This window comes from Prosopis cineraria, unplaced genomic scaffold, assembly GCF_029017545.1.
Source record: "Prosopis cineraria cultivar Desert tree isolate PC_DT_omini unplaced genomic scaffold, ASM2901754v1 PC2, whole genome shotgun sequence".
Classification (NCBI taxonomy): domain Eukaryota; kingdom Viridiplantae; phylum Streptophyta; class Magnoliopsida; order Fabales; family Fabaceae; genus Prosopis; species Prosopis cineraria.
In genome coordinates, this window is record NW_026555333.1 from 36,823,693 (window position 1) to 36,892,895 (window position 69,203).

The following is a 69,203-nucleotide window of genomic DNA, read 5'->3' on the forward strand; positions in this document are numbered from 1 at the left end:
CTTTATCTCTATGCATCCACCATTATAGTACTCCTCCCCTATTCAACCACAATGGCTAGAGTAAAAATAGTAACAATATGTGCTTCAGATTGAAACTTGTATCCTCAAATTCAAATCAAAACAGAGTAAAAATGGAATCAAAATAGGTATTGTTTAGATTAAAACTTTTCATTCACATCGAATGACCCAATTAAGAGTTGTAATCGATTAGAGTAGATCTTGTCTCTCATAATGATGATGTCATTGTCAGGTTTGGTGGTTGAGATCTGAAGGTCTAAATTGAGATAGAGTTGTTTTGATTGTGAAGGACTTGTAAATGCTCTAAGAGGGGGTGAATTTGGCTAATTAAAAATTTAAATGAATTGCAGTAATAATAAATGAGATGAAGGAATGAAATCACCAATCACGAGAGTTAGATGAGTAGAGCTTAACACAAGTGATTTATTCTGGTTCGACTCCTACCACTTGAGTCTACCTCCAGTCCCTAAAAACCTCCTGAGATTTCTAACTATGTTACCAAGATTTTCTTAGGTTATTGGTTACCTCAATACATCAATAGACTTCTCAATAAATTTGAAACTCTCCCCTTTAGAAATGTAATGATAAATCTCATTATATTTTCTTTGCTTAAATTCCTCTACTTTGAAGATGAAAAATTGAGATAAACAGATTAAGTTTAAGAATGAACTATTGTTGCTTTTAAACTCTCTTTAAGAGTGGATATATAATCAATGGAGCTCTCTAATAATAAATGATACATAAAAGGTAGGTAAATTTAATGCTCAAATAAACATAGAATGTTCTTATTAGTTCACATTGTTCCTACTTTTGTCTTCAAGATTTATAAATGAGTCTATTTAGAGTTTAGGATCATAAATGATTCATTGGACTCATAAATGTTTTTATTAGAGGTTGCTTGTGATCTGTTTCCTTCTTGCTTCATGTTTCCTTAGATATTTGAGCTTCTCTGAGGATCTTTGGCAGATAAGGCAATGGAACAGTGCTTTATAGTAGAGACTTCCTCTTTTATACAGTAACAGCTAAAAATATTAAATTCTTCTAAAAAAGGTGGTTGAGGCTTATATGTTTTGGTGCAATAGAAAGCAAGCTATGTGACATAATCAAAGATAAGCAAACTAAATAACCTTAAGGAAATAATTGTGCTTAAATATCATTTGGTAAAGATATAGAGTGAACACAATGATTTTGGATGAAAAGAAGGATTGAAAGATGAGTTCAGGTAACCTTCGAAATAGATCTGAAAAATAGAGAATAAAAATACATAGTAGTATCAATGTTATAGTGTCCTAGCACTGGTGTTATCGTGATGAGTAGGCTCTGAAAGAAGGTTATAACACAAGTGTTGTTTTGATAGTACCAGTGTAACCCAATACATAAAAGATAAAGATTTTTGGTAATTTTGAGTAAGTAAGGATATTTTTGAAAAGATTATTCAGTACTGATGTTAGAAGGAAATAACACTAACGTAACATAATCAATCAAACCTCTTCTTGGGAGAAAAGAATGGATGGTACAGACGTTGAAGTGTTAGAACAGGTGTTGCAAAAAATTGTACAAAACTTAGTGCACATGCTAATTAAGTAACCCAAGTATTGTCTTAATTCAAATAAAGACAAGGAATGAATAAGACCAATGTTAAGTAAATAGTACTGGTGTAAGGAAAAAAGTTTAAATAAGGGAGAATCAATTGTACAGGTTTAAAGGGATAATACGGGCATTAGAATGAGTAGGACTGGTGTTATATGAAACACGAATCAATAGAACAATGAAGATAATTGAGGTAGCACTGGTTTTAAATCTTCTAGTGCTAATGCTAACAATACTTAGAAACACTTTAGAACAAAATAGCTTCAAGCACAAAGATTATAGTTAAGTCAAATACTTAACTAACAAGATAGCATACCTTCTATTTTGTATAAACTCATACTTGGTTAGATTAATGTTAAGCCAATTAACTTAGGTTTAAGTTAAGAAAACTTGAAATACATAAAACTTCTCTTTATTTTATAATCATCAAAACTAGGGTTCAACATTTCTTCTCCTTTTTGATAATGACAAAACTTAGATGCAAAGTATTAGTTCTCAAAGAGACTTTGGTCTTTACTTTTTAAAAGAGATAAACACGTATTAAAATAGAAGAAATGCATATTTTATATATATATATATATATATTCAAAAGATGTTATAAAGAGAATATTAGAGAATATTTAAAAGATAAACTAATAAACAAATAAACAAACACTTAGTTTACTTCTTAAAGATAGTACCAAAGAAATCTATTAACTCGTGAAATTTATTGGTTGCAGGAGATGAAGGTTTGGGTGTTTCAAAGGGTTGAGAGGATTTAGGTTTAGAGGTTTTAGATGAAGGTTGGGGCTTAGAAGTCTTTAAATCCTTTGCTCTGAATCTACTGAGTCTAGGCAAGGCACTTCTTGGTTTTCTCACAATAGGTTAACCTTTATGCTTGCCACTTCCTGAATCTTCAACTTTATGCTTGTCTAACCCACTATCTTAAACCTTATTATGAACCTTGCTATCTACCTTTTTTTCAAACTTTACATCCTTACTCTTCTCCCCTTTTTTGGTACTAGCAGAGGGCTTAGATAGATCAACAAGGATAAAAAGATTCAAAGATGGCTTGTAGGAAGAAGAGGTACCACTTTCAGTTTAAATTGGTCTGTTCTTGAACTTTAGTAGAGGCTTAAAAATTGCACCAGATTCTAAAATAGTAGTGAGAGGCATAGGACACAATATAAAATCAAGATTTCGCCTAATTAAGTCCTAAAAGGCCTTTGTGTAGTTGATCCTAAAGAAGAAGAAACTAAAAGGTAGAGGTGATTGTGCAAACTCTAATTGTTCCTCATCATCAAAAATCTCAATATATTCTCTAGCAATCTTTGCTATAACTAGTGCAAGCTTATTGCTGCTTGATGCATGTGACTTAGCTCCTTCTAAACTATCTTCAAACATAGCTCTCAGTTGAGAATCAATAGAGGAAACTAGTCCAACCCTCATATTTCCAATCTTGGAGGGAATCTATAGGTCACTGTCAATTTCCTCCTTAATCCCTTTCTTTGAAGTAGAGGTGCTGGATGTGTGCATTGACACAAAATCTTCAATAAATTATACTCTAACATTCTCATGTATAAAGACACCAGTAAGGGTACCCATCCTAAAGGGAGAGTAATGGTTGGATAGGTTCCTTAGTCCAGCTGGTCTACTTCCTAAACTCAAAACTTGAGCCCTCAGTAAGCCAATTTCTTCTTTAAATTCTTCTCTAATCTCTTCAAAGGCTTTCTTTAGTTTCTAATTGAAGTCCTTAGCTTGTCTCTTAAGATATAGAGTGAAAAGCTTAGCTCAAATCTTGAACCTCTTATCTAACTACTTGACAACATCTAAATCAAGATATACTCCTTTTGATGGTGATGGAATAGATGAGTCATTCTGAGTAAGTTGAGACTCTTGTCTGACTTGAGCATTGGGAGCTGCAATTGAGTGAGCTTCAGTTTAAGCACTACCTCCTCCTTGTTTCTCTTTAATAATCTCCATTTTCTTTAAAGTCACAGAGTTGATCTCCTCATGTCCTAAAATTTCATTGCCTCCCAAACACATGATCTTTTAAACTTATAACATTTTAAAAATCACATTTCCATAGATAAGATACTTCTCATCTCTCTTTCTACTCAACTGGACTAAGTTGAATCCTTTGATTAAGGCAGTCAGAAGCCTCAAGTCTTTAGAGATAAACTTATTTACCCTAAATCTTTCATAGGTAATCAACCTTGGCAGAATATGGTAGATTACTCTGTGAAATGTTAGCATGGACTTTGGATTCTCTACTAGACCAAAGCTTTCCTCCTAGGTTGGCACCAGTGTTGTGAACATGACTAGCTTTTCATAAGACAAGTCTAATGCCTCATTAACCTTTCATTGTTTGGAAAGTTAAGAAGAGTATTTAGATAGTCTTCTATAATATCAAAAGACTTTCCTCACATTGTTGCTCTAAGTACTTTACCATTGTATAAAACTTGTAGAAGAACTATAAAAATCTCTTTCAACTTATGGACTTATAGCTATATTGAGCTCAAACATAGTCTTGTAGGGCTTCATCATTTCAGTAACATCATACCCCTTCTCTTTGAGCTCTGTCAAGTTAATAATCTAAGACTTACTAACTTATTTTTTGGCTATTTTCAGGGCTAGACTTGGAATTTGCCTGGTGTGAATGGAGTTAAAGTAGAAACCAGCAAAATCATCACTCTCGTCTGATGCCTTAATGATAGATTCTTTCCTTTTTCCCTTCCTCTAGTCTTCAAGATTTCTAGAGTGAGGTTAATGAGGCAATGCATCCTCAAGTTTCCTTTTAGAGGAGATAGATTCATGCTTAAAGGGATGGGAGCTTTAGTTTTCTTTGTTGCTCTTTGACCTTTTCGAGTAGTTCTTAGCTTCTTAGGAGTGGGTTGTGATGGTCCAATACTAGTAGCTCCCATAAGTTCTTTGTCGAGAATCTTTTTCTTCATTCTTTCCTTTCTCTTTCTGACCTTCACAACTTATTCTACTTTATTCACAATCTCATTGTACCTACTAAGGCTTAGATTCCCTCATCTAGATTCTGCTCACTTAACCACAATGTCTCTTGCTTCAAAAAAGTTAGATACATAGAGGCCTCACATTTTTAGAGCTTCTTTAGTTGTTGTCATTCGTGCATGCTTCATCAAGGGTTTGGTCAATGTATTTTAGAGATTTGGATAGAGAAAATGAAGTAATTTGGATAGAAGAATGATTGGGTTTAAAGGAAAATGGATATAAAAGAATAGAGTGAACAAGGAGTTTATATGAGAGAGAAAGTAGCACTAGTGGTTTTAAGGCAAAAGAGTGAACTAAGCGAGAATACACACCTAAGCATATATATAGACAAATATACCACCAGTGTTGCATACCATAACATCGGTGTTAAACTCAAAAAATTAAAGTTCAATGGTTGCCTCATTTAAATTTGTAAATCAATTTGATATTATCCACACTAAGTCATTTTGAGGTGTCAGACTCATCTCTTGGCAGTGTTGATGACTTTGCAATGGCTTTCACTAACTTTCACAGCATCAGTGTTAATATTAAAATTAGCTATCTACAATATCTGAAAAGAACTATTAGTACTGGTGTTAAAATTCTAACACTAGTGTTACTTATTTTTATAACACCAATAGAAATTTTCTTTAAACAGAGACCTGCACTTTTAACCAACAACTCTAAAGCCTAAGTTAAAATACATAATTTAACATATTAAAAAATAAAGAGTGGAAATAAAGTTTCTTATAGTTCATTAGGATTTAACAAACCTCACTATCTTCTTTTAAATATGAACTGCTCTGCTCCCAAAGGTTTTGTCAATATATTAGTAAGTTAAAGTTTAGTAGGGATGAATTCTAATGTGACATCTTTCTTTTGAATATGATCTCTGATGAAATGATAACGAATGTCAATATGCTTAATTTGAGAATGATGAACTAGATTTTTAGTCAAGCATATTGTATGAGTATTTTCACACTTGATTGGAATATTCTTGAGCTTGGTTCTAAAGTCTTTAAGTTTCTACTTTATCCATAAGATTTGAGAACAACACAATCCAATAGCTATATATTCTGATTCTTAAAGAGACTGTATTTTATTTCTTACTTGCCCAAGAAACAAGTGAACTACTAAAAAAGTGACATGTTCTACTCATGCTTTTTGTCTCTGTCTTGCATCCACCAAAGTCAGCATTAGAATATCTAATTAAGAACTCTCTTCCTCCTTTAAGATACCAAATACCCAATGAATCAATATCTTTTATATATATGAAAATCCTTTTCATTGCTGTCACATGGGATTCTTTTAGAGCTGGTTGAAACTTTACACAAAGACTAACACTGAAGGATATATCTAAACAATTTGTTGTGAGAAATAAAAGAGATCCAATCATCCCTCAATATGATTTACAATCATATTTTGTTCCAGCAGCATCTTTATCCATTTTGATGGTTGAGCTCATTAGAGTGTCAATTCCATTAGCTTGATCTATCCTAAATTTTTTAAGCATCTCTCTAAAATATTTAGTTTGACACACAAATATACCATCATTCCTTTGCTTAATTTGTAGTCCCAAAAAGAATGTCAATTTTTCCATCATAAACATTTCAAATTCTCCTTATATTAACTAAAAAAATTCTTTACATAGAGATTTATTAGTTGCACCAAATATAATATCATCTATATAAATTTCAACAATTAAAAATTGATCCTCTTTTTTTTTATAAAAAGAGTAGTATCAACTTTACCTCAATTGAATCTTTTTTTTTTTTAAGAGAAAAGAGCTCAATTGGTCATACTAAGCTCTGGGTGCCTACTTGAGTCCATAGAGAGCTTTCTTCATTTATAGACAGCATTAGACTTTTGAGGATCTTCTTCTTGATTATATCCCTTTGCCATTAGTCGTGCTTTGTTCCTAACAATGATGCCTCCTTCATCAAGTTTGTTCTTGAAGACCTCCTTAGTTCCAATTTTTGGATGATTTTTAGGTCTTAGTACCAAGTCCCATATTTGGCTTCTTTTAAACTAATTAAGCTCTTCTTTCATCATATCTATCTAGTACAAGTCAGATAATGCTTCTTTAACTATTTTTGGCTCTATTTTTAAAATGAAAGCTGAACAACTAGTAATGTTTTGAAATTTACTTCTGGTCTAGATAGGTTCATTGACATTACCAATGACTTGATCCAAAGGATCATTTTTGTTACTTTTCCAAGCAGCTGGTTGATGAATTTCTTTAATTTCATTATCTTCGAGTAAAGTCTCAAATTTCTCTCCTAGATCCTCTGTTGAATTGTTCTTCTTTAGTTGAAGATCACATAACTCTTTAGTGACATTATCAACATCAAGGGTCTTCTTCTTTTCCATCAGAAATTCATCACATACAATATGTATTGATTCTTCCATGGTCTTGGATCTGAGGTTGAATACACGAAAAGCTTTACTCCTGCTGGAGTATCTAAGAAAAATTTCCTTATCTAATTTAGGATTAAATTTTCCTAGATTCTCCTTATTGTTGTTGTGGGTGAACACCTTGCTACCAACCACATGGAAATAAGATATGTTTGGCTTTCTTCCCTTGTAAAGTTCATATGGCATCTTGTTGAGTTTAGGCCTTATATAAGCTCTGTTGATGACGTAACAAGCAGTTCATGGCATCAACCTAAAATATTTTTTGACATGCCATTGTTACCAAGCATAGCTTTGGAAATTTTTATTAGTACCACGTTCTTCCTTTCTACTACATTTTGTTAAGGGGTTCTTGGTGCAGAGAAGTTGTGACTGATTCCATTTTCATCGCAGAAGTTTATGAAGTCACTATTTTTAAATTCTCCTCTATGATCAAACCTAATTGACATTATAGAAATACCTTTCTCATTTTAGATCTTTTAGCAAATATACTAAAGGTATAAAAAGCTTTATCTTTAGACTTAAGAAAGTAAATCCAGGTAAATCTAGAGTAATTATCAACAATAACTAAAGTGTAGAAATTTTCACCAAAACTTTTTATCCTCGCAAGACCCACCAAATCCATATGCAAGAACTAAAGAGGTTTTTCAAATGAAATAAAATCTTTTGACTCAAAAGATGTTTTAGTTTGTTTTCCAATTGACAAGCTTGGCAAAAATTTTCTTTATCAAAGCTTAAGGGTGGTAAACCAATAACTAAATTATTTTGTAAAAGTTTTTCGATATATCTTTTGTTCACATAAGCCAAGCGTCTATTCCATAAATTGCTTTCCTCAAATTTACTTAGAAAATAGGTTTGAGAAAGAGGTTCACAATCTAAATCAACAGTATAAGAGTTACCATCTCTATTAGTATGAAAAAGTATCTTCCCATTAGCTTTTCATTGGACAATGCATTCCTTTGAGTGAAAGATTTCCTCTGTCACATCTTTAACTTATGCTTATTAGATTATGGAAGAGACCTTTGCCATATAGTATACTTTCAATGCTTACTTTATTTCCTCTTCCTACTTTTTCAATCCTAGCAATGTGGCCTTTTTGATCACCTCTAAAAGTAACATAACTGCCATCTCTCTCATATAGTTTTATGAATGGATTTAAATTTTGGTCATGTGCCTAGAGCAACCACTGTCTATATACCATTTCTTTTTCTTAAAGACAGTGAGGCATACCTACAAATGAATACTATTTCATTTTATGTACCTATTTTTTGATAGGTCCTTTCTTGTTAGTTGGTTTCCAATGCCATTCTTCCTATCTAGGCAAGACTTGACATGATGTCCTCTCTTATTACAATATAAGCGGGTAATAAATGGACTAGAAAAATGTATGGAAGATTTAAAGTAACTATGATATATTTGGCTGCCTTTTTAGGCTTATTTTAAGAAGTATTAAAGATAGGATTATATTCAATTCCCGACCTATCAAAGATACACCTTTGTGAACCAATCAAAATGTTTAGCATCTTAGTACCTTAAGTAAATTTTGCTAAATCATTTTTCAAGATGTTATTTTGAGATTGTAATATATGTAGTTTGCACACAAATTAGAATTATTTTGATCAACATTCTTCTTTTTAAAGGAAGTTTTTAACTTATCTTCTAACATGAAAAATTTTTTAGCATGGAAAAGTTGTTTGTACTATTCTTTAAACAGATAGAACAATTTATTATATTCATCTTGTAGAAAATCAAAATTTACCTCATTTGATTGTGATTCATTTAGATCTATTTCTTGTGTTACTAGGCATAGGTTTGTTATTTCCTCCTCCTCTTCTTCATCAATTAGAAGAGCTATCTCCCTATGCAGCAAACACTTTCTTCTTCTTTTAAGGCTTTTCGTTTTTCTTCTCTTTTTCTTGTTTCTTTTGCTACTGAGGAGAATCCCATTTGATATGTCCTAGTTTCTTGCATTCATAACATGTCAATGGCTCCTTATGATCTTTCTTATTGCTTGAAGATCCTATTCTAAAGTTCTTCTTTCCTCGATAGAATCTTTTAAACTGTCTGACCATCATGCCAAATTCTTCATTTTTGTCAAACTCTACCTTTGATTCATCTTCATTGACTTTTAAAGCAATGCCTTTCTTTTTTTTCTTTTTGCCCATATCTTTCGTATTGAAGCAAGGTAGATTCATATTGTTTAAGGCTTCTAAAGAGTACAGCTATCAAGCTCATTAATACTCCTTGTGCCTCAATAATGGCAGGGATTTTGGGTTGTCATTCCATTGGAAGACTCTCGAGGATTTTTTTGTCTTGTTTAGCTTAAGTGTAAGTTTTGTCCAAATTTATTAGATGGTTAATAATATGAGTAAAATATACTTGCATATCTTTAATTCTTTCTCCTTCCTTCATCTTAAATGTCTCATATTCATGAATGAGACTACTCTTCTTGTTTTCCTTAACATCATCAGTTCCTTCATGAGCTTTCTTTAAGACATCCCATATTTCTTTCACAATAGTACAGTGAGTGACACAATAATGTTCTGTTTTGTTGAGAGCACAAGAAATTGTAATTTTTACCTTGGTGTTAAGGTTCAATCTTCTTTTGTCCTCATCATCCCATTCTTTTCTTGTTTTTTGTCTCATCAAACCATTATCTCTAAGGATCATAGGAACATGTGAACCTTTGATAATGATGTCCAACATCTCTACATCTTAAGCTTCAAGATACATCATCATTCTGCTTTCCAGAAGGGATCGTCTTCTCACTTGAATGCAGGAGGCCTTGTTGTTGACATACCTTCTCCTAAGTTGTCATCTATAAAGTTAGCAATAGTAGGATCTTTTACACAGACATTTAAGTCAAAAATGAGCAACCAAGCTCTGATACCATTTGTAAATGCCCCAAGATAGGGGTAAATTAGGCTAATTGAAAATTTAAATAAATTACAATAATAATGAGATAAAGGAATGAAATCACCAATCATGAGAGTTAGATGAGCAGAGCTTAACAGAAGTGATTTGTCTTGGTTCGACTCCTATCACTTGAGTCTACATCCAGTCCCCAAGAACCTCCTGAGATTTTTAACTATATTACCAAGATTAATCTGGGCTCTTGGTTGCCTCAGTACATCAATAGACTTCTCAATAAGTTTGAAACTATTTCCCTTACAAAGGTAATCATAAATCCTATTAAGCTTCTCGAGCTTAAGTTCCTCTATTTTGAAGATGTAAAACAAGGATAAACAGAGTAAGTTCAAGAGTGAACTACTACTACTTTTAAACTCTCTCTAAGAGTAGATATATAATCATTGAAACTCTCTAACAATAAATGATACATAGAAGGTGGAACAGTGTTTTACGACAAAGACTTCCTCTTTTATACAGTAATGGCTAAAAACATTAGATGGTTTTGACAAAGGTGGTTGAAGTTTATACGTTTTGGTATAACAAAAAGCAAGCTCCATAACATAATCAAAGATAAGCAAACTAAATAACTTCAACAAAATAATTATGCTTAAATATCATTTGTTAAAGATATAGAATGAACACAATGATTTTGGATGAAAAGAAGGATTGAAAGATGAGTTCAGGTGACCTTCAGAATAGTTATGAAAAATAGAGCATAAAAATTCATAGTAGTACCGGTGTTACAGTGTCCTAGCACCAGTGTTACTGTGATGAGGAGGCTCTGAAAGAAGGTCATAGCACAGGTGTTGTTTTGATAGTACCGGTGTAACTCAATATGTAAAAGACAAAGATTTTTGATAATTTTGAGTGAATAAGGATATTTTTAAAAAGATTGCTCAACATCGATGTTAGAAGGAAAGAACACCAAAGTAACATAATCAATCAAACCTCTTCATATGAGAAAAGAAAAGACAATACTGGTGTTAAAATGTTAGCACAGGAGTTACAAAAACTTGTACAAAACTTAATACAAGTGCTAATTAAGTAACACAGGTGTTGTCTTAATTCAAATAAAGACAATGAATGAATAAGACTGATGATGATAAATAGATAGTATAGGTGCAAGAAATAGGTTCAAATAAGAGAGAATCAATTGCATGGGTTTAAAGAGATAACACCAGTGTTAGAATGAGTAAAACAAGTGTTATATGAAACACAAATTAATAAAACAGTGAAGATAAATGAGGTAGCACCGGTGTTAAAGCTTCCAGTACTGATGTTAAAATACTTAGAAACACTTTAGAACAAGATAGCTTTAAACACAAAGATTATCAAATACTTAACTAACAAGATAGCATACCTTCTAGGGAGTCTAAACTCACACTTAGTCAAATTTGATTAATGTTAAGTCAATTAACTTAGGTTTAAGTTAAGAAAACTTGAAATGTGCAAAACTTTTTATTTTGTAATCATCAAAAGCTAGGTTCAACAAGTCTTGGTGATGAACTTGGCTTTGGTGTTCAATGAAGCTTTCCACCATGTACACATGCAAACAAAATGATAAAATAGGATGAAAATAAAGAAAGGATAGTCCACGTGGCAGCCCATATTTTACAAGAAAGATACCAGGTGAATGGTCAAACTTTCATTTTGATGGTCAAAATTCCCAAACTTAATGGCGGGTGTCAAATTGCTCCATTTTTAACATTTCTGGGATAACATTGCTCCTTCTAAAAAATAAGGTTACAGAGTGTTCTTTTTTGAAAACTTCCGGGGCATTTTATCCCCTTAACCTTCTAATCTATAACAAATTCTTATTATTAATATTATTAATATATTAAAATTCATTTGTCATGATTTGATTGTATAAAAATATATTGAGTATATAAAGTTAAGTATATAAGTTTTGCCCAACTAGAGACATATGTTTTAAATTCAAGATAAAATTATTGGTAGAAGTTCACATAACATGAATCAGTCCAACGTATATATGTTATTGTGAACTTGTCCCTACCATGAGCAATTCTTTCTAGTTATATGTTCATGATAGAATTGAATTAATCACTGTTTCTTCTCTCAGGTGAAATAGAAAGAACGATGCAGAATTGGCCAAGCAGTGGGAACTCAACAATATGCAAATAAAAGCCCACATAGAGAAGATGATGCTGCTCGGTTGCCCTGCTAACATGCAGCCAACTTTTCAAGGTCAAACGCAATTCCTTCCATTGGCCTGGCAAACATGGTTTCAACAAACTCAGTTCAAGGTTAGAATATAATTAATGTACTGCATATATATCCTACAGATGATATACAGAACGCTAAAATTAGTTTTTATCTTTTATTAGACTGGTATCTTATTACTGATGGGTCAAGTAGGCAATGTTTAATTGGTTCAAATTAAAGTTTTTCTCTTTGTGAATATAAGACACTCTTCTTCTTCACTTTTTCCCCCTTATAAGCTATTAGAGATTTAGAATAATTACTGCATGGATCTTACAGTAGCTACAATATGCTATAGTGTGTGTCTTTTCTCAGATACACGTGATACTCATTTTTCCATTTCTCTTTTTTTTCCATACTTCTAAAGCTTTTTTTGCATTTGATTTTTTTAAAAAAAATGAAATTGATTAAAATTTAGAAGTTTTTAAATGGTTGATGTAAATAAGTTTGTACGTTATTTCGTAACAACAAAAATTATACGATTAAAGTGCATTTTTACTTTAGAAATATTAGAATAATGTAGCACATAATCTTTTAAAATCGATGCAATAAGTTGTCCCCAATTTTTAACCAATATTAAGTCAATTGATTATGCTTGTTGGAGACCTCTTTTGTTTTTTTAACCCAACAATACTTGACCTTGACTATTAGAATAGAGCAAACTTGCACTGATTTGTAAAGATTACGTAACTAACTAAAGTTGATGTAAGTTTAGAAGTAGTTGGGGGTTCAAATTTCAGCCTTTGTGTATATAGTAATTTAGTTAAAAGAAGTTTATCCATTGCTCTCAATATCTCAGGAGATATGTTATTCATTCTCAGTGGAGCTTAGTCCTTATATTACCAAAAAATTTATGTAATACATTGCTCCTCATTTTTCTTTAGGTGATCCCAACGCCTCTGAAAGCACTTCCAAGTAAAAAATATACACTTGTACTCAAAATCCTATGAATAAATATACTTCTAGACCATCTTCAATATTTACATGCCTTATTTTCCTCTTAAATTAATGTTTTCTTATTATTATTTTGGCTTTGAGTTTTGATGCAGATCCAAATGATGATGGAGGATTAAATGAGAAAAAGAAGAAGAAGAACAAACAAAGGAAGGGGTCAACTTTCAAGTCATCAAAAGAGCCGTAGATCGGAATTTCTTAAAACTATCATTCATGAACCCAAAATAGTGACTCAATGACAGGAGGTTCAAGAATTCTATAGGCAAGTAAGATCTTAGAGGGAGCAAAATAAATTTATGAACCCAAAATAATTTATGACTTTCTTGTCTTTCTTTTCTTCTTCTTCTTCTTGTATTTTTTTAATCTTTTGTCCGTTGTTTTTCCCCCTTCCCTTTTGGGTCAATGGCTTCCGTAACATAATTGCATATATCCTTGTTTAGATTGTATCAACTGTCATGTAAGGGTTCTAAATTTGACCATTTGCCTTAAATTAATGTCGCCCATGGGTTAGTGGGATGAGCTAATTGTAAATAAGAAATTATATTTTTGTTAAAAAAATTATGAACTAGCTAGTCATAACTCATGATTATTTTTAAAATGAAAATACAATAACAAACAAGAAGATAATACTATGTTATCAAAAAACGTAATAGCAAGTATTTATAAAAATAAATTTTTTGTATATAAGATTGGTCAAGTTTCAACCTGTGATTGTTTACCCAGATTTCAATAGCTTTATAATACTAAATATTTTGGAACATGATACTTAAAAAAAAAAAAATCTTATAATATTGTATGGAGAAAGTTTGTTGATTGTTTAAGTTTCATTGTACTAGAAGCGGTATATGTTATACACCATCCATTTAGTATTATCATTATTATTAGGTACTTTTAATTGAACTATACCATTTAATGAGTTAGACACTCTTTCCATGTATATCTAGCTTATTTATTTAACAGGGTGTCTCAATTAAAAAATTATTAATTATACTCCTAATCAAAGGTATTTTAAAAAAATCCTTATTACTTATACTTTAAAAGACCTCAAATGTTTTATATTTTTTTAATACGATACTTTTAAAAAAATCTTTTAATATTGAATGGAGGGGGCATGGTTTAATATTCAAAGACCCCAATATATTTTAACATGATATTCATGTATATTAAGAAATTTTACACAGTTATCTTCTTACATCTCCTAAAACTCTACCCCTCCCCCATTTTCCCCATTTTCTTCATTTTATACATGCAACTAAATTAAACCAAGCCCCAATGTATTAAGATAGTAACGTGATCGATGTTAATAGAACTTAACCTTCGAGAGTTACCATAAAATGTACGTTTTACAACCTGGCCCCCCTAACAAAAAAAAAAAAAAAAGAATACTCCTAGCCACATGTATCCTCTTCTTAGAGAGACAATCAATGTTTGAAATAGGGTTAAGTACTAAATGTGAGCACATTTCTCAGTGAAGATTAGAACCTTGATTCAAGGACGAAGTCAAGAATTTTTATTAAGTGGGTCAAGATAACAAAGTATGTATGATAATTAAAAAAGGTTAAATGCACATCTCACCAATATAATATAAATATTTCAATATATATATTTATATTTAATATTACACATGTATTACAATATATATATATATATATATATTAAGTTTTACTCATTGATTTTCATGATAGAAAAATCATAGTTATTATGTCGACAGTAAATGTTTTAGCAATTTGCTTCTCAATATGAATTATCATTAAATTGATGAAAATGTTATCATCTCTATAAGCATTAAATAATTAAAATGCATAATTAAAATCTAAAATTCTATTCAGTATAATAAGCTATATTACTTACTTATTGAATTTACTATTTAATTTTTTTCAATTGATAATTGTAGTAAATAAATATATTAATACATTAATAATGTACAATTTTCATAAAAACTTTATGTCAATGAAATTAAATTATATCGGAGTAAAAACCATTCATATAATAAATTTCAATAGCTTTATTATTTTAAAAAAGTAATTTTTTTTAGAAGAACATCTTCACCAAATCTCTTAACTTTTGGATAAGTAATTTTATTATAGATGTTAAGCCCGTAGCATTCAATATATCTTGAAATTTTTGTCCAATACTTAACAAAGTTTGTTAATATTAATTCTCACAGTTTCTTTCATTAAATATAAAATGAAAGCAAAATAAAATGATATCAATGCTTTAAGAGCATGTATAGCATTATTCTGTTGAAAATAAGTAAATCCTATGACAACCATATCTTCAAACTACTAAAATAGTTTCTCTATACATATCTAAAAGACTACATATAAAATTAAATTGAGAAATCATTCTAGTGTGTCATAACTTCTATAATATGCTAATTTAGGGAAGTCGAAAATGTATAACCTCTGTATTTTACCAAGAAAAAATTAAAAAATTAAGGGGGTTGTGGCCCTTGTCGGTCTTCACCTCTCTCCACCCTTGCTTGATTGGTAGTGTTGTGAAGGCCCAGCCTCCTATCACTAGACCCACCCCCATGTGGTTATGGCATGGTTTTTACTGCATGAAAATTTAAGTAAGGGTCTATAAATAATAGGTTCAAGAGCATTTAAAGTACTAACTTCATTTTTTATACAATATTCTCTTTTACTTTTTGAAAATGGTACAATTTGGCCCCTACCATTAATAAAAAAAATTAACTTTGACTGTTAATTGACCAGACAAAGATAGAAAAAAATCTCAAAAATTGCAAAAAATGCTGTATAAAATTTTCTCGATCCTAATGGTCAAAACAAAAAAAATTCTCGATCCTTTTTTAATTTTTGAATCCTTGTTTATAATTTTTGATATCATCTTCTATTATTTGTTGTCAATTAACTGTCAAAATTAACTTTTGTTAATGATAGAAATTAGATTAAAATTTTAAAAATTGAGGGCACATTGAACAAAAAATTAGTTTAGGATCCTAGATCCTTTTGGATTATAGTTTAAGAGCCAATTTGCTATTTTATTCTTTAATTAAAGGTGAAATAATCTTACTTAAGAAAAAAATAAATAACTTGCAAGGAATCACCTCAAGGGTATCTCCCGTCCAAGTGGCCAAAGTTTATACTGAGTATCAGAAATGGGACTTCCTTCATCATTAGCTTTTCTGTCTTAAGCCAAAATCTCAGTTACAATGGGACCGTTATCCTCGTGTATTTTGTGCTACTTTGAATAGGAGACAGCTATCATTTATTCCTTAATCAGTCTTTGTGCTTAATATTTTAACATTTAAAAAAATCAGCACAATTATTTATGAAATAGAAGGAGGTCAAAATTTTTTTATTAAAAAAAAAAAGGCAAAATATGCCATCCATATCCATGTATATCTAAACGAGGTGGCATCCAATTAATTTACTAAGTTACCCCTTTAATTCAAGTTTTACAAATAAGAATTATAATATTTAAAATTCTTCTCATTTAATGCAGGCCACTGACAACTTTCCTTACAAATTACCAAATATCTCTATTTATGGTTCTTCTAAAAAAAATTTCCTTAACTAAATGAATAGGGGCAATGGAGGACATTTTTGCCATTTAATGCACACACTGCTATATTATTGCCAGTTTATGGAACCCTTGCACCAATACAAGTTCACTTTTTCTCTATTATTACCTTTCGGTCGGCAAATCTCTCATTTCTTGAGAATTTGCAGGCTGTGAAATGGAAGACTCGCTAAATAAAAAACCCTTGACAGGTTTTACTATTATATTCTTTCTGTGTAATAACTCTATCAAGATCAATTTCATTAATGGCGTCTCTGTGATTTAATTTCCTTGCAGACTCTGAAATGGAAGAATTACAAGATGATATTTCAAAGCAATTATCAGAACCCAAGAAACCTTACTTACCATCATCGTCCTTATCATCATTATCATCATCAAAGCCTCCTTTGGGACCAGTTCCTTTACTTCTGAAACAACCTAATAACATTGCTTCTCTTCATACCTCCATTGAAGCTGTTTCTGCTGCTACTGATAACTCAGAAGAAGACAAGAACGTTGCACTCAATGATGCTTCTTCTGATCATGATCATCATGAAACCTCGAACCTCGAAACCAAGCAACAAGAACAACAAAAGCATCTGATCCTTCCGATGACAGGAAGCTCAAGCGGTATATATATATATATATGTCAGATACATGTATCTTTAATGATTGAATGATGGATCACATATCTTAATTAGTTTATTAATCTTAAACTTTATGCGTGCAGAGTGATGTCAAATCGAATGTCTGCCCATAGATCAAGACTGAGAAAGCTTGAGCATGTGGCTAATCTGGAGAGACAATGCGTACAATTGAAGGTTGTGTGTGTGTGGATATTGCATTTCCAGAAAGACAACATGATTTCAGTTCTGAAATTGTTGTTTAACTGAACTTTATGTGCAGAATCAGATAGGTCTCCTTCAGCCTCAAGTTGAAGCATTTGCAAATCTTAAGCACTTGTTGATGTTGGAGCAAACAGTCTTGAGGCAAAGAATTGAAGCTCTGGAGAATGAAAGATTGGTTTAAACAAGGTGATCCTCAGTCTATGCAAGATAGATATTTCTGTGTCTGGGTCTTCAAGCTAGTGCTTCACACACACACACACACACACACATTTTAATTTGGTGTATTTAGTTTTTAATCTGTTGCTTCCAAAGTATTCTTCAGAAGATATGAATCCCGAAGGTGCAATGAAAAATGATTTTGTACTGTAACGTAACTGAGAAGGGATGAGAGTTTGAATTTGTGGCGTTTTAATTTGCAGCTGAAATTGAAAGGAACCAAGCAGAAGTGCATAGGCTGAGGGAAATAGAGAAAGCGACAAAGGGAGGAACAAGCTCAAGCAATGATGGCTTATGCAAATTGGGATGCTGTTCCCAATAATCAACAAATGTTTAATAGAAATATTCCAACTCAAGTGAGGAAATTAACATTTATTCATATATGCATAAAATTAATTGTTTTATATTTGAAAATTTGTAAAGCCTCCATATGTTAGTATATTTAAACATTAGAGAAAATTAATCATTTAATATTTATAATTTTGACTGAGTTATGTAACTCAATTTCTAAATTTTGACACAATACAACTCAACTTCTCTAATTCTAATTTAGTTGAAACCCATCCTCTCAACTTTAAATCAATGAAACTTAGTTTCTTTAACTGTAGACATTTAAGATATTAGTCCCTTGGTTTCACTTTAATCTTTATAATTTTATTTTCTTAAATATAGAAACCAACATTTTAAATGGGTAAAACTATAAAGACTAAGTTGCAACAAATTAAAATTTAAAAACTGCATTTTAACTTAGTCAAAATAATATGGATTGAATTGTATGCACTAAATAAAAATTCAGGATTAAGTTTTAATGAAATCAAAATTGTAAGGATTGAATGATTAATTTTTCTAATTTATTAATGCAAGATAAAACATATTCACATAGGGACAAACATTTTAAATTATTAACATTATATGGACACTAAGTTGCACCGAATCAAAAATTCAGAAATTGAGTTTTAACTATGTTGAAACTATACGTATTGAATTGTATTGAATCAAAGTTCAAGAGTAAGTTTTAATGAAATCAAAATTATGAGGAATAAATGATTAATTTTTGATTTAATAATACAAGATAAAACATATTCATATGCCACATTTAGAATATTTCTCAGTCAAAAAAAACTTAGAGTCTATTTGACAACTTATTCTGGGAACAGTTTTTTATTCTCTAGAACAAAAGAAGAAAATAATATGTTTGGTAACATGTTTTCAAAGTATGTTTTAAAGAACAAAAAAACAAAATATTATTTTGAAAAAAAAAAAAAAAACAACTTTCAAGTGTTCTAAAATTATTGTTTTTTAAAACAAGGAAGAATGAGAAAAATACATTTTTTTATTTTTTTTTGATTCTCAAAACGTGTTTTACAAAACACGGTTTTTCAAAACAATAAAATAAAAACAGTTTTAAACAGCACCTTAGTCCTTCCATGAAGTTTACACACACACACCTCTCTCACAAATATTTATATTAGTTAAATGCAAATGAAATTCGGGTTATATGATTCAAGAATTATTTGTCTTTTTTTTTTTGTTTGAAGGTTTTCAAAACATAGAAGGAACTTCAAGAATGGAAGTGGATGAACAGGCAGTATACCTCAACAGTCCTTCTTCAATGAATGAGTTGGAAGCCATTGTTAACCCTCCAAAGCTCAGTGACAATAAGACCAACCCAGAATTTCGCTTTTATTTTTAATATCAGCATCGCTTCAAATATTTCTTATTTTTCCGATAAACTGTTTCATGGAAATGATGCCTCGTTCATATAGAATCAAGGTTCTCACTTTCCATAAGGTTTCTCTGAACAATTATATTATGGGTCGTATGCCTTTTTTTTTTTTTTTTACAGATTCTGGACAACGTTTATTATGTACTTGCTTTTCAGGTTTTTAATTAGTTTCCTAATAAGTGAAACTGGATTTTTTTTTTTCAATATTATTCAAGGTTCTTGCATTTCATATCTTTTTTATATGTGGTTGTCTGACTTGGTCAGATTTAAGTATTGTTGTGTTCAATTAGAGATAACTCATTCAAAAATGTTTTCTACATTTACACCTACTCAAATCCAAGACCTTATACTTAAGTAGTTATAGTTCCTCCTATTAGAATTAACACCTACAGGGATTTCATATCTTGTTTAGTTGGCCAGAAGTTTTATTTATATGTCCAAAAGAATGTTGAGTTCAAATATTTAAAAAGGTTTCTTTTTTCTTTTCAAAGCTTATAAAATCAATGTATCAATACATATCTATAAAGTTTGTCCATACATTGTCTTTTATAATTAAGATAAGTATCACTTTTCACTTCCTTTTGGGTCCAAGTACTATTTAAAAATTTTATTTGCCCATTCAATATTTCCCTAGAAATCATTTAAAAAAAATAACACGCACACATAGAAGAATAAAATTAAAGGAAAATAACACAGAAAAGGATTTGAACAATATTTTGACAAGACTTATAGAACACAAGGGATTCTTCTAACTCTTTCATAAAAAGAACGTTCTTTTCTATTCTTTTAAATATATTACTTAATATATTTTTATAGTACTTAGTCAATAATATATTTTCAGTCTTTTTATATAATTTTCGATATGAACCTTGCAAATGATCAGAAGGCAATATCCAAACCCATAGGCCATACCTTAGAGATGATAACATTGGTTCTGAATAATGAAAGTCCAAAAATAAATAAAATAAAATAATTTTCCAGCTAAGAATATATATATATATATATATATAGGCATTTCTTTCATTCAGATAGAGTCTTTCCACATTCTTCGAATTGAGGAGCGATGTGCACGTGAATGTCATATATCCTACTCATTAGTCATAAAAAAGATAGAAAAATTGACAATTAAGGACCCCCTAAAGATATTAATCCCAATTAAGGATCATAAATATTGAAATCCTAATTAAGGATCATAATCTTTAATTGGAATAAAAAACATGCCTAACTTTATAGAATTGCCCTCCACTAAACATTAAAAGATATCAGCTCATGCTTGTGTTCTCTGTTCATTTTGGGCATGCAAAATCTACTCAAGCACGTGAAAAATTTGAGCAAAAAATTAGTTTTTGGTGGAGTAGATCATCACCAAGGTCATCATCTTCTCTCGCTCTTGGTGATAGGTAATTACATTCATTACATCTTTTTCATCTCTCCCCTCTCCTACATGAAAAATATGAAGTTTTACATTTTTTCTCTTCTTTATCTTTTATGTCTTCTCTTCTTTATTTACAAAAAAGATAATTTTTATATATTTGTAAATGATATTTTACAAATCGTTTCTCTTCTATAGCTAAGAGTTCTTTATTGATGATTATGTAGATTATACACACACGCACACACACACAAAATAAATTATTTGTAACATAGACAGTGTTGAAAAAAATATGCCGATGTAATGTGAATGCTGATTTTTTTGTTCTATGATGAAAAGTACACTAATGTTAAAAAATGTAATATGGATGTTGAATTGTTTTAATCATAGTTGGGATTACAGGAAGAATAGTTATGAAGTAAGACACCAATAGTTTTGAAAAAAATTGAGTGAAAAAAAAGAAAGATGTAATGTGGATGCTGATTTTTTCTGTTCTATGATAAAAAATATGCCGATGTTGAAAATTGTAACATGGATGCTAAATTGTTGTAGTTATAGCTGGGATTATGAGATTGATAGCTGTCAAGTAATAAATTTATATGTTGCTCCCAATTGTTTCAAGTTTATTTCTTATATGGCAAGTACTTCAACAAAAGAAGTATTAACCTGTGAGTAATTATGAATGCAAGATGGAATATATTTTATCATGGTCAATGCCAAAATCTCTCTCTGGACAAGAGCTTGAAGGTATATCACCCTCTTTGTCATGTTCAATACAAAATGATCTTGCACTACTCCTTGAGGTTAATTAAGTAAAATAGAAGGATTTATTTATTGGGTATTAGAAAGACATTTGATGATACTAACTTTATTTACAAAAGCATTTATGCATAAGAAAAATTTATATCTCCATAATGATTTTAGTGGAAACCATTGACATGCTTTAGTTGACTGAGCTACATTATGAAGATTATGAAAACAATACCTTTTTGAAACCATCACTAACTACATATCCCCCAAGACGAACACACAGCAAACGAAGAGAGTCACAGTTTCAAAACAAGATGGTGTACCATTACTCAAGATTTAATCTGACTGGACATACCAAGAGTAGATGTAGGAATCCTAATCCAAGAATAGATGTAAAGATTGAAAGGGAGTGAAAACCATATGCATATTAACTGGTTTGAAATTGAAATGTATCTAGTTTTTATTTATTTAGTGTGTTTTGCTATTGAATGACTTTTTGTATAGATATCTACATCATATTTTTTGTACTTTTGGTGGTGACAAGTTATGTAAATAAGTTTGTAGTTTACGTTATTTTTTAGGAAGCAAACTGCACAAGTACTATTTAGGTAGATGGGATATTTTGTATGTAAAAAGAGATGCAAATATGGTGTATATGTATTGAAATTAGTGTAATAGGATGCTGATGTCTATTTCAAGTTTAATTATGTGCAAGTGTAACTGCTGTGATAATATAAGACTCTTGAAATCACTAACATAGGATGGGAAATTATTATTATAACTTGAGAAAACATGGACCCCACTTGGGAATAGGTTTTTCCTAGTATTAGAGAAACTTAGAATGTTACAAGGTCACTTATGAATATACTAACGTGACATGAAAATATTACTATTGTATCTTGTGAAAATATAAAACCCTACTTAGGAATAGATTGTTTCCCACAATTTTAGAAACTAAGCTTTGAAAAGTTCCAATATCACTTATGAATATGCTAAAGTAGCTTGGGAATTCACTAATGTCAATCAAAATAATTCACCAATGACTTGTCAAATTTCATGCATGTCAATGTATAATTAGCTCCATTTGGAATTCACTAACGTGGCATGAGAATATTGGTATTGTATCTTGTGAAAACATAAAACTCTACTTGGGATATGATTGCTTAATAAAAAATGACTTGTCCAAATTAAGATTTACAAACATGATTTGGGAATTCACTAATATGACTTGAAAATTGACTAACGTAGCTTGGGAATTCACTAACATTAATCAAGATAATTCATCAATGACTTGTCCAATTTCTTGTAAATTTAGCAAAAAAATACTTAGGATTAATTGCTATATCATATACATTGAGCCACAGAAAATACTTAAGTATATAAAGTTTTAATTTACATCATACATATAACAAAAACATAACTTGTGAAAGTCTATATCACAGTTGTCTAATCTATGCATTCAATCTTTTTTGTCCTCCATGCTCAACATTTGAAGTAAATGTCATCACTGGTAAGGCTATTCTATTGTGTAGATGAGTCACCAGCCAATACAATAACTCCAACCTCATTTTACTCAATTGTTCCGACACAATTAGAGCAAGTCAATTAATAGAGGCATGGTATGATTGCATCATTCCTCTTATGAAATATTGTTGCACTGTCTAAAGTAAATGATGACAAACATGCCACAATCAGCTTTACATAAAAAAATTTCAAGATAAAATATATCAATAATTTATTACTTCACAACTATCCTTCCCGTAATCCCAACTATAACTACAACAATTTAGCATACATGTTACAATTTTAACATTGGCATACTTTTCATCACAAAACAGAAAAAAAAATAGCATCCACATTATATATATCTTTCTTTTTTGTTTAACTCAATCTTTTCAACACTATCTATCTCAAAAATCATTTATTGTATATATAAAATCATCAACAAGATCTCAATTTTTTCTTAGCTATAGAAGAGAAATAATGTAAAATATCATTTACAAAGATACAAAAATTGTCTTTCACCCAAAAGAGAAGAGAAGACATAAAAGATAGAGAAGAGGAAAAATGTAAAACTTTAGATTTTTCACATAAGAGAGGGAAGAAAATGACAAAGAAGCAATGAATGTAATTACCTATCACCAAGAAGTGAAGAAGATGATGACCGAGGTGACGATCTACTCTATCAAAGACTATGATTTTTCACTCAAATTTTTCGTGCACATAGGAGCAAATTTTTCGCGCCCAAAATGAACAAAGAATGCAAGCATGAGCTGATATCTTTTACTTTTTAGTGGAAGGCAATTCTATAAAGTTAGGTATGTTTTTTATTCCAATTAAAGACCATGGTCCTTAATTGATATTTTAATATTTTATGTTCCTTAATTGGGATTAATGTGCTTGGTAGGTCCTTACTTGTCATTTCCCCAAAAAGATATAGACATATGGCTAAACAAATATAAACATCTAAGTTTGAATATTAACATGCATGGACTTTAGATTGCTAATGGAGAATAGAATGAAAAAGTAAATAATACTTTACTAGACCATTTAGCCTGTGCATGTGAAACAAAGATCCTTGACTTAACAAATACAACTAAACATACCTACGGCCCAATACAAATAAAAGTAACAGGCCCATGTATCGAGAAAAAAAAATAATAGGCCCAATCTACAACAAACTAATATCAAGAAATATAATCAATTAACTAATATTTTCTACACTCCCTCAAATTAGAATAAAAAATGTTCAGGTTGGTCCTAACTTGACTAACACTCTCTCATGACCCACTTTACCCAATGTTTTGGCAAATATATCTACAACTACTTGATGAAGATATATGCTGTAATGTGATTCCCTCTTGCAATAACAGTCAATCTCAATGTATTTTGTGTAACATCTTAATTGTTATTTAAAAAATTAACTGTGAAAATTATGGATAATTGGGGGATTTAATTTGAGGAATTATGTGGGTGAAGGTTAATTAATTATCTAAGCACTTAATTATGATTTAAATTAGGCCTATGATTATATATAAGAGTTGTTTGGGATCCAAAATAGATATTGGATTGAATTGAGCTCAACAAAGTGGGCTTAAGTGGAAATTTATGAATATGTATCAAGTTCTGCGATGCATGATGTGTCTGCTACAACACATAGCCAAAAATTAGACTTAAAAGTATATTCATGAAAACATAAAACAAACAGGGTTTTGGATGAGTATTGAGGTATTTTTGGGTTCTTTGCTAGGATTTGGAAATTCTCACCATCAAGGCATAAATTTGGGCTTCTAAATAGCTAAGGTAAATCTCATAACCTATCCTCTATCCTCTAATCTTCATTTTAAGCTAGGATTTTTTGAAAATTTGCTAAGGGTTCTATTTTTTGGGATGCTCTAACCTTAGGTTTGAATTTTTGGAGTTCTATAGTGTTAAATAAATGTTTTTTTTATGTAGTTTTGATTATGTTTATAGCTATAGGGTGGTTAAATCCAAAATCCTAGAAATGTTTTGGGTAAGATTAACCTAATGATAGTGTTAATTAACAGTTTAAGGGTTAAATAAGCAATATATAAGTGTGAATATGATTATGATGATTAATTAAGTTAGAGGATTTAGATGGATTTAATAGTATTGGGATTAATGAAATTAATTAACCTAACCCTAGATTATGGTTTGATTAGTATTTAATCACAAATATTGATTATGTTTAGTATTGTGCTATGTATAGATAAAGGGGTTGAAGGTATTGATAGTAAGAAATCACTCGTTAGGAGAACTTTGATTGCTAACAGTAAAGGTAACTTTTACTAATTTGTTATGGTGTTTGCCACAGCTTGTGATTAATTGTATATATTTTATTGAAAAATATTATTGTTTGGAAAATATTGTATTGGAAAAAGCTAGATTTATTGTTTGGAAAATTCTATTTCCAAGTAGAATGTAAAATATGTATATATGTTTAGTATGAAAAGAATATGTTCGAAAGCATGTTTGTTGTTTGGAAAATCTTGTTCTATGAATTGTCCAAGCTTGTAAGGAAGTGCAGGTGTTGTTATGCGAATATGAATTTTTATGCCATATAGTATGCCCTCAACTGGATGTAATGAGTAACTTGTTAGGACTTAGATTGGTTTATGTTTAGCTAGGTGAATAGTGCCAAGTGGGATTGCTGTCTGGGAGAAAAGAGTAGATAAGGTGGACAGTCATGCATATTTGACTTGTTCAAATAAATGTTGTTTAGAAATGTATTTTGTATACCCACTTAGAGATCGCATGATTAGTTGCTAATTTGCTCTTGCAAGCACATAAGATTGATGTTGTAATACTTTTCAGAGTATTCCAAGAGTTGAACCTAGAGGAAGACAAGGATCTTTATTATTTAAGAAAATAAATAAGAGTTTTGAAAAAATATTTAAATTAAATAATTAAATAATGCAACTAAATAAGAAAGAGAAAAATGCGATGAGATGATGAACTAACTAGTCAAACAAATGCTATGAATCAGAATTCACATACTAGAATGGATTACTCTAATTCAGTTAATTATATTCCCTTCATTTATAGTGACAATCATTTCTAAAGTGTCTTAATTACCTTCGAGTAGATTATGATGTATTTAATTAGAGTTAAATTTAGCTCCCACTAAATTCTACTCTCCAACTAAACCATGAAGCTATGATCTAAGCTACCACAAACTCTTAAATTATTTATAATTAAATTATCCATATCTATCTTTTTAGGTCTAAGTAAGTTCTTCACCTTCTGGTTCATTAAACTACCCGTGAAGAAAGTATGAACTGACCACATATATAAAAAGTGATTAAAATGAGAGAGATAAATATAAAAATAAACATAAATTCTCATAGACAAAAATCAATGTTCAACAAGAAAAATAATCAAAACCAAATAAAGAATAAAATTCATCTCAGCTAGGCTACTCCCTACCCTAACTGGGAGTCTAATAAGAACTTATAGAGTTAAAAGTACAATCCTAGATGAAAGACATTAAAAGAATCTAAGGAAGGAGAAAAGAGAGGAAGCTTTGAGCTTAAAAGACTCCTCCAAACTCCGTAGCATATGTCCTAACCTTTAGATGTGAGATTAGATGTGTTAAGAGACTTTTGGGAGGTTTATTTATAATAAATTCAACCTCCCTGGGCTTAGAATATGTCTAAATCATGCCTTATCTTATTAGATATAATGACATCTTATTTGACATGATTTAAAATATAATTTTTTTCCATTTTTCCTTCATCCATGCATGATTGGGCTTAGTTTTTACCATATCCATCCGTGACCAAAATTTCCATCCACAGATTAATGAAATACACACAATTTCGTCCATAGGTAGATAAGCTTAAGGCATGCAAAATCATCGTGTTGAGCTTCGTCCACAAGCATATGAACCTTCATAAGCTTGCTATGCACATACAAGCCATTTTTGGCTTGATTCCTTGGTCGTTGACTCCGAGCTTTGCATTTTAGGACCTTTTTCATCCTATTTTGTCTCCTTATCCTAAAAATACATAAAAATCTCTAGGTAAGGCACTTTATTTTATTTTATCTTCAATTAACAATTTAATTAATCAAAACAAGAGCAAAAAATACATATAAATCTACATGAAATTCTCACTTATCAATTATATTGCATGCATTATAGCATTTTACTGTTAGATACAAAGACTATTGTGTCTCATTCCTTATAGTTAAAAATTTATACAAAAGAAGTCTTGCCAAAGGAGCATAGGAGGCATCGTAGCAACATATGGAACACTATTTTGTCTTATTAAGCTTCATTTAGGTGTTAAATGTATAATTTGCCAACTAAAGGGGCATATTTTCTATATTGAGTATATGACTCATATTTTTTTTTTATTGAACTTGCATGTGTTAGCCATGATCATGGTCTTTGACTCTCATGGTCTTTTTTTATCATGACTAAAGTATGCTTTAAGTTAGAAGCAATTTATGAAAAGATATTTTACTTATCCAATATTATACTTTTATTGAGTAGTTGTAACACAAGTATGGTTATTTTTATTCATACAAGCATATGTCACCACTACAGAATTATGCATATTTGATGGTTATTTTCCTTTATATTTGACGGTTAAAAATCGTTAAATAAGACACCGTCATTTATGCAGCTTCATATACTTGACAGTTATTTTAACTATCAAATATGCAATATTATACTTGACGGTTCTAAATAACTATCAAGTATAAGGTACAAGAACTTGCTTTGACTGAAAAAACAAGGTTATATTTGACAGTTAGATGTGAGAACCGTCAAATATTTATGTATATATTTGATGGTTATATTAAATAACCGTCAAATATAGTAACATGACGGTTATCAAAATAACCGTCAAATATGTTGTATAATTTTTTTATATGGCAGCTGCGTTTAAGCAACCCCCCTGCAACAAAGTTGACATTATTTCATAATCCAGACAATCCAACAAATATATATTATCAACAGCAACATTCTTTTAAAATTAAAAGAACATGTACATATATATATACGCATATATACACAGTCACATTAATTATAAACAAAAAAGTTGCAAATCTTAATCCTAAATCACAATTTTATCCTAAAAAATGAAACAATAATTCTATCCTAAGCCACATTCTTTTTGCCTTCAAGCTAGACCAAATGTGCACTCACTAAATGCATGAATTTTGCATGATCCAAAGTTGAAATATATGTTAGCACCACTCTTCCACGACTTCATTGATGTGTGCATCCCCAAATTCTTCACAACAAGCGTCATCATAATACTGCAATTTAAATTATAACCATATCAAAGTTAATTAGCTAACTAATGAAATTTTGCCATATATAAAACGTATATTTAAATTAAATATGAACCTTGGTAAAGATTGAAGTCTTGGCGTGAGTGATGATGTCTTTAATGAATCTCATCACACAATATCCACAGTCCACTGAATCTGGTCTTTGATGTGGGCACTTTAAAAACAAAACAAACAAAATATATTAAATTATTAAATAATCATTAATATATACTTGAACAATTAATGTTTAAACACGTACCCTTATTACTATCCATGTGAACAATTGGTCAAATGGTTTGACCCTAGGGACAGTTAAAGATTCATCCGTGCGGTACAAAAACACAACCCTAAAAACACAAAAGTTGGTAAGTTTGAAATATCAAAAAACACAAGTATGAACTTAATTAATGCACTTACTTGTTGATTAATTTCATCATATCTTTGCGATTATTCAGTTGTCTGCTAGCAGAACACAAGTAATAGATGGCCAATTTTTCATATTTTTCTTTAGCTGGATCAAGGGCAATCAGCACCCAATGATCCCTAAAATAATTAACAATTGTAAAGAATATATAACAAGTTGAAATAGTTAATAAAATTGAGAAAACACATTAAATATAACAAATAACTAACCCTTGCACGTAAGGTATTAAGAATAACCTCCCCCCTTTTTTAGTAGTCCTAGCTTTGAATGAATTGCATAGTTGCTTTGCTTGATCTTCACGATCAGAGTCCCGAATGTCATGAAAAGCAGCAATGTCATAAGGACAAATGAAGGCAAATATCCTAGTAAGGTTATAGGGCACGACAAGTGTATGATAGAGAAACCTAAAATTAATAAATCAAATAGATTAGTATATATTTATAAAAATAATGACTACTCTTATGCAAAAGAAGTACCTCAAATAAAAATCCATGACGATCGTGCTAATCATGCCATGGTGGAGTACTTCATCTATAGAGTGTTATGTGATTGGTATGATCTCTGTCATACATACCATGCTCGAATGGGACGTCTACAGCAATAAAATCATGAATACTCCTTTGCATGGTAGCATATGCCCCTAGTAAAGTCAGGAATTTATGTGACAATTGAGGCTCCATCTTTTGAAGCAGGGGAGGTGCGATAATCTTTGACTTATGGCCAGTTGATTGTTTGCTAGGGAAGTCTTTTTCCTTAAACTATATACCAGAGATAGTTAGAGATCTAAAGTTATTATATAGATACCTTATCTTTGTTTAAGATCAGCTTTATAAATTATGTATATATGTACCTTATCTTTGTTAGATATTGGCCTTATAAGGGTGGTGGGCCATGCAATAAAGGTGCCCAATACATCTCCTACAGTCATCACATCCTCCGTTGGAATGGGCAGCTGATAGTTGTCATCCAAAGAAACCTTTAGACAAACTCGTATGTTGCCTAAAGGAATTGGCACATTATGTATAATGCCCCTGGGGACATTATACATTATACCAATTGCAACCACACGACGATCTAGACTGTTTGCTAAAAACTCACATTTGGCTTTACCTTAAAGCAATGGAAACATTTATAATTTATTAATATAAAAATGAATATAACTAAAAAAATATTAATATTACCTCAGGAAGGTTCGGATGAGAAGGCTGAGCTACGGTGCAACTGTCTCTCTTACTATTGGGACATGAGCAACACATCAACCAACTGATGCATCCTATCAACCTTATCTTTTAGTGCATTAAACTCAGCTAAAGAAGGTGTTGCACCTTTTGATGGCTTTTTAGTCCCAAATACTTGCTTCTTAGTGATGCCAAAACCAACACCCTTAACACGTCCGGGGTGGTCAGGATTATCCAATGCCTGACCCAAGATATCTTCATCCTCCAGACGCTCACTCTTTAAGACTTCATCTGAGATAGCAGCTTATGTGACACAAATTGAAAAACTTAAATTACTTGTTTGAATGAAAAAATTAAATTTACTATGTCAAATTAATAATTACACATTTATTAGCTATCTCCTGAACATGCTCATCTGTAATGTTACCCTCTTTATTGGTTCAACCTTCTATGAAAAGAACATGGCGGGATATGCTACTAACTCCTGTGCCTTCTCGCTCAATCTATGCATGTCAATAGCAAAAGAATTAGTAATTAGCAAACATAATAAATAAATGTGGAGTAATTTTAAAATTAATAAATTAGTAATTAATAAATACCATCTTTTCCTCTATGCCTGAATACCCTACACGATCTTTCTTAAAAGGATAAGGATTTTTCTTAACCAACTCCTGATTTTGTTGGCTCAATTGCTGTGAAAAAAATTAAATTCAATTAAACTTATAATATAGCATAATATTATTAGAAAATTAAAATCAATTGGTAAAGTAAAATCACCTGAAATTCCATTTGAAAATGAGATGCAACAAATTCATCCCATTGTTGTTGGGTTACCAAAGGTTTAATTAAAGTGGAGACCTCGAAACTAATGTTTCCACCTGCTCTTTTAATATATTTTGATCCCACAAAATATCGAAAAGAACTCATTCCTCTCCCAGCTATTTAAAGGACATACTTCCTTTGACTAGCATCAATTATAAATGCTAACTGCAAAATATTAGTATGTTATTAGTAAATTGATAAACTATTATAGGCACAATAGTCACATAACGGTAAGTTAACAAATATACCTCTACTTGTTCCCAAATATATTGCCTCATAGATTGATATGCCTTCTTCCAATTTCTGAGTGTGATAGGCACATTTTCTCTTGCCACAGCTCCAATATAGCTGATGAATTCATCTTTATTGTCCTTAATCGATTGCCCTTTAGCATTCTATTAGAGGGGATATTTTTGTCTGGCTATCCTCCATCTATTCACTTCTGTCATCAATACTAAGCCCTTTCTAATCTCAATTGCCTCATCCTGAAGCTGATCATCATTCATTGTTAGACTAAGAGTAGCATTGGGAGTATCACTACTAGCTATAACATTAAGGCCATTGCTAGGGTCGACACTAGGGCCGCCACTTGGATCGACGCTGGGACCACTACTGAGGTCAATGCTGGGGCCACCCCTGAGAACATCAAGGTCATTATGACTTTTGCGTTTACCTTTCTTAAGAGCCATTTACCTATAAAATGCAAGAACACACATAATTAGAAAATCAATGGACATTTGAAATAATTATTTACAAAATTAACCAAACATACATGTAACAGTTATTTAGAATAACAGTTATTTAGAAAATAGAAGACCATATGCGATAATTAAATAAACACAAGTAATAATTATTTATAAAATAAAAACACACATGTTTAAGTTGGTATTTTCCTTTTTCTTGTCTTCTTTTGATCTTTTCCTTGCTTACTCTGGTCTTGAATTCTTTCTCCTCTCTTTGATATCCAAATACCTTCAGTATGATCATTTCTCATATAGAATTCATCACCATCAGTGAAATTACTTTCAAGTGACGTTCCTAAAAATGGATCATCCTCAACAATAGCATCATCCATGTCTTCAATGAATTTGTTTGTTAATAAAATAATGGACCAATTAGTTTTAGTAGGATCAAGAACATAGAACACTTGTCAAGCCTACGAAGCAAGGATGAAAGGCTCATCTTTATACCCTTCTTTGTTCAGATTCACCTGTATCAACCCTGAGTTATCATCAATTAAAAAGCCATTTTTATGGTCAACCCACTTGCAACTGAAGATTAGAATCTAAAACTTTACATAATCTAACTCCCAAATGTGCTCAATTACCCCAAAATATGACATATTTGCGTATATTGGGTTGTTGTCTTTAGAGCTAGTTACATGAATTGCATGAGCAATAAGAGTGACACCACTATTTTACATTATACTTTGACTATCTTGCTCTTTAGTATAGAAGGTGTATCCATTAATAACATAGCTACCATAAGAAGCTACTTGCATGCTCAGATCTCTAGCCAACCATCTCACTTTTTTAGAAACAGAATCAAGATTCATGTTGAACATATCACAAATATGTTCTTTCAGCCAATGTGCAAATTGCTTATCATGTTCTTTTACATACCAAGTTTCACCTCTATTGGGATTATTTTTCTTAAGCTTAGCCAAGTACTTGTCTACAAATTCTTGAACCTCTTCTGAGTTGTGCAACACATAAAGATGTGCTTGATCCCACTGTAAATTTGAGACAGTAACTATATTATTTCCTATTATTCCTTCCCTACTTCCCTTCCCATATGCCGAGACATTGGTAGCCTAACATAATAGACATTTTTTAAATACTCAGTATAAAATTCAACCGCTTCTTCACTGACATACCATTCAATAATGCAACCCTCAGGTCGACTATGGTTTTTGATATATCCTTTTAATATCTTCATATAACTCTCCACAGGATACATCCATCTTAAATAAGTTAGGCCACACATTTGTACCTCCTTCACTAAGTGAATGGTTAAGTGAACCATTATGTCAAAGAAAGCAGGTGGGAAATACATCTCCAGCTCACACAATACATTTACAATTCAGCTTTGTAACTTCAGCAATTTGTTGAGATCAATAATTTTACTGCAAATGGATTTGAAGAAGAAACATAATTTTGTGATTGTGTCTCGTACCTTATTAGGTAGAATAGAACGTATTGCCATCAGAATAAAATTTTCCATCAAAACATGACAGTCATGAGATTTTAAACCCTTCAACTTTAGGTCTTTCATTAACACAAGGTTTCTAATATTTGATGAGTAACCCTCTAGAACTTAAACTATAGCAAGAAACTCACAAAAAGAAATTTTTTCTTTTCTAGACAATTTGTGAGCTGCTGGATGAAGAAAGGTGTGACTCCCCTTCTCCTATGGTGCTAAGTCTTCCCTTATCCCTATAGAAAGCATGTTTAACCTTGCATTGATGCTATCTTTGGTCTTTCCAGGAATATGGAGTAATGTACCAACAATACTTGTCACGCCCCAAAAATCAGGTGTGACCGGCACAGGATATGGGCACAAAATTCATATCCCTTAAGCCTTGATCGGAGAAACTCTGAAATTAATATATTAAACACACTAATAGAGTAATTAGAAATTGTTACAATATTAATTCAGATATTCAACTTTAAAAGAAATATAAGGATCCTACCTGTAGTCTATGTGGAGCACCTGAGGCCAGACGCCAACGTAAGTATAAAGTTCAAATTTTTTATCAAATTAGGATTTGACTGAAATAATTCTTCTACTTCAATTCAGCAATAAAACTCCTAAGTGGATATCTCAGGTCACGAGTTCAACTATACCATCTGAGACCAAAATATCTTTTCCAGTGAATAACGTCCCAACAATAAATAATAGAACATAAATAAAATGAAAAGTTTGAAATAGTTATATAAGTTAAATAGACAAAATTTTCATAAAAATTTTATAAACTTCATAATAAAATGGCTCTATAAATTTCAAATAAAATCTCAAATCATTAAACTATCATAGAAAATGATATTATCACTTGATTTCAAGAAAGCACATAAATGAAATAAATATTTATAAACAAATTACTAAATAAAAACCAATAGAATATGAAATCATCAAACGATTGGATTCATAAATATAGGGACTTATCAGAACAATTAACAAACGTGGACACATAATCCACGAGGGTAACTAACCAAACGCGGCTTATGCCATGAAAACAAACGTGGACACTCAGTCCACGAGGGTAAGTAACCAAACGCGGCCAAAGCCACGAAACAAACGTGGACACACAGTCCATGAGGGTAACGCAAATCAAACGCGGCTTGAAGCCACGAAACAAACGTGAGTATGACGCTCACGAATAACCATCCCTCCATTCCACGTGCGTTGGCCATCGCACGGGGCTAGGACCTCCTATAAACACCCTACTAGCTAGGTGTACCATGGCGCGCCAAGGGCTAACGGAACTGCCGTTAGCAACCAGTGTTCCGTATAAAGTCCATTTTTAAAACCATTTTCAAACATGCGAGAAAATCCTCACTTTCAAGATACAGTTCTCATTCTCAAAATCAAACTCGCATGAACATTTTTAAGTATTAAAAACTTGCCAGAATAAAATTTCATATCCAATACTCATGCTTGCATTTATTGAATAATCAAAATTTCAAAGTCGAACTCGCATGAATCATTCTCTGTATCACGCCAATATTTGATAAAATAAAAATCTCATAATCAAAGTTCAAACTTAATTTAATTGATCAAATAACATTTCAAATTTGATAAAGCTAATTTCTCAAAATAAAGTAAAGTTAATCAACAAATATCCAATAATTGCATTAATGCTATTAAAATGATTTCCAGAAAAACGTAATATTCTAGTAAAAGAAATTTTGATTAAAAAAATCAGTTGGGACGCTATCCACTTACCTGAAATTTCTCCAGAAGTCAAATTTCTCCTCTCAACTTTAATCAAACTTCTTCTCTTCCAAACACCTTATAAATCATATTAAAACTTTATTCAACTCTCAGCCAGTACATTAATTCCATTTCAACCGTCTAATCGGTAATCTACTATAATACATTTGAAACATGAAAACTAAAGCTTTGTTTAAAAGATATTCATCATTAGCAATTTGTCAAGATACTAAATACATCCTTTTCAATCCCCTCATAAAAAGAAATAAAAAAAAACTCTAGCATTTAAATATTTTCTCAACAAACTATCGGTCTCCAAGCACTCTAGTAAGCACATATTATTAATTTCATAGTCAAATGTCCTTTGCAACTTTCAAGTCAAATTTATAGATTAACAACATCTAAGCTAACTCTACTTTCTACAAGAATTAATGAAATTTCAAAATCAGGTTCAATTCTCCTAACAAGCATTTTAATAAACATCTCATAAGCACTAATCTCCAAGTGTCCCATTTAAGCTCTTCTCTTCCACTTTCATTCTAACAATTACTTCAACACCAGCCATTCCAAACACATTACTCTTATTGTAATCATTTACAGAACATCTTGGAAGTGCCCACAAATAATTCTCATAATGACATTGTATCAATCTATACAATAGTATTCCATTTAGCCTTGAAACCAACAACCCAACACCATCAAGAAAATGCATTATAACAGCACCATACACCACAACTCATTCATTTAAAATTTTTTCTCATGTCTAAATAAATAAATTTTAGGTATTTCTTTCAAGCAAATTTCCATCTCCAAGCCTAGAATAATTAAAATTCTCAATTCACATTTCCAATCAGCACCTAACAATAGGAAAATAATTGATTTTATTTTATCAATCTTATCCACATTCCCTAAACTCTCGGCCAAATAGCAGAAAGAAAGAAGCCAAAGTTCAGATCTCGTACCCTTTCAAGGATGAGCATGCCAAAAGCTAGAGGAAGAAGAGATACAATATGAAACTTATCTAAACATGAGTCTCCATCACCACCTTGCACCCACAGCCAACAAAATCATAGTATAAGAAGGAAGTAAGATAGAGCCGACTTTGAAAAAAAATGATGAGGACCAAAACACTATATAGCTCAACACTCCCTACAGCTAACCGAAAAATTAAGGGGTTCGAAGATTTCAACTTAGCAACCGACAACAATAAAAGAAAAGAAGAACAAGAAATCTGCATCATTCACGGCTGGCAGAAGATTTCTTTTCTCTTTCCTCTCTTTTTTTTTCCAGTTTACTTCACTGTTCCCATCCAACACTACACGCACATAGCAATAGAAAGAAAGTGAAGTTTCTCACCTTAGGCAGTCAATCACAAACGCACAGGGAAGCACAGAACAGAACCTACGACTGAACAGGGGAAGAAGAAGACAGCACAATTCCAACCTCCAACCCACTAAATTAGTTCTCTTACAACCTCAAATCAGCTATTTACTTGCTTCATCATCAACTAACAGAAGAGTGGGGGAAGAAATATGGTCAAGAACAAGAAATAAAGCAGACATGGGCTGGAAAACAGTGGACCAGCAACAGAAAACGCACAGCATCTCAGCTCTCTCATCAGCGATGGCAAAGAGTGAAGGAAGAAGAGAAGAAATCGGAGATGGCAGAGGAACGGAGACCAGATCGCACGAGTTCCAGAATATTCTCTCCCTCCCCCTCCGTCAAACCGAGACGGAAATAAGGAAGAGAAGAAAGAAAAAATAAATCTGATATGGGAGGGGTATATTGGTAATTTCGCAAAACTAAAGTCATAAAAATCAACTCCTTTTTTTTTGTTTCAGCAGATTCGAACTCTGGACCAAGTGGATGACTTATACATGCACTTCCACTATGCCAACACCCATTGTTGTCAAAATTGTTCCAAACATAAATAAAATACACTCTAAACAAATTATTATGTGTTTATTTTTATTTTATTTATCTAAGTCATTACAATACTATTACAAACATTTTTTTCGATGTGCATCACATCAAGAAAATGCCTAACATACAAGACCTTCCAATATGGTAACTTGAAAAAATAGACATTTTCTTCCACCCACTTGTCCCAAGGTGCTTTGAAAAAGGTTTCCCAAATTCGATATACAAATCCTTAACCTGTTCAAACAATTGGTCACCAATCAACATTAAAGGTGAGCCACATTCTTCTGAATTCCCATTAAAATATTTCTTCAATTGTTGATAATTATGACTTGGATGCAACCACCTACGATGTCCTATATAAGCATTCTTCATACCATGTTCCAACCTAATTGAATCTGTGTTTTCTTCACAAATAGGGCATCCAAGTTTCCCTTTTATACTGTACCTTAATAAATTACCATACGCTGGAAAGTCATTTATGGTACCAAATAACAAGGCTCTCAAATTAAATTTTTCTTCCCTATACCCATCATACACCTCAACCCCTATCTCCCACAATAACTTGAAGTCTTCAATTAAAGGAGCTATATACACATCTATGTCATTTTCGGGCTATTTTGGTCCTAAAATTAGCATAGATAGCATCATGTATTTACATTTCATGCATAACTATGGAGGCAAATTGTAAATTATCAAAATCACTGGCCAAGTGCTATGGGTACTACTTTAGAGCCTATGCGAATTCATTCCATCTGTACATAATGTAAGGCATAAGTTTCTTGATTCTTGTCCAAATTCAGGGTACTCATGATCAATCCTTCCCCATTAGGGAGAGTCAACAAGATGCCATAGTTTCCCATCTTTAATCCTCTCATCCACATGCCACGTTAAATTTTTTGCATCTTCTTTGCTATTATACAATCGTCTTAATCTAGGCATAATAGGAAAATACCATAATGCCTTCTCTAGACTTTTCCCATTATCTTTGAAGCGTGATGCTTTACATTTTGGACACTTAATTAATGATTCATATTCATTTTTAAATAATATGCAATTATTTGGGCAAGCATGAATTTTCTCATAACTCATGCCAATAGCACGTAACATTTGTTTTGCTTGATACTTGTTAATAGGAAGCTCGTTCACTTTAAGTAGCATCACTTTAAGAAGTGCAAGCAATTCACTAAAGCTCTTATCACTCCAACTGCTACTCGCTTTCAAGTTGTACAAACTTAACACCCCTGACAATAATGTGAACTTGATACAACCATTATACAAAGGCTCTTCTGCATTACTTTTTAATCTCTCAAGCATTTCAGGACAATCCTTCAAATCCTCTTCAATTACCCTGGCCATCTCTTCAAGATAGTCTTCCTCATCAACCTCATATGTACTTGTATCAAAATCATATGACAAGTAGCTCTTACTATAACCCCGGCTTGCATCTCTTGTCTCTCCATGTTTATGCCAACACTTATAACTATGATCAATTCCATAACATATTAAATGATCTTCTAATTTAGATGCACAAACCTACTTCATCAGACAACATTTTACACAAGGGCATACTATACTAGTATGATCATTTGTGTGCTCCAATGCAAACTTAATAAACTCTTTCACCCCATTCAAGTATTCCTTCGTTAATCGATTGGAAGACATCCATTCCTTGTCCATCTTCCAGATCTAGAAAGAATCATTTTGAGGAAAAGTGTGATTAGTGACTCATTGATATTAGGTCTTTATCAATCAAATAATGAATCATGAGTCATATGCTTTCACACATAATTCCTCAATAAACTTTATTGACTACAAGTACTAAAACTAATTTGAAGAACTTAGTTTTAGTAAAAATTTCAGTTTCTATTAATAAGTAATAAAACTTCATAGCTTATAATCTAATTCACTCATACTTAGTTAGGATAACAACCAAATTCACAAAAACATAATTTCAAAGATTTGAAACTTAATAAAGCCACAAATTTTGTTACTATTTAATAAAATTTTAGCAGCATAACGACTTATAATTGAAAGTTTCTCGGGCATTTTACCCTCTCTTTAAATTAAATTCAATCCCTGTACAGTTTAATCAAATTTAATTCAACAACAACAAGTCAATTTCTGTAATGTTAACTAAAAAAATAAATGTGAAATATTTTTACTCTCTTAGTTGATGGTTAAGCCAAAAAAAATGCCAAACATCTAGCTAGTGTCATGTGCACAAGCATGCATTTTTCTACTATATTTTTGGATTCCAATAGCAGTAAATCAAAATATATCTATGCCTAATGGAATACTTCAAGAACAGTATCCTCTCTATTTTTTTTCTTCTCTTCAATGAATCTTGATTTTTATCTTGACATAGGAATTAAAGAACTACCAAATAATGATATCTCATCTTTGGATTCTAATAACAGTAGATATATAAGCTACACTCATAAATATGCCTTGAAAGAGATGATTTAAATAAATGTTAATTTTGATATATATATATATATATATATAGGCTAGATTCATAGATATATAGGCCATATTCCATGTGAAATTTCCTAAAAATAATTATTTTGTTTACATATACTTTATGCCCTCAGATGCCAAGATAATCATAAATCATTTTTCCCTATAATTGACCATTATTTAGAAGTCCCCCAAGTTCTAAAACTTTTTCTCAATACTATATATATAGATAATTAGATATTATATATTTCCAGCTCTCTTCCTCATTTATGCCAACTATAAATTATAAATTGTAACGGATTAGCCTAAGTACTTGGGTTGGGTTATGAGCTGTCAACTAATAGGCCAATGGCTGCGTTTAGGCTTATAAGAAATAGGCTTAATGGAAAAGAATTGGGTATATGAAGGAATAAAGCAATGGTAGAAGGCAGAGAAGAATTTTGTAGTCCCTTCCCTCTTGTATTTCCTCCTTCGTCCTCCCTAAGCAATATTCTTCATTTTTACTATACTATTCAGGCACTTTTCTTTCTTGTTGACTATTTTCGATGATTAATTGCCTGTTATATGTACGTGTGATTGAGAAATTGAGGCAATAACACTTGAGAATCTTCATTCAGTATATTTTTGTATTATTAATTTGTAAAAAGGGTTTCTCTAATTAGGTATAATAATTAGTATTCCAATCTAAGTTTTTTGGCTAAGAGTGCTTGGGTGATTTTTAATTTCTTAGAGGCATTCTGTCGAGCACCTTGCATGCATCCATGGAAATAAAAGCAAACAACATTAATGCGCTTTCACTGAGCATCCAACCATAGCAAAAAATGATCAATGTAAAGCAAGCAATCCAGTACAAGTATCAATCACAGACCACAGCTACCACAGTCACCAATTTGAACCTACAGCATTTGAACAAAAAAAAGAGAATGAATAGCTTAAACATACCTCAAAATTTCTTCAGTCAATGCAGCAAATTATAGAATAGAATAGCTTCAATGGATTCCACCAAGTTGACAAAGCAAGAGTGTAAGAATGCTCTGATTCTTCACAGAGCAACAGCCTGATTACTTGTGAAGGCTCTGATTCTTTACCAAGCTCTGATTACAGACACGATTTTGTGCTCAGAGAAGCTAGGGCACGACGATGAACTATGAGATCTTCGCAAATCAATGCTTCCAGACGAGTTGAAGTAGTAGAGACATTTGGGTGTAGAAGAAATTTTAGAGAGATTCAACATTTCCAGGCATGTCTGGTCTCTACAGAGCAACGAGCGATATGAGTAAGGAGGAGGCAATTTTAAATGGCATAAGTTTGATGATTATCAGGTTTAACCATCAAATATTGTCTCACTATATTTGACAATTAACCATATAATCATCAAACTTATATAAAAAATTTAAAAAAATTCCTCAATTTAAAATATTATATTTTAAGTTTAACGGTTTTATATATAACCGTAAAATATATTGATTCATATATTTGACGGTTTTTATTGAAACTGTCAAATATTATTTTTTCTAGTTATGGCCTTTCTTATTCAACAAATTTTTCAATAACCGTGAAATATATATGCATCAAATATGCGTAATTCTATACTAATGTGTGTGGATTGAAAATGTTATTTGGGTTGTGATAACTATCATTTGTTCATATCATTTTCATATTACTTTCCCTAGCTTTTGACACTTTTCAAGGGTATTTTGTGCACATTAGAAGCTTTTAAGATCATTTGGGCTCATTTTGTAATTTCTAGAACTTTTAGGGCAAAATACAAATTTCTATAAGTTTAGGGGCAAAACTGTAATTTTGAAAAATAATATCTGAAAAATAGAAAAATTCATCATTTTCTAATTTTTAGTTCTTCATTAATCCTATGAGTTTAATTTGAGTTAATGAAAATTAGATTGTGAGTTATTTACTAAAACATCCTTCAAAGTACATACTTTTGTACCTTAAATTGTACTTTCCATGAACTTTAGAAGTATACTAGGTTTACTTTTTGTAATTAAGAACTCCTAGAAAACTTTTCATAACTAAATTCATATCCCAATCATTCATTTAATCACTTTAATTTACTTCATTACATTTTCATAATTTACACCTAAGTTGGATAAATTCATAAGACACAGAATTATTTATGCACAACTTGCTACTTAATGAGTTTATTATGTGTTTTAGGCCATAAGAAGCTCTTGAATGATGATGGAAGCCCCTTGCATGAAATTAAAGCCCTTAGATGAGCTATTTTGATTATCAAAAGGTCATAAATGGTTGATGAAATCTCAAGAAAGCACAAGGATTGTCATGGCAATTCTATCTTCCAAAAATTATTCCCTTTTTCCTCATTTTTGCTATGTATTTTTCTAACATATTGATCATGTTATTTTCAAATTTCTCCATATTAGATTCATTTCATTTCGTTTTATTACCATTTAAATAATTCATTCCCAAAATTTATGGCCATACATGAAACACCATGTGAAAGGATCCTTAGATGTACGCAAGGCTCACATCACTTTAGGACACTTAGTAAGCATGATTCCTAGCCATTAGATTGATCTAAATCAGCCTCAAACACCCCTAAAACATCATAATTTTTTGTTCCACATCAACAGCCCATTCATTCACATTTTTACTCATCTTCCACCTCCATTCATCTTCGTCTTTTCTCTCAAAGAACACCCATGAACCCTAGAACCTCTTCTAACGCTTCTCTACCTTAGACCCCTCTATTTTACCATCCAAATACACCAAATTACTCTCTAACACTCCACACAAACGCCACTAAAAAAATCCATCATCCACTCCATTTCCATCTTGGCTAAATCTCAAAGTCTTTATCCATAGTGGTTTCCAAAGTTGGCAACAAGGAGAAGTTATGGGGATGCTAATGAGGCAAGGCTAGGTTTGTTTTCTCTTCTTAGGATGCATGGATGATCGCTCTTTGAGCTCTTGGATTTTGGGAGTTTGTCTTATCTCTTACCTCTTGTTTACTTCCTTGAATTTTGATGCTTATGATATTGTAATGACAATGGTTGTTGGAATTAAATTTTGTGATACTTGGTTGAATATTATGAGGTTATTATGTTGTTTATTTACCAATTGAGGTAATTTCATAGTGATTTTGATGCTATCTAAATCTTATTTTATTCAATCCCTTATTGTATTTAATTTCTAGCTGCCTTTTGTGAACTTGTGAGTCATGATTGTGCATTAAGCACACTTAGGGTTGGCTAATTATTTTCTTAATCAATTTGAGGTCTCATTTAGTTAAAGAAAGGGCTGGAATTGGTGAATAACTTCATAATCAATTGGTCATTTTTAAGAATAATTAGTTCTAAGGGTTAATTTAGGGTCCTAGCTAATCTAAAAAACCTAAGAGTGCTAAATTCTTAATAGTTACTAGGATGACTTTAAAACCAATTGGGGTTAAGAAGAAATTAATTAGGTAGAGCAAGGATAAGAGAGGGAGCTCATGTGCCCAGGAAGACCATTAATTTGCATTTTAATCACACATTTCAACCATTTTCCAAATTTATCCAAGATCTTGAAAATTATAAAAAAAATAGTTTTCGCTTAATCTTTGCTTTTCTAATTCCTAATCAATCAAACCCAATCAAATTTTTGTTGTTCATGGTAGATTTAAATAACTAAGGTCTTAATTTTTAATTAACTCCACAAGAGATTCAACCTCAGTTTCTCCTTATACACATTAGGGTTTTTCTTAGATTAATTTGGGTGCTTAAGTGACTAATGCACATCAAATTTTGACGCCATTGTCTGTGAATTAGTTTAATTGATTCTTTGGTTATTTAATTTTTCCTCTCATTGTTTATATCCCTTTTTCATACCATTTGTTCTATCTTTTTTTTTTGTTTAGTTGCTTATTTAGTGTTTTGTCAGTTTAACTTTTCGCTGTTGACCTTCACTGTCCTATTTCAAAAGTGCCCAGAAAAATCTAAAAATTTCTATTCCATAGGTTTTCGGCCTTCTAAGGTTTTAATACCTATAGGTATTAGACCTACCTCAAGTTGGCCAAATTCAACTGTTTTCATTGCTTTTTTGAATTTTCAATTATTTTCTCCATTTTTGTGTATTTTTCCAGATTTGAGTTTTTGTGTTTGTTTCTTGTTTTGAGGCCTTTGTTAGTTTCTTTTTGTGTTTTAAGTTGTTCTTAATGATTCTTAGTTCCATTCTTTCTTGATGGCTTGGTTTGATAAAACTTATCAATTCAACCATTACCCTTGTCCTCCTCATCAATTTCAAAATCAAGATCAAATCAACATTTATCATTATCATCTCCATCCCTTTGAAAATCATCCTCAATTTAATCCTTACTGTTACCTTCCTCATTCATTTAAAAGTCATGGTTATCCTTTTGAGCCTCATTCCATCCATTATCAAGAGAACTTCATATGTGATGATGTTGATAATAGCTCTCAAAGTATTACAAAGAATGATATGATGTCTATGAAGAGTGGAAAGAAATCTATCATTAGTGAAAATTTTGATACAATTACCAATATTGCAAGCTTGTTGTTGAATGAGTTAAAGAGAATGAATGCAAAACTTAAACCTATTGGGCCATCTAATCAAGATAAAGGTAATGATATTCCTATCATTATTAATGTTGATTCTCCTAATTATTCTACTTTGCATAGTGAGACATGCCATGATTCATTGATGAAAATGTATATAAAGAAATCATTATTGAGTCTCCTTCTATATTTGAGCATGAGAGTAAGAAGCTTATTATGTCTAGTAGTAATAGTAAGGAAGAACACAATGTTGAACTTAATGCAACCTTATGCAGGGAGTTAATTGATGACCCTTGTGATGAAGACATTGTTGAAGAAATTAATGTTGAATCACCTTTTATCTTTGAGCATGGCATTGTTAAACCTAATGTACTCAATAGTGATGTTATAGATTGTGTTGGTACAATTGAGCATGCTTTAGTTTCTCCTTCTAATTTTACACTACTCTTGAATGTGATTTAAATGATATATCCATGACTACTGATGAGCATGTTAGTTCCATAGAGTGTCATGAATCTTTATTGGACATTAAAGTTGGGATAAGTACAAGGGTGTGTTGGTTTACATGGTTGAATCAAATAATTCTACACATGAGCATCAACCCTCTCTATCTACTAAAAATGATAAAAATGATGTTTTTCGTAGGCCATGTTCTTCCGCTTGTGTTAGTGATGATGTATGCATGAACTGTATAGATTCATTTTTGATTGACTTTGATTCTTATAGACATGGGAAAATTAATGAGGATAATTCTAAAATCTTGTTTGATGGAATTAAGTGTGATGAATCCACAAGACATATACTTTCTTGTGATTTTCCACTAGATATAATGGAAATGGAAATGGAAATTATTTATGCTACATCATTTGGTGATTTAATGGCTTTTACTTATGGGAGCCCAATTGACTTTATTGGTTGTTCAAGATATTTGGATACTCTGGTATTTTATTTGCCTAAATATCACTTTGAATCTTCTCAAATAATCTTTGTTAATCTTGATTATACAGATGCTATAGCTTGAAGAGGAGATACTACTATTGGTTTCATTTCCTCTATGTAGGATAACAATTTTGGAAGCTCATTTAATCACCAAGATGTTCCATATCTTCTTGAACCTTCATCGATTAATCCTATACCAACATTAAAAGGAGTAGAGTTGGGCATTACAAGCAATTGAAGAGATTTAAACATCCGATCTTCTCTTTTCTTTTTACTTTACCTTGCATTGATATCAATTTAATGCATTTCATGTTATGCTTGGAAGAGGTATGTGGGAAGAGACATGACCAGTAGTAAAAGATAAGAATATTGCAATAAAATGATATCAATTTAATGTTATTTGGGTTGTTTATAGCATGATCAAGTTGTTCACACTTTAATTTTTTTTTCTTTGGTTGAGGTTAGGGAGGTTAAAATGTTTGGAAAGTATGTTTTAGAGTTATTATGGGTTTTTGTGAATAAAGTCCTCAAACAAAATAACTTATCTCAATGTTACACAAGAAGACAAGCAAGCACTAATCCAAGCATGGAGCCAAGAAGGCAAGTCCTCTTAAGGAAGGTATTTGTTTCTTTTATAATAAAATCATGATTGGAAGAGGAACTATAATCTCTACTTGAAAAATTTAAGGAAAATAAGGATAGCAAGGCTATTTCTTTAGGTATTTCTATTACTAGAAATGATACATATTCTATTTATCGTAGTGACTTTTTTTATGTAAATAGTGATTTTCTTGTTAGTCATTATCTTTTAAACATTGAATCTCCTCCTCCACACCTATCTTTTGTACTCTGACCAAAATCAAGTGAAAAAGGTCCTAAAAGAAACTCCAAGACAAAAAAAAAAGCAAGAGAAAAATAACGTTCAAAATCACTAAAATACTCAAGAACTTTCACAAATTATCAATCAATGTGATAATAATTAAGAAAGAATTATGCACATCACAAACAAACCCTTACCAAGAATCAATGTCAAAGAATAAGCCTCTCTAGGTTAAGTGTTTGCTCTTATCACTCAAAGTATATAAGATATTCAATTTTACTCAAAACTCCTTAGGATAAATCCTACAAAAAGTTTATAACCCTTCTACATCTCTACCACTAAATTAGTACTTGCAATAAAGAATCAAGTGGAAAAAAAGATGTCTAAAAATGCATATATGAAAAATAGGGTTAGCATCAAGATAATGCTAAAGTCAAAATATATCCCCTTAATATACAAAGCATAACCTAATTTAATTAAGTGGACACCTTAACATGATGAGGATGAAAAGAAATGATAAGAAATAATAAAACAAATGGAAGGGATGAATTAGGCAAGTTTTTATTCTTTTCTTTGTTTTGTTTTTCACCTTCTTTTCTTCTTCTTTTATTTCTTTTTATAGCAACTTTATTGCTTTTCTTTTAGACTATATATATATATATTTTTTTTTTTTTCAAATCTTTCTTTTCTTCTTTTTTTTTTCTTTTGGTTGCCCCTAACTCTTTGAAAATAATATAAAAGAATGAATATAATGGTGTAACAACAAAGGATAAAGAGTAATAGATAGAAAAATGATAATAGGCATCCACTTATTTGATCTAAGACATACAATGAATATTAAAATGATATGTAAAAGTGTAACATGCATTCCTTGGGGAAAATAGGGTGAATATTTATTTTTAAGAATCAAACCAAAAGCTCAAAGTGGCTAACAAAGGATAATCAATAATAATGGGTTGGCTATTTGGCTCTTGACTATTTTTTATGAATGCCATATTTCATTTTCTATCAAACAAGTGCAAGATTGTGGTCTCAATTAAGAAGCAAAACAAATTCTAGAGGGTAACATCACTAAGGAATTAATCACATATGAGTGTTTGGCCTCTTTCATGAAAGGGTAATGTACTACTCTAATTCATTAATTCAAGGTAAAAGAATGTTCAATTCACACCTATTCAATCCTAAAAATTATCATATTTCAAGAATTAAAATATCCATTTAAAGAGCTAGGTCATTAAGTAACCTTAAACAAAACAAAATGAAATACGAAATTTTTTGAATTTTTTAAAGCTGAAAAAAATATTTATTTCTCTCCCCCATACTTAAATCATGTATTGTCCTCAATGTATGTATAGACTAGTAATAAAAAAAGTTGAGATCAATAATGAATATATAATAAAAGTGCAAGAGAGAAGAAAAATTAGGAGCAAATAAGGTCATAGGACCGAAAATACCAAAATTGTGACTATTATGGAAATCCTGAAAATATCTCTCTAGGGATAGTTAACTTATGGATTTTATAACAGAAGATCCACATGAAAAATTCCCATTAAAATTTTATGAGAGATAGAAGACACACATAGGAAAATGATATAAAAATTTCAGCTCAAAATTCCTTCCCAATAGTTCCCAAAAGTTCTCACAAAATGGTCCATAGTTCTAGAGAAATAGAAATTCGTCCAAATGACCTTATTAGACTCCAACAATTTTTCAAATAGATAAAGACTAAATTAGAGAAATTGATAAACACAAGAAATAGAGCCAAGACAAAAAGGAGAAATTCAAGACTAGAATCAAGCAATTTAGACAGACAATTTGAGAGATATACTAACTCAAAGTAGCCTTAAGGTTTTGAAATCCTCTGTAAAGACTCCTAGGACCTTGATAGCTTAGAAAAAATACACAGAACACTCCTCATTTCCAAAATTGACCAAATAAAATTTAAATTGAAGCTAAGACAATTATATTTCAATAAAAAAATTCTAGGTCAAAACTCCTTCAAATGTGCCAATGAATTTTTGAATTTAAGGCAAATAAACTGGAAATAGAGAATTGTCAAGCTCTAAAAGATACAAATTTTTTCCTTTTTTTTAAATTGAAAAAAAACCACTATAAAAATCTAAAAATGGAAACTTGACTAAATCAAACTCACCAAAAATTAAGGCACAATTTATTTTCTAAAACCAAATGAATCAAAGAAAACAAAACTATAAAATTTCTAAACTAATGAACTTGGTGGTATCTCCCGTACACTTATGCTTTAACAAGAGTTACACAAAGCACAAACACATGTAAGAAAAGTGCTCCACATGTGTGAAAAGTGACAGCAAGCATTACCAATAAGTGTATCCACTTGTGTGCTATGTGCACAAAGAAATGCAAGCAACAAGCAAGGATACAACCTTTGAAGCTTTCATGGTGGCTTGAAATTATGTTTCTCCTTAATGCTTTCAATTCCAATTGGTAAAGCTCTTTATTTATCCGGTGCAAGATCACATGAAATGATCTCTTTGAAAGAATCACAAGCAAGCACTTCATGAATTTGTGGCACATCTTGAAAATCTAGAATATGAGCTTGTGTAGAGCTTTCATTAAGTGGCATGGGCTCTTCTAATTCATGTGCAATTCCTCCAAATTCATCATTAATTTCAGCCATGTCCAAATGTGCACCTATACATTCCACAAAATACCTTTCTTCAAGAACATTTGAATTCCAAGAACTGTTATTGTTAAAAACAGAGGAATCAATTTCGAAGTAAATAGAGCAAGGAACATCATTTGAACAACAACAATTGACAAGAGAGTTTGAATAAGTACTTTAAAACAAAGCCAATTCATCAAGATTAAAATCATTACCATCCATATTATTGTTGAGCTTTATACCATCATTTTCTTGAATGTTAGCCTCTATTTCATCTTGAACTAGTTCCACTTCCTTGTGCATCCTTGCTTTTCCTTCCTCCTCTTCAATTTCCTTGTCTTGGATGAGATTGACTCTACACAATGTTACTAGAAAATGTTCCAGATTTGAGCAACTTGCTTCATCCACCAATTTATCCACCTTTTCACACTCTTCTTATTTTTAGTCAATGCTCTCACTTGAATTGATAGTTTCCAAGGCCTCTGTTGTTGTTTTATTTAGGCTTCCATCCTTATGCTTAGGAATCCTAAGAACATCAAGAGAAGGATGGTTGCCTACGCCCTTGGTACCTATAACACAATGAGAAATACCTTCCTCATGATTAAGCATAGAAATCAAAGAAGATAAATCCAAATCCTCCACAAGAGATAAGTCTAAAGAAAAATTTTCATCAAGCAATTTAGAATCAATCTCTTTACAAATCACACATGAAACTCCATCAATACAAGAACAATCAATACTAGTCTTAAAATTAGATGACAAAGTATCACATGAAAGAGGCAAAGACAATGCATGCTCATCTACTAAGTCATCAACAACAATTTCAATAGCATTTAGACCTAGCAAAGAATAACCTTCATAAGGACGTTTCATGGCTTCATAGATATTAAAGCAAACACTCTCATCACCATATTTAAGAGCTAATGTCTCCTTGTCCATATCAATAAGGGTCTTTGCAGTCCTCATGAATGGCCTTCCCAAAATAAGTATGTCCTTCCCATTCCCCTTACTAGCCATATCCAAAACATAAAATTCAATTGAAAATAGAAGATCTTTCATACTTACAATCAAATCCTCAATAATTCCTTGAGGTCTCCCAACACTTCTATCGGCCAATTGATAAATCATGTTAGTGGCATACAAACAATCAATTTTTAATGAAGTATAAATGGAAGATGGCATCACATTTATTGCGGCACCTAAATTAATCAATGCATGAGAAAACTTTAGAGGACCAATTTGGTAAGGGATAATGAAGGATCTAGGATCCTCACACTTTAAGGGAAGTTGGGGCTTCATGATAGTACTAATAGAGGATGGCAATTGCACTTTAGCATTTGGTATAAATTTTCTCTTATTTATGAAACACTCCTGAAGAAACTTGGCATATTTAGGAATGTTCTTAATCAAATCTAAAAGAGGTGCATTCACTTGAATTTTAGAAAAGAAATTCACTACCTTTTGATCTTGTAGTGCATGAGTTAGTGATTTGGATGCTTAAGCTTAAGGAAAGGACAATTTCCTCACAATTTCATGGCTTGGTGAATCTTTTTTCTCCTTTTCTTTCTCATGTGCTTCCTGTCCAGAAACGTATCTTTACTGTACAGTGGCATTTTGGCCTTGACTTATTTGATTTTCTTGCTCTTTTGGCTCTTTTTAAGGTGGGGGATCACTATAGACTTTTTCCATACCTTCCTCATCTTCATCACTACAAGAAATGACATCATTAGAGCAAAAATTGGCATTAAAATAACAAAGAAGAGGTGCTGGAATAGAATTTCCAAAATTGAATTTTCCATCAACAAGCTCATTTTCATCATTTTTACTAACCATTTTTCTACTTCTAAGCTCAATAGCATTAATAGAAGACTTAGGATTGATAATCATATTGCTAGGCAAAGTAGATTGTTGACCATTAGTAGAAGAAATATGGTTAGTTAAAATACTCATTTGCTTACACAAAGCTTCTATAGAATTTTTCATGGAAGACATATCATCATTGCTAGCTTTGTTTTGAGCTTGTTAAGCTTCTCTATCACTCTTAACCTCATTTAATAACAAATCAAAATGTTCGACAACATGGTATTGGCATTAGAAGGTGAAGAAGATGGTCCATCAATAGGTACGATTTGCCTAGAAGAACTAAGTGGTTGAGAGTAGGAACCATTACCTTTGCCTTAATAAAAATTTAAGACACTACCTTATCTATATGGCAATGAGTTGTCATTGTCTTGTTATCTTTGAAATCCCCCTCTTTGGTGTTCTTGATTTAAAGCTCCACTTAGAATACCATAAGACAAGTTAGGATGATTTCTCCAAGTTAGATTGTATGTGTTCCTACACATGCTTTGTTGACTTCCTCCTTAGTTGTTTGCCTTATATATAGCATTCAATTCATAAGTATATTCATATTGTAAAGGATAATTACCTTCATTATGCATGGACCAGTTACAAAAAGAACAAGATATAGGGACTATAGCATTGTAAATAACACCAATATTAGACACACTCCTCAAATTAGCATTTGCATTTGCATTTGAATTTGCATTTACTTGTGGTGAAATGAGCTTTCTAATTCTATATGCAAGGTTATCTAAAACCATTAGTAACCAAAGCTACTTTAAGTTCCCTTACCCTATACTGAGCTCTAATTTATGCCATTTTATCAATCAATTCCCAAGCTTTGTTGGGAGACAAATCACTAAGGAAGCCATTAAAGGTGGTATCTAAACTCATTTTATCTTTTGGCAATAGAACATCATAGAAATATTGAAAAAGATGCTCGCTTGGGATTTGATGATGTGGACATTTAGCTAGTATAGATTGGAATCTATTCCAAAACTCAAAAATACTTTCATCAAAATTTTACACCATGCTTATGATTTGTTTTCTTAAACCAGCTAGCTTAGATGATAGAAAGAATTTATTCAAAAATATGTCTCTCAACTCTTTCCAAGTGTGTACCTTAATATGAGGTGGAAAGTTTATATACCATTCCTTAGCATGAAACTCAAGACAAAACACAAATGCCCTAGCTTAAACATCATTTATATGAACACCCACCAGTTTCATGGTATTGCATACAAGATATAAAGAATGCAAGAATCTATGACAATCCTCACCGGGCAACCCATGAAACTTAAGTAATGCCTAAATAAGAGAATGTTTAAGCTCAAACATATGACCATTTTGAGGAATGTACAAACTATAAGGATTAGTATTCCAATTAGGACAAGTTGCTTAATAGAAACCTCATCATTTGGAGGACGATGCAAGCCTACTTCTTCCCAAGTAACAAGATTTGCACCTAAAAAAGACAGTAACCACTAGTTAATTGTCTAGGTTCAGTGGGTAAGACATAACCATCTTCTGTAGGAGTTGATTTCTTCTCGATAGAACCACCCCAATTAGCGTCAACATATACCTGAACACTGAAACAAGCCATAAGTCAAAGAAGCAACCCATAAGTATTAGTGCCATTGAGATACCGAAGAAGCCTCTTTACACAAGACTATTGTTTATCAGTTGGAGCATGCATAAACTGACTAAGATGATTCACAGTGAAAGCAATATCAGGATGTGTATAACACAAATACTATAATGAACTAACAATATGCCTGTATAGCTTAGCATCCTTAAATGAAGCACTATCATTTTGATGTAAGTCAATATTTGTCACCATCGGAGTTGGGCATGAATAAGAATCGAGCAACTGAGACTTGGCAAGTAACTCATGAACATACTTTTGCTGAGTCAAAAAAAGACCATGTCTAGTATGATGAAACTCAATGCTAAAAAATAATGAAATTTCACCTAAATCTTTTAGTGAAAAAGCATTACTCATTTGAGTGATAAGTTGATAGATAGTAGCTTCACTGGAACTAGTTAAGATTAGATCATTTACATAACTAAGAAGATAACAAACACCATTATCATCCTCTCGAACAAACAAACAAGGATCAGCTTTTGAGGTAATAAATCCTAATGTATAAAGATAAGAGTGAAGTTTCTGAAACTATACCCGAGGGGCTTGTTTTAGATTGTATAGTGCCTTCTTAAGTTTGCATACTAGAGGTTGACCAAAAGAATTAGTTTAAATAAAACCTGGTGGTTGATCCATAAAAACCTCTTCTGTGACGTCACCATTAAGGAATACATTGTTAAAATCTATTTGGTGCAATTTCCATCCTCTTGCGACAGCAAGAGTAACAAGAATTCTTATTATGGCAGCCTTCACAACTAGGCTATACATGTCATGATAATTAGATCTAGCCTTTTGAGAATACCCTTTTGCTACAAGACAACCCTTATATCTAGCTACTATTCCATCAGCATGAGTTTTCATTTTGCATAAACAATGACAGCCAATAATCTTCCTATGTTCAGGCCTAGGGACTAAAACCCAGGTTTGAAACCTTTGAAAAGCATCATATTCTTCTTGTACAACCTTGTGCCACTCAAGATGAGCTAAAGCCTCATCAATTATAGCAGGCACTGAAACATCTTCTGCTGCAATAAACACACAAGGCTTAAAAACTCCCGCTTTACTTCTGGTAACCATAGGATGATGATTTGTCGAAGATGAATCAATAGGTGGAGAAGTAGAATTTGTAGGTAGAATTGGGTTTGAGGTAGAAATAGAAAAAGAAGGAGACTATTGTGTGATTGAGAAGGGCATAGCAGGTGATTGTGAATTAGACAATAACATATCTGTAGGTGACGTCATGTTACCAGTTGATAGACCTAGTTCAAAAGATGAAAAAGGTGAAATTGGACAAGAATTTGACACAGCAATTCTGACATTAAATTGAGTATGACTAGGAAATTCTTTTTCATGAAAAATAACATGTCATGTAATGTATAAACGTCTAGTGGTTTGGTCCAAATACTTATAGCCACGGTGTTGAGAGCTATATCCTAAGAATACATAAGAAGCTGACCGAAAAGATAACTTATTCTTGTTATAGGGTTTAAGTAGCGGAAAACATTCATAGCCAAAAATATGAAGAATTGAATAATCTGGTTTTTCACCATACAATTTTTCAAAGGGTGTACAACCTTGTAAAGCAATAGTAGGTAGCCTATTAAGTAAGAACACAGCAACCATGAATGCATCGGTCCAATAATACAGAGGCACCGAAGCATGAGTAAGTAAAGTAAGTCCAATATCAATAATGGAATGATGTTTACACTCAACTAACCTATTTTGTTTGGAGGTATATGGGCAAGTAAATCTATGTTGAATACCACAGCCTTTTAAAAATAAATTAAAAGCCAAAAATTCCCTACCATTATCACTCTGAACTTATTGAATTTTAGTAGAAAATTGATCTTCTATAAGCAACTTAAACTCCTTAAACACACCAAGAGCATCGAAATTTTTATGAATCATATAAATCCAAGTAAACCTACTAAAAGCATCCATAAAGGCAAGATAATAACAAGAACCATTGGAAACAAGAGGTACAGGACCCCACAAATCCATTGCAATGAGTTTCAGAGGTTTGGTATAAACAGTAGTAGATGATTAAAAAGGAAGCTTATGACTCTTCCCAAGTTTACAAGCAACATAAGAAAAATTTAAAGTAGAAGAAACAGAAACGTTCACATCACGTAAAACACTTTTAACTGTGTCTAAGTGAGCATGCCTAAGATGACAATGCCACAGAGATAAAGACTCTATAGTAGCTTAAGCAAGAAAACAAGAGCTCATGGAAGGGGAAACCAATGACGAATCAACAGCCAAAGAGGTACTTGAGACAAAACTGGAACAAGGTGATATAGAAGTTGGTTGAGCACCGAGCTTATACATTCCAGCTAACTTAGGTCCATGCATAAGAATTTGTTGAGTCTGCAAATCCTTAATAAAAACTCCATGAGGAAAAAACTCAATTGATACACCATTTTCTTTAGTGGCCTGAGAGAAGGATAATAGATTTTTTTGCATAGTAGATACACACAAAACTCTATTCAGATGTAAAGGAGATATAGGAGAAGTTAAGTAAGAATTCCCTATATAAGAAATAGGCAAAGAAGTTCCTCCACCAGCTATAACAGTGCTACTACCTTATGGAGGAGCAGCATGCTGAAAATGTGTAAGAGTTTGGCGATGTGTTGAGTTGCACCGGAATTAAGGTACCATGCATTATCATCAACTACTGCAGGAGATGCAATAAAGGCTTGTGTAGATGCAAATTCAATTGGAGTAGATTGAGAAGGTACAGTAGAAGTAGATAACATAGAGGAAGCAACTGAAACTGGTGGAGATGAACCAGATTCTAAACCAAACAGAGGTGTAGAACTACTTGGAACATACGAAGGAGGCATAACAAATGTGGAGTAATGATTTGGCCAGCCATAAATGTTAACTGGAAAGGAACAAGATGCACCAGGACTAATAAAATAAGCTTGTGGAGGAGTTGTTAGTGACATAGAAGGTCATGGAAAATAAGAAGAATCATACCTGTAGCAAAAATAACACTTCTCAGCAATATGACCTACTTTTATACAGATCTGACAAGTAGGTTTATTAAAACTTCCTTTAGAAAAGACATATCCTCTTCCACATGAATAATTTCCTCTGATGGAAGAAGGAAAACCTCCTCCTCTACCTCTTGAGTATGAAGATTGGACAGCAAACGTGTATGGATCTTCAGATGCAAATTCCCATGGTTGTGATGGCACTGTAGTATAATGAGCTTGAGCTAGAACTGCATTAGTTAGAAAAGTCTTTTGCCTTACTTTAGAATCCATAAGCATCATAGAAATAGTATCAAGATCAAATCAAGGTTTGGAAGCATTAATAATGGCGATCACATACTCATATTCAGTAGTTAAGCCATTTAAAATATAAGAAACATGATTATATTCTGGAACGGGCTCACCAAGTAAGGCTAAGTGGTCACAGATGGATTTGAGATTTGCTAAGTAGTCTCACATACTGAGCTCGCCCTTCTTTTGATTAGTGAGAAGATTTTAATAGTATAAGATTTTTGAATCTGATTTGTTGGAGTAGAGCCTATTCAATTTCGTCTAGATCTGAGCGGCAGTCTTAAGATCAATGAGCTCCGGCAACACATTTAGAGTAATAGATGCCAACAACCACGATGCAAGTGTAGAGTCAAGCTGCTCATAAGTATCAAATTCAGGATTTGGTACCTCACGACTATTTTCGTCTCCGATTACTTTTGATAGCACATGAACAGAGCCATCGAGGATGGATGTGAGATGATGTTGTTTCACCAGGAAAAACACTTACTGCTTCCATATCAGGTAATTAGTATCATCAAACCTCATAATGATTTTTTTATTTATAAAGCTATGAGATATTTGGCTGACATTAACAACCAGAATCCTTAATGTTATTTGAGATGACGACATTATTATGCTAGTCTATCAATCCACAGTGACGAGATAGACCAGCCCTAATGCCTTTATAAATTTTATACAGGATTGAAGCTTTGCCTTACTGGCTAGGCTCTGATACCATACCTGTAACTCTAGAGAAGAAAGAGAAAATATAACATTAAGGGAAAAATATATAGAATTGAATATATGAGTACATCCTTATATAGTGGTTCTGATGATTAGCTTAACTAAGACACGTGTAGACAAAACACAATAGAATGTTAAACTGATATAATAGCTTCTTAACTGATTAACCAAGTAACCACTATCACTACACTAATACACTAATACTGCCTCTCAAGATCATGCAATGCACATTCATGCCATATTTCACACATATACAATTCATAGAACTTCACATTATCAATTTTTATTGAACTTCATCATTACACAAATTATTGGACTTCTTAAACACATTTTTATTAAATTTCAAACTAAATAAGTCATTGAACTCTAATTTCACAATCATTACACTTCACACTTTTAAAATCATTGAACTCCACTATTTTAAACATCATAGAACTTCTTATAAATAAAGATTCATGTTACTTCTCAATTCAAAAAATAATTGAACTCCCAATAAACATAATACAATAATCCATCAATATTGTTCTCAAAGAAATTTTACATTACAAGGTATAAAATTCACAAATTTAATCTAGTGGATTTTTCTAATAAATCAAGCCACACTAACATTTCTTTTTAATTTACACATTTCAATGATAATTCATAAATCCATAAACTAATAGACACACAAAAGCATAAGATAGAATTTCCCCGATTACCTCAAACTTTTAAGAGGTCAATGGTTTCACCCCTCAATTACTTACTCTTAAAGCTTCCAAGAAGCTAGAATGGTGCTAATGGTAGTTACCCTACAAGCATTTACCATGTAAAATATCAATATCTATTTTTGAGCTATTTTTCACTAACACTTCATCATTTCTTAATGCTCAAGATTTATTCTTGACTCATGTAAAGGTACCCATAAGGCTTATTAGTTTGTTTTAGCTCTCATTAATAATACTGAGCTCTTAAATAGTTATTAATGAAATCCCATTGTTCCCAACCACCAAATTTATGAGAATTTTAGACATTTAATGTCCTCCAACCACCAATCATCATAAAACCATTAATACTAGGTTTACTTAGCTCAGTCTACTCTTGTTAACTCTATTTAAGTCAATGGATTAGCTTTTATGGATTGAAAATCACCATTAACAATCAAACCCTAACCTCTACCATCAAGAAAATGGAAGAAGAGAGGAAAATCTATGTAGGAAGGCTTACCTTTGATGTTTATAAACTTCAAAATACTCCTAATACTCAATTCTCTTAAGCCCTAACACTGCTTTCTTACTGCTTTCATTTTCTTTGTTTCTCTCTTCCCCTTCTCTCTCTTCTCTCGTGCAGATACGAAACTAAAATATCAAAATTTTGGCCGTGCGCCGTAACGCACGTTACCCTTCGTTGCAGCGCACTTTGCCCTTTACTGCAAAACATGGCACAGAGGAGCCTATTAGATTCAAATCTACCTCTGTGCGCCTTGACAAACTGACCACGCACCACGGCGTGTGGCAGAGAGAGCAATTCTTCACTTTTTGTTCCTCTTTCCTTGCTCGAGTGGCCCACCGTCAATTCAGACCCACTTCTAGGGCTAAATTCACAACAATTACACCAAGTTAAGCCCCTCTTGCTACACACCTCACTAATACACTTATTTGGTCTATTTGAACTTAATTAATCTTGATTTAAAATTAAGGATGTTACAGATTCACAATAAATTGTGTATTATCAAAGGTGGTTGAAAAGACTCCATACGAGATATAGACTAGGAAGAAGCCTAGTTTGTTTTTCTCAAAATTTAGGGATGTGAAGCATATGTTAAGCAACAAGACAAAGACAAATTAGCACCTAAATCTACAAAATTCCTTTTTATATGGTATTTTAAGGAAACAAAGGGGTATTATTTCTATAATCCCACCAATAATAAAATGTTTATGGCTTATCTTCCTAAAAAGAGAATTTATCTCTAAAAGAACTAGTAAGAGCAAGATATATCTTGAACAAGTTTGAGAGCCACAAAATTGCATTAAATTGAGGATGAAAAATAAAGAACACTCACAATAAATTATTAAGCCTACTTAAGTAACATAAGGCTCATTAAGGTCTGATAAGATACGACATCAACCTAAATGGATTTCTGACTATCGATAGTCATGATGTGTTACTCATTGAGCAAAATAAGCCAATCATCTACCAAGAAGCATTAGTCAGACTTTGAGAAATGGCTAAATGCCATAAAATTTGAGATGCAATCCATGTATGAAATTTAGTATAGAACTTAGTTGACCTATTGTTAACCTCTAGAAGTTCATATTATTTCATCACATTTTCCTTAGAATCTAGTCCATTTTGGTTTAATTGTATATGTTTTTATTGCCCAATTTAGGAAAATGTGCATTTTGTTTTGGGCTTGTGTTCTTGGCTTGAATTTAATATTTTTAGCCTAATTTCATGTTATTTTAATTGAAGTTTTAATTAGAAGCATTTCTGGAGCTTTGTGGATGTTTTTGGAAGGCTTTTGGATGAAGAAATCAAGAGCAAAATGAATGATTTTCGTTAGTTGTAAAAATAGTGTAAAACTGCCAAAGTCGTCCCAAAGTCGTGACTTTCGTTCGCGACTTTTGCCGCTGTCAGAAAAACGCTGCGTTTCATTTATCAGAAATTAGTTGGCTAGGATACATATAAGCTGAGAGCTCGACCCAGAACGCATTCTTCAGACTTTTAGACACTTTTGGAGCTTGGTTGTGCTAGGGTTTGGGCATTGGAAGAGTTAGGATCAAGAGATTGAAGATTTGAAGACATTTGGAGCTCATTTTCTTTGGTTTTTCTATTTCTCTTACCTTTCCTCTCTTGTAATCTGAAATGGGTCCACTTATTTTGTATATTTGTAGCTTGTGGATGATTATGAGTAGCTAAACCCTTTGTTCTAGGATTATTTGGAACCCTTGTATGGATTAACACCATATTTCTCCTCTCTTTTTGTGATTAATGATATATATATGTTTATTTTACTCTTTCCTTAATGCTTCTACTTGATTGGCCACAATTTAGATGTTGGGTTCACTTAATTGATGCTTGAGAAGGCTAGGTTGAGTGTAGAACTTAGGTAAAATTGTGTAAGAACTTGATATTTGCATGTTGAATGGATGGTTTTGCTAGTAAGATAGAGATATACTTGCTAGCCTTGCATAGCCACATTAGGGTTGGTGTTTAAAATTGAGTTTTATTAATTGTAACAAGAGATTGGGCAATTAATTTAACTAAACACTTGTTCATGACTTGAAAGAGCTTGTCCAAGTATTTTTAGAATCCTAGGTTAGCACTTATTTTCATTAAAAAAAATTATGAGAGGAGGTAATTTTGGTGTTATGAAATGCAAGGGGGACAATTAATCCTAGGTCTCAATTTGTGTTGGAAGTTTGTGAATTACTTACTTTCTTAATTTTCTCGTGTTAGTTTCATTTGCAAAACCATTTCACCTAACTATATATAGCTTAACTTGATCAAATTTGCTTAGTCTTTTGCTTGATTATAGTTTTCTAAATAAATCCTCGAGGGAACAATACTCTACTCATTTTATATTACTTGCTACGACCCATGCACTTGCGGTGAGCAACAAGTTTTTGGCACCGTTGCCGGGGATTTGCTTTTGAAAATATTTTGATCAACCTTAGACTAGTCATATTAGATTTCACTTGATTTTTATAGATATTAGTTCTAGATTTTTATTTTGTCTTTGTTCAGTGCTTTTGTTTTAGTTTGATACTTCTTGGGTTGTTTCTTCTTCAGATACCCATTTGGCATATGCAAGTCATAGGCCCAGAAGGATTGGAAGTGATACTTGAAGGATTGACAATCTTTGAAGAAATCGAGTCTCCTAATTCTGAAAGAACTCCTGAATTGAGAAACATGGCAGAAGACCAGTATGACACCGCCTCAGTCAATGATTTTGCTAACCGGAATCTGAGGGGTACTCAATCTTGTATTCAAATGCCGGAGTTTCAAGTACATACTTTTGAGATCAAGCCCGCCATGATCACAATGCTTCAAATGAATGGTGTGTTTCATGGTCTATTCAATGAAGATGCTAACAAGCGCTTGATGTCTTTTGTAGAAGTATGTGATTCTTTCAGACAAAATGGGGTGCCTAAAGATGTCTTGCGCTTGCGGTTATTTCTAATTTCTCTACAAGACAAGGCTAAAGAATGGTTCAACAATCTTCCTGAAGGTTCTATTGGTTCATGGGAGGATCTTGAGAACAAGTTTAGAGCCCGATTCTTCTCTGATGATAAAATGGTGGAAGTAAGAGATGAGTTTCTTAGCTTTAAGCAATATTCAGAGGAACATCTCTATGTAGCTTGGGAGAGATACAAGATGTTGATGAAGAAATGCCCTAATCATGGAGTAGACAAATGGGTAGTGATTTAGATCTTCTGTAATCGTCTGAATCCATCTTTGAAGGCCATGGTTGATTCTATCACAAATAGGGGATATCGGAATGTGCCTGTCAATGAAGTTTTTCGCCTCTTAGACCAATTGTCTGCGAACAATACTCAAAACACGGATAGAAGGAATACATCAATGGTGACTAGTGCTAAAGATAATTCCTCTTCCCAGATTGTATCCATCTTGAATGCAATGAACAAGCGTTTTGATGTGTTGGAATCTCAAATGCAAAGGAGAAATTCTCATAATGTGCATGCTGTCCAAGCCATTCCAACTATGTGCAATCAATGCAATGATATGCACATGCCCGATCAATGTCCTCTTTATATGACCACTGAGTCTGTCAACTATATGGGCAAGTTTCAAAACCCTCACAACAACCCTTACTCTCAAACATACAACTCAAGATGGAGGAATTATCCTAATTTTTCATGGAGTCAAGGGAATTCTTCAAATCAACCTTCATCCTCTAATGTCAAGCCACTTCATCCTCCGGGTTTTCAAGTTCCACCAAAGCCAATATCGGTTAAAGAAGAGGAGTCTAGAATGGAAAAGATGCTAGCACAAATCTTGAGTAATCAAGAGTCTGCAAGAGTTGAAACTAAGGCAACTCTTACTCTTCATGATACCGCAATCAAGAACCTCGAAGTGCAAATGGGGCAATTGGCTTCACAAATGAATGCTATGTCAAGAAGTAATCTCCCTAGTGACACCATTCCAAATCCTAAAAGGGATGGTAAGGAGGAGTGTAAAGCAATCACTTTGAGAAGTGGGATGCAATTACCCGAAGTTTTCATGCCAAGTGCAAGTGGTATGAGTAGTGGTGCTACTAAGGTGATTGTTGATAATGAAGTGATTAATGAAGAAATTATGGTTTAAGAGTGTGACAACTCGAAGAATAATCAAGAAGAGAAAAAGAATGAAGATCAAGCCAAAAAGGTTGGTGATGAGAAAAAGCAACTAGAGGCCAAGCTAAAATATGTACCCCCACCACCTTTTCCTCAAAGGCTTAGGAAGCAACAAGAAGATGGCCAATTCAAAAAGTTTCTTGATATGTTCAAGCAATTGCATATCAACATTCCTTTTGTGGAAGCTTTGGAGTAAATGCCCAAATATGCTAAGTTCATGAAAGATGTGCTCTCTAAAAAGAGAAAGTTCAATGAGTTTGAGACGGTTGCTCTAACTAAGATTTGTACGGATATCATTAAGCAACTACCTCAAAAGTTGAAGGATCCCGGTAGCTTCTCAATTCCGTGTCATATTGGGAATAAATTTTTGGGTAAGGCATTATATGATCTTGGAGCTAGTATCAATCTTATGCCTCTCTCTATTTTCAATAAATTAGAGTTGGGTGAAGCTAGACCAATAACCATGACTTTGCAATTAGCGGATAGAAGCTTGGCTTATCCACGTGGTGTTATTGAAGATGTTCTTGTAAAAGTGGATAAATTCATTTTTCCGGTTGATTTCATTGTCCTTGATTGTGAGGTGGATCGTGATGTTCCTATTATCTTAGGAAGACCATTCTTGGCAACCGCTAGAACCTTGATTGATGTTGAAAAAGGTGAGCTTACTATGAGGGTGGATGATGAGCAAGTCACTTTTAACATGCACAAGTTGATGAAATCTCCCAAAGATCTTGAGCAATGCTTCTTTGTTGATATGCTTGATCAAGTTGCACAAGAAAAATTCAATAAGGCAATTCCTAATGATTTTTTAGAAGCCTTGTTACTAGGAACTCAAGTAAAGACTCAAGATGGAGAAGAGTGTATGGCTATCATGAATGTATCACCGGTTTATCCTAAAAACCGTGTCCAATTTGAATCTCTAGATTTATCTTCTCTTAGTAAACCATCTTTGAAATCTTCTATTGAAGAGCCACCATCTCTTGAGTTGAAGACATTACCTTCTCATCTTCGGTATGTCTATTTAGAAGCCAACAATACTTTGTTAGTGATTATTGCTACGGACTTAAATGAACAACAAGAAGAGCAACTTGTGAAAGTCTTGAAAGCTCATAAGAGAGCTATTGGGTGGACTATTGCCGACATAAAGGGTATTAGCCCTTCAATTTGTATGCATAAGATTTTCCTTGAAGACAATCATAAAACTTCTGTGGAACATCAAAGAAGGTTGAATCCTATTATGAAGGAAGTTGTGAAAAAGGAAATCTTAAAATGGCTTGAGGTGGGCATTGTCTATCCTATTTCTGACAGCTCTTGGGTGAGTCCAGTTCAATGCGTTCCAAAAAAGGGAGGCATGACTGTAGTGGCTAAAACCTACAATGAGCTAATTCCTACTCGTACTGTCACTGGGTGGAGAGTATGCATGGATTACCGAAAGCTAAATGCGGCTACTAGGAAAGATCACTTTCCTATTCCCTTTATCGACCAAATGCTTGACAAATTAGCTGGAAGGGAATTCTTTTTCTTCCTTGATGGGTATTCAGGCTATAACCAAATTGCCATAGCTCCAGAAGATCAAGAAAAAATGACATTTACTTGTCCTTATGGAACTTTTGCTTTCAAGTGCATGCCTTTTGGGTTATACAATGCACCGGCTACTTTTCAGAGGTGTATGATGGCAATTTTCTCTGATATGATTGAGCAAACTATGGAAGTCTTCATGGATGACTTCACAGTTTTTAGGGATTCATATAAGGAATGTTTGATCAACTTGGCCAATGTGTTGAAAAGATGTGAAGAGACCAACTTGGTCTTGAATTGGGAAAAATGCCACTTCATGGTTAAGGAGGGCATAGTTCTTGGCCATAGAGTCTCCAAAAATGGCTTGGAGGTAGATAGAGCTAAAATTTTAGTGATTAGGCAACTTCCTCCACCTACTAATGTTAAGGGTGTGAGGAGTTTTCTTACTCATGCGGGATTTTATCGCCGCTTCATCAAAGACATCTCCAAAATAGTCAAGCCTCTTTGCACTCTTCTTGAGAAAGATGCTGAATTTAAATTTAATGATTCATGCTTGAAAGCATTTGAAGAGTTGAAGAAAAGAATTGTATTTGCGCCTATCATGATGGCTCCTGATTGGAGTTTGCCTTTCATTGTGATGTGTGATGCTAGTGACTTTGCTAAAATTTTAGTGATTGAGCAACTTCCTCCACCTACTAATGTTAAGAGTGTGAGGAGTTTTCTTGGTCATGCGGGATTTTATCGCCGCTTCATCAAAGACATCTCCAAAATAGTCAAGCCTCTTTGCACTCTTCTTGAGAAAGATGCTGAATTTAAATTTAATGGTTCATGCTTGAAAGCATTTGAAGAGTTGAAGAAAAGACTTGTGTCTGCGCCTATCATGATGGCTCCTGATTGGAGTTTGCCTTTCATTGTGATGTGTGATGCTAGTGACTTTGCTGTGGGTGCTATGCTTGGCCAAAAGAAAGAAAAAGTGCTTCACCCAATTTACTATACTAGCAGAACACTTGATGATGCTCAAGAAAACTACACCACGACTGAGAAAGAGCTTCTTGCAGTGGTGTTTGCTTTTACCAAGTTTAGATCGTATCTTGTGGGTACTAAGGTGATAGTTTACACTGACCATTCAACTTTAAAGTACCTATTTAGCAAGAAGGAGTCTAAAGCAAGGTTAATTCGATGGATACTACTTCTACAAGAATTTGACTTAGAGATTATTGATAGGAAGGGTACTGAGAATCAAGTGGCGGACCATCTTTCTAGGTTGAGTACTGATGCTCAACTTAAATGTAATGTTGTTATTGATGAAGCTTTTCCTGATGAGCAACTCTTTAAAGTTGACAATATTTAAACACCGTGGTATGCGGACATTGTCAACTATCTTGTTTGTGGCATCTTGCCCTTTGATTTGAAGTTTCATTAAAAGAAGAAGTTTCTCCATGATGCTAAGTTGTATTTTTGGGAAGAACCCTATCTGTTTCGCCAATGTGCTGATCAAATGATCAGAAAGTGTGTTCCTGAGTGTGAGCAATAAGAAATTCTAAGATGTTGCCATTCTTCTGACTATGGAGGCCATTTCGGGGGTGACAAGACAGCATCTAAAATCTTGCAAAGTGGTTTCTATTGGCCCTCTTTATTCAAGGATGCATATGACTTTGTTTTAAAGTGTGATAGGTGCCAAAGGATGGGTAATATCTCTAGAAGGAACGAAATGCCACTTAACAACATGCTTGAAGTAGAATTGTTTGACGTGTGGGGCATAGACTTCATGGGACCATTTTCCATGTCTTTCAACAATCAATATATCCTTATGGCTGTAGACTATGTCTCAAAATGGGTCGAAGCGGCGGCATTTCCCACTAATGATGTTAAAGTGGTGCTCAAGTTCTTGAAGAAGCATATTTTCACCCGCTTTGGAGCACCAAGAGCCATTGTGAGTGATGGTGGTACTCATTTTTGCAACAACCAATTTCAATCTCTCTTGAAGAAATATGGTGTCAAGCACAAGGTTCCACTTGCTTACCATCCTCAAACTAACAGGCAAGCTGAGATCTCTAATCAAGAAATCAAGAAGATATTTGAGAAGACAGTAGGAGTGGGAAGAAAAGATTGGTCCACCAAACTTGACGACGCATTATGGGCTTATCGAACGGCTTACAAAACTCCTATCGGCATGTCTCCATACCATTTAGTTTTTGGGAAAGCATGTCATCTACCGGTAGAGCTAGAACATAGTGCTTATTGGGCTATTCAAAAGCTCAACTTTGATTTTAAGGCCGTGGGTGAAAAGAGACTTCTCCAACTGAATGAACTTGATGAATTTCGGTTAAATGCCTATGAAAATGCTAGGCAATACAAGGAGAAGACAAAGAGATGGCATGATAGGAAAATTTTATGCAAAGCATTTGAGCCAGGCCAAAAAGTACTCTTGTATAACTCTCGATTGAGATTATTTCCTGGCAAACTCAAGTCTAGATGGTCGGGACCGTTCAATGTGGTCCAAGTATTTCCTCATGGTGCTATTGAGCTAGAGAGCAATGAAGGAGAAAAATTTAAAGTCAATGGACAACGAGTGAAGCATTACTAGGGTGGTGAGGTAGATCGTGAAGCAATCACCTTGCCCTTATCTGATGCCTCTTGAAGAAGAGAAGAGTCAGGCTGAAAGACTATAAAACAAGCGCTACTTGGGAGGCAACTGATAGAACACATTTGTTACCCACTTTTATTTGTCAATTAGGACCATTTTATTAATGATTTATCACCTTTAAGTGCACACATTGCATTAGATTTGGAACTTTGCCTAAGTTTCTAGGTTCAGTGCACTAGGGGCATTTTGGTCCAAAAAATGAACTTTTGAGAAAATGTACAAGAAAAATTGACAAAGTGCATTTTATGTCCAGTTGATGAATGGTGAAATTATATTTTTAAAATTCATTTTAGTTTGGGAGTAATTAAATAAAAAAGTCAACACTTTCTTAAGTATCTTAGTTTGTCCTAGTTTTTGGTTTGCCTTTGTGTGAAAATTTTTCTATAATTTTGTGCAGCTTGAAACTTGGTTAATTTAATAAATTCTCCCTTCTAATTATGAATTTAATTCTGGACATGAATTAGATTTTATTATATCATATGCTATTTAATTGAATTATGTAATTTATGTGACATAGGTGGCATGTGACTTGTGCATCAATTGGGCAATTGAGGTCAACACTCCTTGAGGTTAATGGCTGATGGTTTGCACGTGAATTATGATTATTTTGAGGGATTAGATCAGCTAAAATGATGTGGATGACACATGGGAAATTAGGCACACATTGGAATCATCTACAAACCAATAGGAAGTTGCCACCTTGCAAGTGTGACAAGGCTCCCATTTACATTTTAATTTCTTTTTCCTTATTTTAATTAAGCTTCAGCTGATGGGAGACACCAAGGAGCACGCCATTTTAAGTCTCAAATGGGATCCAACACATATCTCATTCATCTTCCACATTCTCTCTCTCTTATTCATAGTGTTCTTCATTTTCTCTCTTTTGTTCTTCATTTTCCAGCACCCTAACCTCCATTTTCAGCCACCAAACCTCCACAAAACTCATACCATTCTTCTTCTCTCTTTATTTTCATTCCATGCCTTCCATTTTCACGAGGATTGAAGCTCATTTCCATCATTCAAGAGTTTTGGAGTTTGGCCTTTACAAGCAATCTCTAGGGTTCCATTATTGTAAAAAGGGAAGTTCATTTCACTCACTTTCACTAGCATTTTAATTACTTGCACATTAGATAATTAGTTTAGATAATTAGCTAGGTAACTAAATTCCTACAAATTTTGGTTGACTTATTTCACTAGATAACTTTCAATTAGATTTAAAACCATTCATTGGGAGATGACCTAGGGTTGGCCCTATATTGCATTAGGGTTAGCTTTAGTGTAATTTTGAGGATAAGCGACTAATTTCCTATCAGCAACCCAAGCTCTAAACCTTATCTTTTGATTTTTCTTTTGTAATTTAGTTGTTTTGGTAAAGTTATGTGTGATCTTGTCTCTTTTATAGGTTAACAAGAAGATATGAGGAAGTATAAGCCTTTGGAGAAGCAAGAAATGTGGCTAAAGAACAAAAGAGCACAAAAGGAAGGAAAAATTCAGGGAAGTCAAGCTATTTAAGTTGTTTTTATGCTTATAAACTTGTCTTGGTAATTATTTTGAGCTTATTGAAGTAAATGCAATTTTTTGTGGTTTGATTCCCATGAAAAATGGTTCTTTTTGGGGGTTGATTGCTTTTAAATTGAAGGAAATTGTGTAAGGTTGATGAATGATGGTTAGAGATTGATTTTGGAGTGATTTAAGTGTTTGGAAGAGGGTTTAAGGGGTGAACAAATTAGATTTTTGAAAACAGATTGCTGCAGAATTTTTGCTGTCAAAAGTTCTGATAAGCGTCCAGAGAAGATAAAAGTCGCGACTTTGAATTTAAGCCTAATCTGAAAGTCATGACTTTGGAAAAAATTTCAAAAAAATTTAAAAATTTCAAAAAAAGAGAAAGAATTTTTTCCTTTTGTTTTTTTTTCTCTTGCCCAAACTTTACCCTTAATGAATGCTAACCTTACTCAATCACTTTAATACAAACCTTTTCCCCCTAAATCTTTCAAGTTCTTTCCCTTGTCACTATCCATAATTCTAACCACCTGAGCTTTGTCCACTTTCGTTCTTCTTTAGCATGAATCACATTTGTCATTCATCCTCCTCTCTACCTCAAAGTTCCCAAGAAATCACATAGATTAGCTTGTCTTAATTCTAGTTCTATAGTAGTTTTGTTACCTGTGGATATTGTTGAAATACTCTTTTGTCACAGGTTGTGCTTTTTGTGTCTCTCATGCAACCTTTCTATTATTGTTTGGTTGTATAGTTGCATGAAAAAAGGCCCTTACTTTCCTTTTTTGATAGTGAGGACACTGTTCAATTTAAGTTTGGGGGTGAGGGTATTATTTTGGTTGATTTGACATGTTCCTCTCTTTTAAAATTTAAGCTAGATTGAGAAATTATTTATTGAACAGAATGTGTGATCCAATGATAGAACGTTGCTTAAACTGTATGTTTTATAGGAAGTTGTGATAAATATTTTGGCATGCTTAATTTGCAGGGTTAAGGCTTGCTTTCTAATAATTTTGTAAAATTTTCTTTTGTACTTTTGAACTAGACAATGATTTGAATGCCTCTATTAAGAAATTTTGTGGCAAGTTTATGTGCATTTTTTCTCTCAATTGAGAAACTCTAGAACCTATCTTGGAATCTCTTGAGGCATTTTAATCACTTTGTATGATATTAAAATATGATTTGGGCATTCTTTCAATTGCGTTTGAGCCTTTCAAGCCCACCTATTGTATCATTTCCACTTGAACCCCTTTTGAGCCTGGAATTGAAAATCTTATGTTTTTTTTTTTGAAACCTACATTAGACCCTAGCCTCTATAATTTGAAAAACCATGAACTACCTTACTCTTGATATAAGTGATAAAAAAAATTTTGTGTGCTAGTAGGGAAGTTTGTTTTAGTTGTTCAAGGAGGTGTTGTTATTGTAAATTTAGGTGTGAGGAATGGAAATGAAGTTTGAAATTTTACTAATTGTACTCCTAAAAAAAGTATAAAAAAATAGAAATATACATAAAAAAATTTGCAATGAAAAAAAAAAGAGTTTCAATATCAATAAATTTAGAGTACAAGGAATGGTATTTGGGATAAGTTTGGGAGAAAGTATTTGGCTAGCAAGAATGGAATGGTTGGCTTCTCATTGTCATTTATCTCAAGTTCTTTGAATTCCATTTATCCTTTCATTTCAATAAGCCCAAAACCTTTGGCCACGCTACAAGCTTACAAAGTCTCATTGATTTTGAATTATGTGAAGTGATCTTTTAGTGGAGAGAGAAGAAGAGTTTAGGCATATGAAGTCTTAATATTGAGCTTGTTCTATGCATATTAAGTTGTTACATTTTGACTTGATATTTGCAGGAAAATCGTTCTCTGGTCTCACACACACACATTTCTAAATTGTTGGAAAGCATGATCTTAATTTGTGAATTGAGCATTCCTTTATATTTCACTGCTATCCTCTTTAATATATATTTAGAGCAACTAGTAAGGATATTTTCATGCATGCTTAGTAGATGAATAATTGGTCAATCTAGTTGTTTTATTACTTGTTTTACTCGAGGACGAGTAAAAATCTAAGTTTGGGGGTGTGTTAATCTCTAGAAGTTCATATTATTTCATCACATTTTCCTTAGAATCTAGTCCATTTTGGTTTAATTGTATATGTTTTTATTGTCCAATTTAGGAAAATGTGCATTTTGTTTTGGGCTTGTGTTCTTGGCTTGAATTTGATATTTTTAGCCTAATTTCATGTTATTTTGATTGAGTTTTGATTAGAAGCATTTCTGAAGCTTTGTGGATGTTTTTGGAAGGCTTTTGGATGAAGAAATCAAGAGCAAAATGAATGCTTTTCGTTAGCTGTAAAAACAGTGTAAAACTGCCAAAGTCGTCCCAAAGTCGTGACTTTCGTTCGCGACTTTCGCTGCTGTTAGAAAAACGCTGCATTTCATTTATCAGCAATTAGTTGGCTAGGATACATATAAGCTGAGAGCTCGACCCAGAACGCATTCTTCAGACTTTTAGACACTTTTGGGGCTTGGTTGTGCTAGGGCTTGGGCATTGAAAGAGTTAGGATCAAGAAATTGAAGCTTTGAAGACATTTGGAGCTCATTTTCTTTAGTTTTTCTATTCCTCTTCCCTTTCCTCTCTTGTAATCTGAAATGGGTCCACTTATTTTGTATATTTGTAGCTTGTGGATGATTATGAGTAGCTAAACCCTTTGTTCTAG

At 32.5% G+C, this 69,203-nt stretch overlaps 1 protein-coding gene and 1 non-coding gene across 9 annotated transcripts; both read right to left on the minus strand.

Annotated features, from left to right (window-relative positions):
• Positions 1-28,053: 28,053 nt before the first annotated feature.
• On the minus strand, positions 28,054-36,393 carry LOC129302310 (uncharacterized). Of its 8 annotated transcripts, none has more exons than XR_008591251.1 (15): positions 36,035-36,393; positions 35,641-35,723; positions 33,438-34,756; positions 30,994-31,438; positions 30,701-30,910; positions 30,523-30,615; positions 30,369-30,426; positions 29,927-30,226; positions 29,596-29,855; positions 29,222-29,503; positions 28,955-29,039; positions 28,739-28,864; positions 28,581-28,668; positions 28,398-28,496; positions 28,054-28,306 (listed from the first exon to the last, which is right to left on the minus strand). XR_008591251.1 is itself a non-coding variant. In XM_054941085.1 (7 exons), exons 2-7 carry the CDS (start codon positions 29,254-29,256, stop codon positions 28,235-28,237), a joined length of 615 nt encoding a protein of 204 aa, XP_054797060.1. In that variant the 5' UTR covers positions 29,257-29,503; positions 29,596-29,920; the 3' UTR covers positions 28,054-28,234. The 8 variants fall into 8 exon arrangements, 1 of the variants encoding a protein (XP_054797060.1); XR_008591250.1 differs by having other exon boundaries at positions 30,351-30,426; XR_008591254.1 differs by having other exon boundaries at positions 29,927-30,426; positions 36,035-36,185; positions 36,278-36,386.
• Positions 36,394-59,765: 23,372 nt separating this feature from the next.
• On the minus strand, positions 59,766-59,872 carry LOC129304305 (small nucleolar RNA R71). Its single transcript, XR_008591670.1, has one exon. It is a non-coding gene; the product is annotated as a small nucleolar RNA R71 (small nucleolar RNA).
• Positions 59,873-69,203: the final 9,331 nt, after the last annotated feature.

Coding starts and splice junctions, on each gene's coding strand:
- LOC129302310 (XM_054941085.1), bottom strand. CDS start 29,256: ATGATTAGCACGATCGTCATGGATTTTTATTTGAG. Junction 28,865..28,954: donor TTAATACCTTACGTGCAAGG/GTTAGTTATTTG, acceptor TAATTATTTTAG/GGATCATTGGGTGCTGATTG. Junction 28,307..28,397: donor AGACTTCAATCTTTACCAAG/GTTCATATTTAA, acceptor TTTAAATTGCAG/TATTATGATGACGCTTGTTG.